At 46.7% G+C, this 71373-nt stretch overlaps 3 protein-coding genes and 1 pseudogene across 4 annotated transcripts; 3 read left to right on the plus strand and 1 right to left on the minus strand.

The window, feature by feature from the left end:
• Positions 1–10939: 10939 nt before the first annotated feature.
• On the plus strand, positions 10940–13726 carry LOC136512600 (protein SULFUR DEFICIENCY-INDUCED 1-like). Its single transcript, XM_066506559.1, has 4 exons — positions 10940–11261; positions 12486–12698; positions 12780–12935; positions 13047–13726. Exons 1-4 carry the CDS (start codon positions 11142–11144, stop codon positions 13449–13451), a joined length of 894 nt encoding a protein of 297 aa, XP_066362656.1. The 5' UTR covers positions 10940–11141; the 3' UTR covers positions 13452–13726.
• Positions 13727–13867: 141 nt separating this feature from the next.
• Positions 13868–15561, minus strand: LOC136512598 (uncharacterized; annotated as a pseudogene).
• A 3791-nt stretch (positions 15562–19352) lies between these two features.
• LOC136513276 (protein RNA-directed DNA methylation 3-like) lies at positions 19353–42887 on the plus strand. 2 transcript variants are annotated; one of them, XM_066507268.1, is made up of 21 exons: positions 19353–19666; positions 20814–21058; positions 21142–21297; positions 21802–21960; positions 22085–22168; positions 22823–22890; positions 22993–23373; positions 23454–23502; positions 23574–23726; positions 24095–24244; positions 24319–24376; positions 24451–24609; positions 24675–24711; positions 24851–24909; positions 25219–25270; positions 38277–38326; positions 39260–40630; positions 40891–40935; positions 41046–41156; positions 41260–41310; positions 41427–42887. In XM_066507268.1, the coding sequence occupies exons 1-21, from the start codon at positions 19411–19413 to the stop codon at positions 42635–42637; spliced, it is 4905 nt and encodes a 1634-aa protein (XP_066363365.1). In that variant the 5' UTR covers positions 19353–19410; the 3' UTR covers positions 42638–42887. The 2 variants fall into 2 exon arrangements, with proteins under 2 accessions (XP_066363365.1, XP_066363366.1); XM_066507269.1 differs by having other exon boundaries at positions 24454–24609.
• Positions 42888–43956: 1069 nt separating this feature from the next.
• LOC136514268 (GDSL esterase/lipase At5g45910-like) lies at positions 43957–46224 on the plus strand. The gene is made up of 5 exons (XM_066508256.1): positions 43957–44212; positions 44289–44504; positions 44578–44729; positions 44820–45105; positions 45222–46224. Exons 1-5 carry the CDS (start codon positions 43957–43959, stop codon positions 45446–45448), a joined length of 1137 nt encoding a protein of 378 aa, XP_066364353.1. The 3' UTR covers positions 45449–46224.
• Positions 46225–71373: the final 25149 nt, after the last annotated feature.

The following is a 71373-nucleotide window of genomic DNA, read 5'->3' on the forward strand; positions in this document are numbered from 1 at the left end:
ATGGAAGATACACTTGCAGAGGGTTTCAGAGGTCACCGACAGCTGCCTTATGCTCACTGGATCACATTCTTGATTCGTAAGGCAGTTACAGTGAAGTCTCCTAAGACGATGGCAGAGTATACTGGTGCCACTACTGAGTTTCCACCATATAACATGACTAAGATGCTCCGCCACAGTAGTGCGAGGACACCTAGCCAGCCGAGCCGTCGCCCAGCGGTCCCAGAGACAGCAGCCAGCAGGATGAGATCATCAGAGGCATTGCAGCGACAGAGGAGGAGCTAGATGCACAGTAGGAGGGTATGGTTGAGAGCAATCCTAGTGACAGCTCAGATGATGATTATTAGGCTATTTCTCATATGCCTCCACGACCACTTGACAGAGAGGCCAGTGGTTCCAGCTCAGCTCCATAGCCACCGTAGATAGACCCTACTCTTCTAGCTATTCTTGAGCGGATAAGACAGGATCAAGCACGCCAGGCCTAAGAGACCGCAGCTGCACTAGCATAGGTTCATGCCAGATAGGACGAGTTCTAGAGACAGCAGCAGGCCATACAGCAGCAGCAGCAGGCCATGCAGCAGCAGTTACTTGGATTTATGCAGCATGTTGTCACTACTATTGGGGTTGCTCCACCACCGTCTACACCTCAGCTCAGCCAGCCTGCCACCACTTCAGTGACTCTAGTTGTATAGCCTAGTGGGCTTTAGAGTCAGGGACAGCCAGCTACTCAGTTTGCTTCACCTGCAGAGCAGGTGTCATAGTGGTTTGCTTTGTCAGTGACAGCCTAGGGTCCGCACTTCACACCTATTGTTATAGGCTTCACATCGGTTAAGAGTTCCTCGATACTTGTGACTGACACCCTAGTTTCTAGGAGCCTCGGTGCTACTTTTAGTGAGCTTACAGGGCAGCCTACACCCCAGTTTCCAGGAGCCTCGGTGCTACTTTCAGTGAGCTTCCACAGTCGCTCCAGTTACTGGGACTACAGAGACGCTCCCATCGTCTGTTGCGTCATTAGAGCCACCTGCTATAGTGATACTTGCAGAGTCATAGACCGCGCCAGTCTCAGAGTAGACCCAGACCGCTTTAGCTTCACTTCCAGCGACAGAGGGTCAGACAGCTTAGAGCTTTGGATCAGAGGATGATGCTACATAATTTTAGATCGCTCACCGCACCTTAGCGCCCGACTCATCTGCTCCTGCCCCACCGACCGACCCTTAGGTTTTGGTGCTTGACACCAAAGGGGGAGAGGGATCAAGTATGCTAGATCTAGGAGGAGCGCTATATCTAGGGGGAGCTTATGATTTATTACTTTTGGCTTTTTATGTGTGATACATTATTATGCATCCACGTTTACTTTCATGCATTGAACTACATACGTGTGATTGTGATACTTATGTGATATGTGTGCTCTCTACTTTGATCTATATATATGTCATGTCACTTCATTATGCTCATTTGCTTTGCTTCCACGTTTTACTCCGATTCAAATGAGCTTTATTTCTTGTACTCATGCTTATTTCATATCTATTGAGTACACCATGTTGGCTTGGGTCATATAAGCATGTCTAACTCCTTTACTCTTATTGTCAAAAGCTTATATGAACCAAGCATGTTGAAAACCTCATCTCTTACACATACTCGAGGTTGTATTGTCATCAATCACAAAAAAGAGAGAGATTGAAAGTATCTAGGCCCCTAGTTAGGTTTTGGTGATTAATGACAATACAAGATTACTATGACTAACGTGTGTTTTGCAGAGGCAATTAAGTTAGGTCATGGTAATGGCAATTGATTGGGCAATCATGGTTGTCATGCCCCTACGATGGAAATTATTTCGGTTTTCAAAGAATGGACGACAAGGTTAATGATGGACTAATTCTAAGTGTTATTTGGTGTTGAAGAGACACTTAGAGTAGTTTAGGACTTTATTTTTTCTTTGGTCGCACTATTAAGGGAGTATGGACAAGTAGCTTGACCTAGGTGAGTCTAGCGGGTTAGGTGTGGTGCACACTTGTCAAATCTAGCACTAGGTAACTCAGGAGTATCCCTAAGATCAATTGGAGCAAACTTTATTCACATATGATTTCCAGTTGGAAGTGAATGGAGGGTCAAATGACTGACCGAACGCAGGTCTAGTTGTGACCGGACGCTGAAGGGTGAGTCCAATCAGTTTATTTGATCAACTGGAGCCGTCTGGTTGCGACCAGACGCTGAGTGAAATGTGACCGGACGCTGGGTGCTAGAGTCCGGTCAACTCCAAAGAGGTTCCAGAGAGAGAGTGTGTCCTGATCGGACGCGTCCGGTCAGTGCTAACCGGACGCTGGTCAGGATCCGGTTACTGACCGGGCGCTGAACAGCGAAGTGACCAGACTCTGGGTGCCAGCGTTCGGTCAACATCAGTAAGGTTCTAGAGAGCAGTTTTCGTGACCGGACACGTCTGGTCAGTGCTGATCGGACATAGGTCAGAGTCCGATCAAAACTTAACGGCTCTGTGGCGGGGATAACTGACCGGAGCGTCCGGTCACCTTGACCGGAGCGTCCGGTCACCCCGCAGAGTGCTGACTGAACCTTCGAACGGTTCGTTTTGAATGAGAGGGTATAGATACTTCCTCTATTCATCCAAGGGAGGTCTCTTGCCCATTTGTTCAGCTGAGAAATTCCCTTAAGAGTGCTAAGGAGAGCAAGAGTCTAGTGAGGTGATTGAGATTTGAGAATCCAAGATTAAGGCCTCATTAGTGCAAGGAGAGTAGCAAGTGTGCATCCACCCTTCTCATTAGGCTTGTTGTGGTTAAGTGAGAGTTCGTGCTTGTTACTCTTGCTGATCGCCATCATCTAGACGGTTTGGTGGTGATTGGGAGTTTGGTGATCATCCGGCAGAGCTTGTGGATGACCCAACTCAAGTTGTGAGCGGTTGTGGGCGATTCACCGCGATGGAGTGTCGAAGAATTAGCCCGTAGAGAGCACTTGATCCTTGCGCGTATCAAGGGAGAGCTACACCCTTGCACGGGTGCTCCAACGAGGACTTGTGGGGAGTGACGACTCTCTGATACCTTGGCAAAACATCGCCGCGTTCCTTCTCCTCTGTTTACTTTAAGCATTTATATTTGAGCAATTCATTTCTTGTCTTTACATTCTTAGAATTGCCATGCTAGAATAGGGTTGGAACATAGAGTGCAAAACTTTTGTACGGTAGAACACTAGGAACATATTCTAGGCACAAGGGGTGAAGTGGGCTAAGCGTAGGGTTTAATTATTGCAAAGAATTTTAGAATTAGCCCAATTCACCCCCCCTATTGGACATCTTGTTCCTTTCAGGTTCGGAATTGACGCTACCCTCTATATATACAGCCCTGTACCCCCTTCCCTAAAGTCATCTTGAAAACCATAATTCGTATCTCTCATTCGAATCAACACACACCAGGAGGATTAGGTCTAGAACTCTCCAATGTAGTAGATTAGTAGCTCGGAAGTGAGGATCGAGTTGGGCTCATGCTCAAGTTTCGGATCTTGGAGGCTCGACAAAGCCTTGTATCTTCACTTCTACATCTTGTAAGACTTATTATCAATTTATCATATTCATATCTACATGGCTATACTTACTTTGAATATATATTTCGCTTAGTTAAATGTTATCATTACTTTTGTGTACGGATTCATATAGCACTTAGACTGCTAGTTTACCGGTTGGGCTAAGTAGCCGAGCCTCGTGTAAGCATGGTGCTTATATGATGCTCTGCCTGTGAGTGCACCTTGTTCCCTAGCCGTGTGGTAGCAGCGGGAGGTGATAGCCATGTCTATCCTTTGTAGTCCACCCTATGTGAGTAGGTTCTTAAATTATAGGACCGTAGTCGCGTCAGTAGAGTTATCTTTTGTGGAGCTCTACCGTCTAAGCGGCATCCTAAAGTGCACAAGAGTAGAGTTAGTCTTAGCTATAGTCGGGTATATATATACTTTGATCATGTAATAAGAATATCATAGGAATCTATCTCACCCTTTGTTCTTCTGAGTTAATTAGTTTACATTATCTTAGTGATCTATCCCCTGAGTATCATTATATATAAATTTCTATCATTACATTTACCCCTTACTCTAGCTATGCTGGTATGTTGACTGATAGATATTCCTTTATTACTCAATAAGTCTTTACTCCATTATTTTTCTGTGGTAAAATAAAAATAACGATACCTGTAATACTCCCGGTAAAATGCTACAATGGTATTATGTGCGCTTGCAGAATCCTTCATATTATATTTGCACTTATAAATACCAACAATGCCATAGAGTGGTGGAAAATTTTGGGACGGCACTCAGCCAACGGTCAACCGTCACGGAAGCAGCAAACGGCGCATACAGATGTAGGCCCACGCTCCTCTCACAAATAGGCAAGCAGCCTGGCTGGCCCTACAGCTGGCTAATCCGGTTGGCCAAAGCAGCAACGTTGCAGGCAACATGCGACAAGGGCAGCTTGCCCTGGGCAGCAAGCAACAGCAAGCCTAAGTGCTAGGCAACTGAGGGCAGGCACGACATGGGAGGCCTGCGGCTAGGGCCTAGTAGGGAGCCTCTCTCCGTGGTCATGCGCATGCACGGTTCCCCACGCGCTGTATGCACCCCGAACTGCACTCCGAGCAAGTGGCCGCACACGCTCTCATGCACTAATCCACAGAAAAAGGATGGGTGCGGCCCCCTAACTGTAACTGAACGCCTTCTCTTTTTTTGTTGGGCGTCACGCGCGCGACGTTGGTCCGTCCATTCGTTGGGACGCCCTCAACCAAGCATTATCGTTTCTTTTATAAGGGAAGCTTTATTAATCTTAGACAACTAATGCTAAGATCACTCCCGGTCCGAGGAGACACACATACGCAGAAAAAAGAAAAGGAAATAGCATGGCATCAGATTTCATGTCAGATGAAGGAGGAAGCTTGCTGACAAGTAAGTAACTAGACCTCACTAATCTTTAACTTCCTCAGCCAAACCCTGGACAATTCCACTCGTGGAAGGTCTGTGGACAACTTAAACCCTAAAATTGAATGGCGCCCCCAGGCAAGTTCAGTTCAGTCCACCATGATCATCAAGGTCAAACTGATCGAGCTAGAAACCTTGCTCGTCGATCTATTCTCTACAATTAGCTTGAGTCTTTAGAATGCAAATTGATCTCAGTCCTTTTTCTTCCACTTTCGCAAATCTTGTATGCGGTATGCACTGGTCTTTGGCTCTTTGCATATTCATACATAAAAGTTCAGGCCTGCAATCGCATGATGTAGTTTCCTCTAGAGGAAAAAAACTCGGTCATGCCAAATGGCGCAAATTTCCCAAGTTGATATGGAAAAAGATTAGCTATCCCTTAAGCAAACTAGTAAGAGCAAGTGCATCGCAAGCGTATACCATCGTTAGCCTCAGTAAAAAGCTAAACTACACGTACGAGTAGAGTGATTGAAGCCACCTTCCCATCGCAAGCTATATTGACACAACTCTCTCTCTCTCTCTCTAAACTTTCAGGTTTACCAGGTGAAAAGCAATTGTTGGGAGCACTTCTTTTCCTCACGTCGCGTTCTTTGACGGTTCCTTATACATTTTGCTAGGTGAGAGACCTATATGATTTCTGCAGGTTACTATCGGACTCTGTGAGGACACTATCTCCTTATCTTTTTTCGTCCGATCCTACATGCCCCGACGAAACCAACATCCAGCATGGAGCGTTGGTGGTGGCCTAACTGCCTAAGTGGGCCTTCTCTGAATTGTTGTATAAACCAAATGGTTGTAAGTAAAGTGTCTCATAAAATGGCTCGATTTAAATTATTGTCTTTTTTTCATCCCTAGCAGGGACCATGATATCACACCCCATGGCCACTATTGGTGAGGACGGAGACACGAGAAAGCAGAAAGCCAGTGAGTTCAAATCTAATAAATTCTTTAATCTTATTAAATATCTCAATTGGATTCTATCGGGTATAACTAGTCCATCAATTCAAGCTCAGGCTAGCAATTATAAGAGGTACTTTAAGGCCTTGTTTAGATACACTCCTATCCACCTCAATTCATATGTATTGGGTGGATTGTAGTGGAAAATAGTTTAAGTTCCACCCCAATCCATTGCAACACACGTGTATTGAGATGAATACGACTACATCCAAACAGCCCCTAAAAGAGACATAAGTATTGTGTTCGTGTATAAATTTAGGCTTCACAAGCATAGTTCATCTTGAGTTAGACACGTCTATGAACCATTTTCTTTAGGAGGCACCGCCAAAATTTTCCAATGGTGCAATGCCTCTTTGGCTCTTTAGCAGGACTGGCAGCGGCCACCGCATGATGCGGCCACGCGAAGGGGTTCGATTAATGGGCGTGAACGCAAGCTCCTTTTTTTTCCCGTCACTAATTCCGAGAGATTTTTCGAAAGAGAGTGAACGCAAGCTCCTTTTTTTTCCCGTCACTAATTCCGAGAGATTTTTCGAAAGAGACCCTGGACTTTCCTTCTTTCACAGCCTTTGGGAGCATAAGGGATATACCATGATGTATCTTCGCCGCAAAGGGCCGGTCAAATACAGCCATCTTTAGCTGCCCGTGTAATCTACTCATTGCGAGCTCGTGTCGTGCATGGATGGAGATGTAGTAGATAGTTCCTTTAAAAAGGCGCGTATATGTGAGTATATCCCTGCTGGCAGATGCATGTGATCCGTCTACAAATCAGGTGTCTTTTCCTTTGCTCTCTACGCACTTCGAGATGATGATGGAGGTTCTTCCAATCTTTTTGTAAAAGAACTGATACGCTGCATATCCGTGTATATACGATACCCTCTGCCCTTTGGGGCTCTGAACCGGCAATTGGTACAGGCATGCCCAACCTGTTCTTTTTTTTTAAAAAAATGTTGATATCAAGCAGAGCAGCATACAAAGTGTTTTTAAATAAAACTTGAAAATTCCTTCGATTCTATCAAAACTATAGCCATCATTTATGTGTCATTAAAAAATATTAGAGATCGTTTCGTTGCCACCGATATAGATTTTTTCTCTAGAATCTCTTCATTGTCATTAATTTAGATTTTTGCCTTTCCTTATGTGCCCACTACCTTTAATTTGATCCACAGTTTGGTAGACATTACTTAATTAGTTTACAGAACTGCGCCCTGTTCGCTTGGCTTATAAGCCATACTTTTTTAGTCAACGAATATTATTTTTCTCTCACAATAAATCAGCCAACAGTATTTTCAGCCGTGGCTTATCAGCCAAGCGAACAGGGCACTTGCTGTTAGACACTGTAAGAAAAGGTAGAATCGATTCCATTGAAGGGAAACCATATATTTTTTAATGGCAAACACATCCAGGGCCTAGCACCGACTGCCAAGATGCGCGTTCTTGGACACTGACATAATGCCCTCATGAACACATGGACACCACAGCACCGCCCGGAACAACCACATTGGAGCCAGCGAGCTTCTCGCCATTGGGGATAATGCCATGAGCGTCCGGGTGGGAGGGCATCCATTGCTTCTTGAGTGGAGGTTGGGTTAGAGCCATCATATCGTCAATGTAGAACATCTTCACTCGAGGATTTTGTTGTAGATGTGTCGGGTTCAAAAACCCGGGGTCCCTCATAGACTGGCTTCCCAGTAAATGCTCGGCCTAGCAGACGACGTTACGAACGACGCGCAACTCCTGGGCTAGCCCAAAAACCTAACAACCTCTCCGACCGGAATGCCTGCCCAAGGAGGAACGGCGCCCGCTTCCGACTTTGGCCCGCCTCTCCAATCGAAAGGCCTAGCCGAGGAGGAACAACGCTCGCTTCCGACTCTGGCCCGCCTCTCTGATCGGAAGGCCTGGCCAAAAAGGAACGACGCTCGCTTCCGACTTCGACCAGCGTCTCAGACCGGGGATGCGCCAAACCTCTGCTTACAGCTCTTCTCCGACTGGCGCAGTCGGAGCCGACTGGGACCAACCGACCGGGGACGCCCGCTCGGTAAGGACCCAGGGAACGGGCAGAGCAAGCACAGCAGGACGCACAAAGTCAACCGCAATACCAAGGACCGTACCCTGTACAGCTGCAAGGCAGTACCGACAGGACATGTCAGAAGGGTGCCCTACAACCTTCCAGGCATGTCAGAACCCAAGCAGTGTTGTGGGCGCCGATATTTGCCCTACATTGTTGTGGGCGCCCTCAAACTCCCATACCAGGCAAACACGATAAAACCTCCCACATGCACCTGACATCAACAGTATTGTGGGCGCCTACAATCGTCTTGTATCCGACGGCATGGGCAACAAGACTTAGTAGCATACGTACTCTCTCTCTCTCTTGTAAGGTCGTCCCCTTCATCTATAAAAGGGGACGCGCTCTCTCCCAATAGGGAAGATCGATCAACTCCAAGAGGATCAGTTCACTCACACACAACAACAAAATCACTAGGTTCAAACCTCGAGCACACGCTCAAACACTCAGCGCACGTAGGAGCTCCCGTCACTCTCGGCCCTTCAGACCAGAGTTCGACCGGACCTCTTGCATCCCCTATCTTACTCTCTCTCGTTTGTAACCCCACAGCAAACTTCGAGCACCTGGGCTCAGGAATAAAATCACCGACCGACTCAAACTAGACGTAGGGCACGTTGCCTGAACCAGTATAAATTCTGTGTCAATGAGTGCTAGGCCACATCCGATCACAACGTACAGCAAAACTATAAATATTTACGTGTTGGTCACTTTCTGCACCGACAAGATGCTTGCCAGCGGAGGGCGTATGCTCAACATGCATAACACTTGTGTAAGACTTGATAAACGCTGGCAAACAACAGAGTTGATGACAAACTCGATGTTTGTCATGGTTGGTGTAGAGCTCACAGGTAAAAGGAAGCATGGAATGCAATGCTTACTCATACTCTAGAGATCGAGAGAAAAGGGCAATGACAAAGTAGCTTGACCAACTAGATCCAAGGTAGATGATAGTTTTAAAAAAAACGAACGTCAAGAGCTTTGCCGCATTTTTTTGAGGAAGCCACTCAAGAGAGTGTCTCATATCTGATATATATCAAGGAAAACAATAGCTTGTACAAAACGACAACTTGACACAAAAAGACCTCTAAAAATAAGAGTACATTGAAGTTCAAAACGGTCATCTTCTTCCTTTGATCATTCATTGCCTGTTGAAGATGGAAGAACGCATTGTTAGACGGGCAAAAAGGAGAAAAAAAAGAGATAGTACCAAGTTAGAGGATAGTATGGATCCTAAGTCTAAAACCACCCAAGACAAGGTTGCCAATTTTTTCTGCTAGACCTTAGTTAAAATCCCAATTACACTCTTTCTCAAGTGATCCCAACAAGTCAAGCCCTTTGTGAACCAACACAATTCAATATCGTCCTTGGACTATCTCCAACAACAACACCTAAAATACAAGACTCATTCAATATTTGGGTGGCGCTACAGTTAAAATGTTCAATACACATTCGACACCATCTCCAACAACAGGACACAAAAAGAGAATTCTTTCTGCAAATGGATTTCCAGGAGAGATGATATTCATATTTGGGTTATGCCTCTTAGACAACCCAAAATGGGTGTCCCGTATAGATACTCTGTTGAAGACTGATTTTGAATTTCCTGCTACCTATTTTGGGTTTGAGTGTCCATATGGGTCACCTATTGAAGACAGTCTAGGATGTTTTTGGTTACGGCCTTCTTTTAAGAGAACTGCTCTGGTATACTTCTTTCTAAAAAAATACATGGATCTCAAAGCGGCAATTAAATAGTTTCTTAATTATTTTCCATCTAGGTCACGCTTCGGCCCGGTTAGTCCGCAACCAGCCCATGCCCAGCGCAAATTCCAGTCCAAACTATTGTTGTTCCATCCGGTTTCATTTTCTCGCGGCCGGCGATGGTACTCTCCACACGGACACCCTCGCTGCTCACGCATGGGAGGAGCAAAGCCGGTGGAGCTCCTGGTCAATCTTGTACGAGAGAGTCAGAGAGACATGGTTGTTTTATTTTCCTGTACAAATATTCAACCAAGCTTGACCTTGTATGAGAGAGACAAAACTAAAAATATACTATTCCCTCTATTCCAAACTATAAGATGTTTCAGATTTTTTTGTAGATACGTAGTTTTAGTTATGCACTTAAATATACATTATATCTAGATGTATAATAAAAACAATGTATCTAGAAAAACTAAAATATCTTTTAATTTGGAATGGAGGGAGTAGAAAATTATATATGTATAGAGAGAAATACAAAAGGACAATTCACACATCATGAATAAAGTTAAGTATAGGTTTGAAATTTTGTATTGCAAACAAATACTAGGAGAATTGCTATAAAATAAATACACAAAAGACTCCTCGAAGGAAAATACTGCCTACGTTCATAAGTAAAGGCCTATTTGAATCTATTAGTACTAAAAAAATTAGAGGCCGTTAGATCCAACTGCTAATCGATGGTTGGACAGTGACTTAAAGGTGCATATGAACTATTGACACATATTAGCAACTCCATACTAGCTAATGGAACTAATAGTTAATTAGCAGATCTTTTTAGATCCACTAGTACTAATTTTAGCTGTTAATATTTAGTGGTAATGGATCCAAACAACCCTAAATGACCCATAATAGCTAATTAAAAGTCAAATTTGATGCCTAAAATATGTTTAATTATAACGAGGTATTAAATTGTAAACAGATAAAATCCACATGGAACACTCCCAGTTAAACTCTGCCGATCAAACAACATGCATTTAGAAAATGCAGCAGATCCGAACACATTTGCGCGTGTTCAGTTGCTGATGTGAGCGGAGTAATTTACCTTCTTGTTCTGTCCATCACCACTCAGGTCAGTTCTCCCCCACGCCATCAACCTCAAGGCGCAGCAAGCACGTCGTTGCACCCGGCCTCGGATCATCACACGTCACCCGCCTGCCTCCGCGGCTCAGCTGGATGGGTGCCATGTCCCCATCCACCCCGTCTCCGGAATCTGGACGCCCTCCCGTCCAGGTTCACTCCACCCCCCTCATCTTCCTTCCTCCCGGTCCCCTCTTCGTTGCCCCCAGATCCCGCAAACCGCGACAAGAAACCGCCTATCAGCGGACGTTGCTCGTTCTCATCGCCCACCTCTCTGCTCCTCTCTCTCGTCTCTCGCCAAGCCGACCCCGGCCCAGCAGCCACCATGGCTTCTTCAAAGAGGAGAGGCGGAGGTGTTGCCGGCGGGGACAAGAAGGATCTATTCCATGTTGTCCACAAGGTGCCCGCCGGTGACAGCCCGTACGTCATAGCCAAGCACCTCCAGGTTACAGTCCTTACTGCTCTTGCCAATTACCCCTGTCTAGATTGGAATAACAATACTGCATCGTCATGGCAGTACCCCTAGCTTTACTGTTAGCTTATGTATATATGACACTGCAAATATATTTGAGGCTTTTACTTGTGTGCCCATTATAAAAGTTAGCAATTACTCACGAGCCATTAAAAAATTGAGTTTTTACATGTGCCACGGCTCTGAACTCTTTTGTCCTCCATGCCACTTCAGATTTGGCTTTAACGGTGTCGAACTGTGGTTATGAAAAGTCGAAAATACCCTCATGTCTAAATATGCAATTAATTTTTTTAGCATCTTAATGATCTCAAATAAAAAAACTCAAAACTAGAAAGTTGTAGATCTCGTCGAGATCTACAATATTTTTATAAAAATTATCTTCATTTGATTCCGTACAAAAATGTGATTTTCTAAGACATTGATAATATCAAATCATTTTTTTTTACAGAATTAAATGAAGATAATTTTTATACAAAAATTATAGATATTGTCGAGATCTACAACTTTATAGTTTTGAGTTTTTTTATTTGAGGTCATTAAGATGCCCAAAAAAATTAATTGCATATTCAGACCTGAGGGTATTTTGGACTTTTCACAACCGCGGTTGAGAACTCAACTTTTTAATGGCTCGTAGATAATTACCAACTTTTATAACGGCACCCATGTAAAAGCCTCAATATATTTTGCATCAAAGCAAGTGCCATATGTTTGTTTCTAGGTGCCTCCTTGAGTACTCAGTGCACTACATGCCGATTCACCTTTGTAGTAGACGCTGTTGTTGCCATAAACCATGTCTTCATAATCACCATATTACAATATCTTAGCGTCTTCGCTTTGTTCGTCAGTAGAAACTTGATATCGTGTATTTGGAAGTTTACGGTTAGATTGCCTTTTTATTCGGTTCTATGCTTTTAGGTACACTGTTTCATTGACCCACCACTCTATTGTACTACTACCATATTGGGCGTCGAGTACATGGTTGTCTGAGATGGGGATTGGGGAGTGGTCTAACGGATAGTATAAGTTAATCACTGGTCCAGTAAATGATGTGATTCATGACTGATTATTAGAATTAAGTACTTAAGCACTTAATCGTGACAGCTTAAATTATGCTTACTGCACAAGATTTTCCTCAATTCCATCTGAAACAGTCTTGATTGCTAATTTGAACGATATTTATTTCATTGCATGAATTAGCTTGTGGAGAAGCAACCGGATATGGCAATTGTGTGGTTCTGGAAGGCAATCAACTCAGGGGACAGGGTGGACAGTGCCCTGAAGGACATGGCCGTGGTGATGAAGCAGCAGGATCGTTCACAGGAGGCAATCGAGGCCATCAGATCCTTCAGGCACCTTTGCTCCAAGCAGGCTCAGGAATCCCTCGACAACCTCCTCATCGATCTCTACAAGGTATGCTTTTTTTGCCACTGCAAATCTTGCACAAGTGCTCAAGAGTTCCTACATTCTAATCTGATTGGTCACATCTTTCAGAAATGCGGGAAAGTTGAGGAACAGATTGAGCTTCTGAAACAGAAGCTGAAGATGATATACCTTGGTGAGGCCTTCGATGGGAAGGCGACAAAGAAAGCACGATCCCATGGCAAGAAGTTTCAGGTCTCAATCCAACAAGAGACGTCTCGCATTCTGGTACCATTTGTGCTCCCTGGTTACCCATACTGATAATTTATTTGCATGTCGATCAAGTTTTCAGTTGCATGTCGAACAAGAAACTGAATTTTTTTCCTGTTTATGTCAAAGGGCAATCTTGGCTGGGCTTACGTGCAGCAGAACAACTTCGAAGCCGCTGAATTGGTGTACCGCAAGGCACAAACTATTGAGCCTGATGCCAACAGGGCGTGCAACCTTGGGCTGTGCCTGATTAAGCAGGGTAGGCATGAGGAGGCACGGCAAGCACTCGAGGATGTTCGACTACGTAGAATCTATGGATCAGAAGATGAAAAGGTGGTCGCCCGTGCTGAGCAGCTTCTCCGCGAACTAAACCCATTGAAGTGTGTTTCATCGCCATTCGAAGTTGGCCTCGGTGTCCATGAAGAGATCATGGGTAAACTAGACCTTGTGATGAATGAATGGACGCCATTCAGGTCAAGGAGGCTGCCTGTATTTGAGGAGATAGCAACTTTCCGGGACCAAATGGCTTGTTGATGCATTATTCTGCATGGTTTTATCTTGTCAGTGTCACCCTTGTAGAAGTTTTTGTTCATATACTGGGTGCGGGGGATGGGGATGTGACAGTGAGAAATAGATATCAGTAGATATCATATAGCTGGGGTGACGCAAAGCGTTCCCTCTAGGATAGTGTGGTTTTGGTTCATGTTGTATCATTTAATGGTTCAGATTTCCTCAAACAGTGGACAAATGTTCGTGCATGTCCTGAACTTGTACAGGATACAGTTGGCTGTTGTGAACTGATCGCTTCTGATCTTGGCTTGTTCAAATGAAGATTGAAACGGCTCGGCTTCAAGCATCGTTAACTACGATTTCAGCTGAGGCAAAGCCAAATCTGACAACAAAGACAGACTAAAATCACTGCATCAGAAATAAAGTATATCAACTCACAAGAGATGTATTAACTAAAAGAATCTCCACGGTCATTCCTGAACACAATTCAGCACACCTTCCTGACAACCTTTGTCCATCTGCTAGTCTGTTTCAAGCTAACTACAAGTTCAGTGTCCAGAACTAGAGGACGAAGCCAAAATGAGCTTCCTGAACCCCCGAGGCGATTGAAATTTCAGAGCATTAACAAGAAAGTTCAGTTTCCGTTATGCACTGCTCTAGACTTCTACAGTCTATACACTAGAACAAAAATGTTCAGTTCTTGCCAAACTGACAAATTACTCTCCATCCTTGTCAAAGGTACCACCAGGTCACGTCCCTATGGCCACTGAAGATCATTTGCCGCTGCAGTTACAGGTGATGCACAACATTAGCATAAATGCATGGAATATATTCAGGAGAGCCATGAGCTCCAGTAGTGGTAATAGTAGCACCTCTAGATGGCACCGGGACCAGGACAAATTCCATCTCGTCGTTGCCGGGCGGCAGGTCCAGGACGACGGGGAACAGCCTCGGCGCGGCGCCGCTGCTCCTGCGGCAGATGACGAAGTCCTTGTGCTTGGTCTCCTCTTGCAGCCTCCGGCTCGGTGCTGAGAGGCTCTGCTCGTCGAACGTGAAGTACCTCCAGGTCCCCTCGTCGAAGTCGTCCACGGCGCCATCCTCCCTGGCCGTGTTGTGGAAGATGGTGCGCCGCGCCGGCATGTGCAGAGGCTCCTCGATTGATGGCGGCTCCTCGACCTTGGTTTTGGATTCCTGGGAAAAAAAATCATAACGAATTTCTTCTTAGCATTGGATACGAATTGATCAAAACCACAAAGCTCATATAACATGACCAGCAAATGAACCAATTCAGCAGAACGCTCTCGTTCAGAACAGAACTACCAAGAACAAGCTTCGATTATCCAAATACCAATCAAGTTAGCGTTCTTTTTTTACCTCCAATTAACTAATTGCGCGAACAAGCTGGCAATTATGCTAGAATGAATCTTAGCGAGTCAACAAGAGGTGTTCATTCTCTAAGAAATCAACCGACGGGAACACGCTTGGAAAAGTGCAAGAACCGGAAGCATCAGATATGGAAAGAACGAAGCAAGGAAACAAATCAGGGTCACGCTTCTGTTCGGATACCTTGGCGGAGTAGAACCTGACGAAGGAGCTGGACGCGGTGTCCGACGTCGCCTCGGTCGCCTGCATCCGAGCGTCGCAGGATTGGGAGCGGCAGGGCGGCGGGCGCGCCGCCTGCTCCGCGGGGACGGCCTCGGCCACCCACGCGCTCTTCTCCGGGCCGACCTCGAAGTCGAGGGTGACGGCGTTGTTCCGCGGCGTATCCCCGAAGCTGGCGCGGAGGAGTCGGCCGAGTGGCCCGGACGCACCCGGCGCCGCCGCGCTCCGCGTCCTCCCGCCGCGGCGTCCAGAGGAAGGCGCTGTCGTTGGGGGTGGACGGCACGCCCTGGACGACCCTACAGCGGGGCGTTGCGGCGTCGAGCGCCGCGGCGGGGTCCGCGGCGCCTAGGTAGAGCCCGCGCTGGCCCTGCAGCCGGACGTACTCGTCACCGGCGGGCTCCACGGCCCAAACGGTGCCGCGGGAGTTGCGGCGGTAGCCGTGGGAGACGGCCTCCGCGTCGTCGGCGGCGCAGAGGTATGCGCCGAGGTGACTCTTCAGCCGCACGTTGCGCGCGTTCGCAAACAACTCCATTGCGGCGTCTGCGTTCGCGCGGTGGACTGATCAGGAATCCAAGAACGGTGTGGCGTTTCTTGATTTGGTGAGCTAAGGGAAGGGGAACGCGGAGGAGGTTCTTGTTTAGGCGGGAGGTAGCAAAGCGGTTGGGGTTTTTGGTCGAGAGGCCAACGGGCCTTTTTTTTTATCACTGGGCCAACGGGCCTTGGTCGTTGGACATATATACGGTCGATGGCTAGGATTTTTTTTTTAAAAAAAATCCTGATCCACCACCTCTATAATCGTGTTAAAATGGCATCAATAGAATGTAGAAAATACAAGATTAATAAAAAAATACGCTATTATGATGACTAATGATTTAGATCTACTAGAAAAATATAGGATTAGTTAGAAAATTAGATTTTATGTTGGCCTAGGTCTAGATTGAAAAATAATTATACCACGTATAATCTGTATTTAAATAATTTTCTTCATGCATGTGGTGTTTTGAATTAAATAGTGTTCTATCTGTATATAATCACGATCAATACATGTGTTCAAATCATAATCAAGTAATATTGTCATAGAAATTACAATATACTTGTGTTTATAAATACACAACTTGAAACACTTCTCATGCTTCAATATACCCATATTCAAGAAAGATAAAAAAGCAATGAGGCCAATAAAGTTCAAACAAAAGTTACAATAACAAACCATCAAACCACGATTGGAACCATAATTTTGTGGTAATTATATTAGTTCATATACTCCTTATTTTAAAATTAACTAGGATCATGCCCGTGTTGTAACGGAAAAAATAATCTCATGATAATTTGAATCTGCACGTGTACTTTTCGTGATGATGTTTGCAAAGTCAAGATGCTTGTCATCAGGCGACACTCCGCACACAGTGGCGGGGCACACATGTAAAACTTTTCTCCCATGCGATTGAGGCTTCTTTTTTAGACAACTTTCAAGTGAATTCCATCGTCACATATTACGAGCCCAAAAAATACTCATTCTGGCCCCAGTCCAATGCCTGTTTGATTGCACAAATCCTGCAAATTGTAAATTGCATATCAAAAATTCATAGTGCACGCAAAATTTTTTCCATATAATTCCTCATGAAGATGTGATGTACTCCCTCTATTTCTTTTATCTGTCGTTCTCAGTTCCCGAGAAGTTAAACATACTTAACTTTGACTAGATTTATAAAATAAAATATTGATATTTATAGTAACTAATTAGTATTATTAGATAGATCGTTGGATCTATTTTCATAATAAATTTATTCGCAGATAAAAATATTATTAATATTTTCTATAAACTTAGTCAAAATTGACTGCCATGACGACACTTAAATAGGGATGAGGGAGTACAACAATATCATCAACAATAATAAAAGTCATCCAATGTATGGAGATGTCTTCGCACTATGTATATTATGAAATTCATCTTTAAGAGCATGCTAAAGCATTCTCCAGTGATGAGTGACGAGGACATCATTGATGCCTGATTCCTGAATAAATTTAAAGCGTGTTGAATAAAAGAGATTGAGCCGTGGCAATGCATGACTATAAATTGACAAAACAAATCTCTTTGTATTTATAGAGCAGATACACAGCAGTGCAACACGTAGGTCTCGAGTCCCCATGAAGCGGCAAGCTTGGATGCAAAGGGGCAGCCCAATTGTTGATAGCGTGTTCATGGAGCCATTCACTCCCTTTACCCACAATTATACATTCTTCTAGGAACAAAATTATTAGAGACCTGTTGAGACAATTTACAATAACATGTTATTGTTGTGATATCATGCAGTGTACGAGCTAGAATGGTAAATTTACTATGCATCAGTAAGTAAATACTACTTCGAAAAAGACATGCTAAAGAAACCTAGACAAATTTCCTGATGAAACATGGCTTGTAGCACAGAATTTGTCATGGTATCTTGGCTCTATTATCAAAATTAAAAGTAGCTTCAGCACAAAAAAAAATAGTAAACATTGAAATCGGAGATTAAACTTCCATGCACATCTATTATTCAACTTCCTTGGTCAATTAGTTCAACATCATAGTTACAGCATTCAAGCTAAGAGATAAAAAATAGAACATCTAAGGGCCCCTTTAGTACGCAAGAATTTCGCGGGATTTGTACAAGATTTTCATAGGAATCAGTTGATTTTTATAGGAAAAACGTAGAAAACAGGAAAGTTTTCTTTGGTCCAAAGGAAGCCTAAAAGATTTATGGGAAGAAGAGAAAGGGAAAAAGGTGCCAAATCCTCCACCTCCTTGCCACCGACGGGCTGCTCAGGGTTTCGGTGCCATAAATAAATTGATTTAGAGTCATAAATATGAATATCATTCTATACAAATTGGTTTAGCGTCATACGAATACCATTCACTATAAATTTGGTTAAACGTAAACCACTTAAATAGCACATAGGGCTTGCTTGGTTGGCTACCTAAAGTTGCTATGCCAAAGATTTGATAAAAAAAAGTTGCCAAAAACTAATGCAATTTTTTTGCCATTGATTTGGATGCTAATTGTGAGATGTTGGTAAGTTTTAATAGCAAACTAAATGGCTGTGAAAATTTTAGTTTGCCTAAATTTGTTTTGCTAATTAAAATTTGGCTATGAACCAATCAGGCTCATAGGTCCTGTTTGGATGGCTGAAAAAACGGCTGATGCTGATTTGTTGTGAAAAAAAAATACTGTTATTTCGCTAAAACAGTATGATTGATAGGTTCAAGCGAGCAGGGCCTAACCTACAGGTGCATTTATTTTTTGACAGGGAGCATCAAACATGCCGTAAATTATTTTTTTCGTGTCAGCATAGTGTGATTCTAGCCCATTCTATTCAGATTCCAGCTGCCCAACCCACTCGCACCCGAACCCACTCGCACCTTTCGAAATCAAACCCTTGGAAAGACGAAAATTCTCACTTCCGCCCCCGAAACCATGTGCGGATGCGGCCATCGGGCCATGCCAGATGCCTGTATCGCCACACTGGCACACCGCTCGTTTCATTGCGTTCGGTGGTAAAAAAAAAGTAATTCCATACTACTTCAAGGGGGCATCTGCAAACGCCCCTCTGCGTCCTCGGCTCCTCGCCTCCTCGGAAGGCCCTGGCCGGGAGTGGTTAAAGGCCGCCTCCACCTCGGGCGAGTCGCGTCGTATTGCATTGGGGAAATTGCTCGTGAGCCATTATAAAAGATTTAATTTTTTATACACTAAAAGAAATTTGGTGGACTTCAACGTTACTGCTTTAATTTGTTTTTTTTTTGTCTTTTATGCCACTGCGGTCAGATTAGACTTTAACGGTGTTAAACTATAGGTGTGAAAAATCAAAAATACCCTTATATCTAAATGTGTTATTAATTTTTTTAAGCATCTTAACGACTTCAAATGAAAAACTCAAAACTAGACAGTTGTAGATCTCGTTGAGATCTATAATTTTCATATAAAAATTATATTCATTTAATTCCGTAAAAAGATATGATTTAATATGATTAATATATCTTAGAAAAATCATATATTTTTTCGGTATTAAATGAAGATAATTTTTATATGAAAATTATAAATCTCTACGAGATCTATAAGTTTCTAGTTTTGAGTTTTTCCATCGAAAGTCGTTAAGATATTAGAAAAATTAATGGTATATTTAAATCTAAGGGTATATTCGACTTTTCATATATATAGTTTGATATCGTTAGAGCTTAATCTGACGGTAGTGGTATAGAGGAAAAAAAAAGTTGAAATAGTAACGTTGAAGTTCGCTAAACTTTTTTCGGTGCAGGACTTTTTTTTTAATGGCTCACAAGCCATTCCCTCTATTCCATTCCCCGCTCCATCCCACTCCGCCACTCGCTGCTGCTCCCTTCGCCATGGCGGTGAAGGGGAAGGGCAAGCAGGTGGCCACCGAATCCCCTGGCCCAGGCGCCGGAGGAGCCTCCGGGTCCGGCGGGAAGCGGCGGAAGGCAACTGGCGAAGCGGGGGCGGGGCCCTCGTCGTCCTCCGCCGCGAAGCGCCGCCGTCGCGCCGGGGTCCTCCAGTTCGTCGACGACGTAGCCGGCGTTGACGACGACTATGAGGAGGAAGAGGACGAGCTCGAGCTCGAGTCCGAGGATGACCCCGATGACGGTGAGTACGGATCCGGTTCGGTCCCCGAGGCTTGCGTGAGACGTGGATGGGTCGAGGGGATCCATCTGGGGTTTGTGTTTTCCGCAATGCGGATTGGGCGGATGATTTCGGGATACATATTTTTTTACCTTGTATCTGTTATCTAGGTTTTGATCTGTGTTGATTGATGGGGGTTTTAGGGGGATTAACGACAGGAACCCTTATACAGTACTGTAGAAATTTCACCTCTTCACTAAAAGTTGTAGAATCCGATATTCTAGTAGTTTGCTAGTTGCACGAGGACGAAATCATCCCTATGTGCTAATAGATAGAAACTCGATTTTGTTGGTTTTGGTTTTGGAGTGAGTCCTTGGGCAAAATGTGATGATTGACCTTTGTTACCCAAGGTCGTGCTTTTATGTGGTTATTATTATCATTATTATTATTATTACAATACATCTTTACAATGTGGTGCATTTAGTGTGACGCACTAGCAAACTACATAACCTTCAGAACAGTTGTTGGTTTTTTTTTTCAAGAACACGTTTTGCACAAAATGAATTAGTCCTGTAAATTTCCTCTCCTACATCAATGACAAGGTCTTTTATTGTTACCTCTATCTTTATGAAATCAGAACTCATGCCATCCAAAATCAGCTTTGCCTTATGCTCTTTTGTCTCATTTATTGTGCAAGAAGAACAAACAGCTTACATCCAGCATTGCTCTTTTGTCTCATTTATTGTGCAATTCGGATATAAGCAACGGCATCAGATTCCTACACCTCTCTTGGATTCCAAGGGCTATTTGGTGTGTCTCCTAAACAAACATCCATGTCCATGCAATGCTGGATGTAAGCTGTTTGTTCTTCTTGCCTGTTCCATCATGTGCTGTTCTACTTTTCCATGAGCAATCTCCAGTTTTTTTTTTGTTTCTTTTTTTGACCTTTGTCAGTGTCATCAACGAGTTACGCCTTACAGCAAACTGCCATTGCACTTTGACTTCATGTTGTCATTAATTATCTGGATGCCTAGGGTCTATGTTCTATACTCATCATTGCACTAATGTCATTTCATCCCATACTCTTTGACCATAAATGTATATGAAGGTTTTATTGCCTAGTGATTCTCACAATCTTCTGCTCATGTGATCTTGTTTATGTCAATTGCAGGTTTCTTTACTGGTGGGGAACATGTACAAAATCTGAGTCACAAAAGAACAGAAAGGTCACACCCTCTTCCATTTCTTGTAAAGGAAGAGGAGCTTAGCGGCGATGAACTTGAGGAATTCATCAAGAACCGATACAGTAATCGTGGGAAATACGCTGCTGATCGGAGCTATTCTAGAGAAGACGATGACATTTTCCCCAATGATTGTGCACTCAAAGAGCCTACTATTTGGAGAGTTAAATGCATGGTTTGTGATTATCAAGCCCTTGACTTGACATTGCTCGACTAGCATTTGTTGTGCATGTGCTGATTTGTTTAACTGCTTTCCAGGTTGGGCGTGAGCGCCAAATGGCCTTCTGCTTCATGCAAAAATTTGTTGACCTGCGAAAAATTGGTACCAAAGTGCCAATTATCACAGCATTTGCACTTGATCACATAAGAGGGTTTGTTTTTGTTGAAGCGGAGAAGGCCTGTGATGTTACAGAGGTACACAATCTGTTCCTTTTACAGCAAGAGGAAAAAATTTCATGCATACTAGAAAGAGCATGCTGGTTGACATGTAGGGCAGTGCTTATTATGCTATAGCTGTTTTGTGTAATATATTCTCACCATTCCAAATTATAAGGTGTTTTTTCTTTTCTAGATACATTCCTTTTACTATGTATCAAGACATATATCTAAGTGCACAGCAAAAACTACATATATCTAGAAAAACCAAAGCATCTTATAATTTGGAATGGAGGGAGTATAATGTAATATTTGAGATTAAAAAACCTTATATTTTTATGTGGCAAAATTTAGCTTTGCTTTTCTCATTTTGTACGCACTCCAAGTTTTACTACTTCATAGGAAAGAGAGGAACCTTTTAATGAATTTGTAAAAACTATTTTTAGTAAACAGAATGTTTTCTTTTCTATTAATATCTCTATGTATATGCTTTGTATTTTGGCTGTAAAATGGCTCACTGACCATAGACATCCCATGTTACAGGCTTGCAAAGGGTTTTGTAGTGTGTACGTGAGCAGAATTACTTCTGTTCCTGCAGCTGAAGTTCCTAGCTTGTTATCCAGCCGTACGAAACCATTTGTAATCTCTCGTGGTACATGGGTCCGCATGAAGAATGGAAACTATAAAGGTGATCTGGCACAGGTATGGTATGATGTGTTTGTGCCTTTTTCTTTTCTGGGGGCATCGTCCCTCTTCATATGATGCCCCTCTTCATATATTTTCATTTTCTATGTTCTTACATCACTATTTTCCTGTGACTTTTTAGGTCGTTAATTTGGATGATGGACGCAAAAAAGTGATGATAAAAATTATACCCAGAGTTGACCTCCATGCTATTTCGAAAAAATTTGTAATGCTCTTATACTCCCGCATTAAAAATGACTGTTATTGAATTGATTTGCTTTCTCTATTTATCCAAGCTACTCGAATTTATTTTGTTCCTGGCCATGATTAAGTAGGATATAGATATCTGGTATCTGGGGGACTTTTGTCTGTCTGTGAGACATCTCTGGAATCTAGATATAGTATTGTGTTCTACAGTAGCTATAACTAGAAGCAAACCCCACGCGTTGCTGCAGGAATATGAAATTAGAATACATATAATTACTTATATGAAACGATAAACTATTATAAATAATGTTAGTGAATGACATGGCACGCTGATGTGGGCAACCAAAAGCATGTTAGTGGATGATGTGTCTCGCTGACGTGGATATCATAATTGCATGTGCTAATGAGCTGTAATTGCATGTGATAGTGGACTGCTGAGGTGGACAGCTTGCATGTCGGGATAGAATGCTAGTGGGGTTCTATTTACTGAATGTATATTCCCTTGACTGATCAACTGATTATATAACTGCTTGTTTGTCAGCCCACAATATTGTTTGGCTCCCATGTGCTTGTGAACAACCATTTGTTTCCACCTTTCTCCTTTCACAGTTCTTGTTTTGGCAGCAACCTGATTGCTAACTACTTAACTTATCTCACGCTTTGGTCTTTGCAGGGTGGTGCAGTTTCACTAAAAGAAGCTGCAGTTCCTGCTCCACGGTTGATCAGCTCCCAAGAACTAGAGTAATTTTTTCTTACTTCTGAAGCTTCCTTGTCCTACATCCATTAAACTTTTATTTTATTTTAACAGTTGACACAGTTTCCAAAATGTCATTTGTCATGCAGGTTCTTCAGGCCTCATATTGAAATAAAGCGCGATCGTCAGACTGGTGAAGTTTTTGAAGTACTTGATGGTCTGATGTTCAAAGATGGATTTCTGTATAAAAAGGTTGCACTTAGTTCTTTGATTTATTGGGGGATACAACTGACAGAAACGGAGCTTTTGAAGTTCTCTTCTAGTCCAACCAATAGAGCTTCTGCTGATGACTTGGATTGGCTCTCCGGCATGTATGGTTCTAAGAAAAGGAACCTTCCAGCAGAACGAGATATGAAGTCATCATCTTCTAAAATAAAATCCTCCAAAACATCGGACCTTAAAGCATCAACTTCTACTGAAAATTATGATGATAACGATGAATTCAACCTTCATGATCTTGTACTCTATGGGTGAGTGTGTGTTATATGGTTTATAATCGCTGTCCACTAACTACGGATTTCATCCTTATATTTTATTTCCTAATGAGCAGGCGAAAAGATTTTGGTGTGATCATTGCTGTTGAGAAAGGTGGATTTAGGGTAATAATCTTATAATGCACACTTCAATTTTGTATCCTTAATTTTGTCTAAGAAGAATGGGTTCCGTGTAGATACTAAAGGGTGGTCCTGAAGGATCTGCGGTGACAGTGAGAAAGCAGGATATTAAGAAAGTCTGCGTAGATAAAATGTTTACAGCTGTGGATCATCAAAAGAAGACAATATCCATTAACGACACTGTTAATGTTGTGGAAGGGCCATGTCAGGTGAAAATGGAACTATTAATCTGACAGGAATCTGCTGTTGGTCTCTCATTTTGTAAGCAGTATGGGAATTTATGTGTTTTGTTTTTTGCTTTTATTTCAAGGAAACATTCATTTGAGATATTTTAAAAAACGTGGTGTGGATTCTTTCACTGAGTATTGGCAATGATATGATAGTTTTAACATTGTGCATGTACTACTATTGCTACTGTGCTACATTGTTCTTATCTAAGACACATTGCACATTTGCACTGTTATTGCAGTAACATGTAGCATGCTTTTGAATTCCAGCATTTTTTTTGTCTTTTTGGAGTATTCAAGAATACCATTTCTTCCATTTAGCACACTTGTTTGATTAAATATATTTGCAGGGTAAGCAAGGGGTCGTTAAACACTTGTACTTGGGAATACTGTTCATTTATAATGAGAGTGAAAGTGAGAACTGTGGGTTTTTCTGTGCTCAAAGCGGGTCATGCGAAAAGATACAGAAGGGTCTGGGAAGCTCTACTACTGAAAGTTCGGTACGTAGATATGGCTATCTACTTGTCAATGAATTGAGAATGTTCTTTGTGTCACTTTGCTTTCTATGTATCAGGACTTTCCAACTCCCATGTTTTCTGAACCTACTTATGAGCAAAATGAGCATCGGGACAGTAAGTGTTTCGTGGTTTCTTCTGTAATATTTCCTGCATGTAAGTTTATCGTTCTGATTTCCTTCGTAATACAGCAGAAAGGCCTTACAGGAGCACCAGAGAACAACTTTTCTCTATTGGGCAGATGCTGCGTATTAGAAAGGGTCCTTTGAAGGGCTACCTCTGTCGAGTAGTTCGGATATTTCGGAATGATGTGACCGTTAAGCTAGATTCTCTACTGAAAATTGTTACAGGTTGGTTAGCTTACATATTGTTGGAGCTGTTGTTTGAACAATGACTGACTTCTCCATGTGTGCAGTACAAGCTGATCTTCTCTCTGTCCCAGCTAATAGGGGGTAAGCAACTGAAGCATGTTTTAGTTTTGTTTTCTTTGCCACTTATGCTGTAAATCCTGTAATGCAATTGCACCATCATTATGCCAAAGCATGGTATCACTTCCATATTAGCTTCTTATTATGTTACATGCCCTACCAGGGATAACTTGTCTGGTGCTCCAGCTAGTAAATTTGGAAGTCAAGATACATCCTTCTTTGGTAAGTGTGAGATTAATACTCCAAATTTGACTATGTTTGCACAAATTTTTTGGAGTAGAGTTTTGGGCTTTTCGTTCTTGGATCAGTCTCTATAGTATAAACAGGAAAGTCTCCAAATATTTTACTGCTTGCCTGCTGACTGCTGTATATTAAAAAGCCATCTGCTCCATTGAGGGATGAGTTGCTATCTTTTAATGGAAAAGCTGAATTTAGAAAGTTCATACGTTACAACATTCGAGTTCTTTGTTCTCTTATACTGCTGGATTGATGTTTAAACTTATCGGATTTGTTACTTTCATTGATTATTAGGTTCAGAAGCTGGCAAAACTTCATGGGACAATGGGTTGCCATCGTTTGGCAGGTTTGTTTTATATACTTCACCTTTTTGCTGTTTACTCGTACATATAGAATCCTTGTTTTTCCCTTGCTGGTGTCCACTCCCTCCCACCCATCGAACCACTGGGGCGGATTTCCTACTACACAGGTACAACAACAATAAAGTCTTTTAGTCCTAATCAAGTTGGGGTAATCTACTTGTCGGGTTCATAAACCCGGGGTCCCCGATGGGCCCGCTTCCCATCATAAACTCGGCCCAGCAGACGGCATCACAACGACGCGCGACTCCTGGGTCGGCCCAGATACCTAACGACAGGTCAGAAGGTCGATCCAGTCTCCGACCGAAAGGCCTGGCCAAGGAGGGGACGACGCTCGCTTCCGATTCTGACCCGCTTTTCCGACCGGGAATACACCGAACCTTTGCTTACGGCTCTTCTCCGACCGGCGCGGTCAGAGCCGACTGGGAACGACCGACCAGGGACGCCCGCTCGGTAAGGACCCAAGAATCAAACGGAGCAGATAAGGCAAGGTGCTTAAGTCAACCGCAATACCGAGGACCGTACCCTGCACACCTGTAGGACAGTACCGCTAGGCCATGTCAGAAGGGTGTTTTGCAACCTTTCAGACATGTCAGAACACGAACAATGTTGTGGGCGCCGACATTTGTCCTACAGTATGTCAGTATGGTAGGTGCCGACGTTTGCCATACCAGAAGAACACGATGGAGCCTACCACATGCATTTGGGCGTCAACATTATTGTGGGCGCCGACAAACTGTCTTGTACCCAATGGCGTGGGCAACAAGACTAGGACACACACTCTCTTTCTCTCTCTCTCTTAACTTGTAAGGCCGCCCTCTTCACCTATAAAAGGGGATGCGCTCTCTCCTAAAAGAGGGACGGTCATTTTTCCGACTCTTTCTCCGCTTAGCTTAGACATTCTGAGCACTCGAACAACTCCATAATTTTAGAACTCTAAAGCTACACAGAGCGTACGTTTCAATTCTTAGCGCACGTTGAAGCTTCCGTCACTCTTGGCCCTTCGGTTCGGAGCTTGACTGGACCTTTAACACCCTCGTTCTCATTCCCACTCGTTTGTAACCCCACTGCAAACTTCGAGCACCAGAGCTCAGGAATAAAGTCACCGACCGACTAAAACTGGACGTAGGGCACGTTGCCTGAATCAGTATAAACCCTGTGTCATTAAGTGCTAGGCCACATCCGATCACAACGTACGGCAAAACTACAAATATTTACTTGTTGGTCACTTTTCGCACCGACAGTTGGCGTCGTCCGTGGGGAGAATGTCATACGTTCACGCTTTTGGTCATCGGATGGCCCACCTTTCCGCTATCATCGGCATGACGGGCTCAAGCGATACGATTCGCTTCGGCTCGCTGGAGTTTCCCACGCTCCCGCCTGTTGGGATGTGGGTTCCTCCTATCTTCGAGCCGTTCCAGACCTTCCTCTTCGGAAGCCTGTACTTCATCGCCGACCAGCTCGGCATGCTTCGTCTCCGCGAGGAGGCACTTGTCCCGGTGCCCGTCGGAGGAGAGCCCTCCGTTGGATCCGGGCCACCCAGCGACCTCAATGACGAGACACCTGCGCTCCGCTCTAAAGCCCACGCTGGGCTCAAACCCCACTGTGAGTAACGTACATATTGTTCTTTACTCTCTATTTACTATCTTCCGCCGACTCTCCGGAGGGACCCCGTTGTCCTCACCGCAACCGTCGTGCGACCAGTTCCCCTACGGCCTCGCGTCCCCCGCGAACGTGTACGCGCGGGGCCTCTGAAAGATGCTGACGCTGCCCCCTTACATCCGAATTCGTGGGGATGGCGGGCTACGCTCCCGCCTCTTTTCACGACTTCGTGGATGACGAGGTTGAAAGCGACGGCTCCAGCATCGGCGATGTCGTGGCACCTAGCCCCCCTCTGTCCCGGGAGTGCGCTATGGCGGATGCTTCGGGACAGCCGTCGGTGATAGCGGAGTCTCTACAGATTCACACCCCTCCGGACCCTCGTGCTGAGGCCTTCTCGCGCTCGCAGGAGCACGGCGAGGAGTTACGACAAAGGCGGCAGAGCCAGCCGCCACCTGCGCCGATGCGCTTGGCGCAGCACGCTGCGCCACGCGCGCGTAACCCGGCGAGCGGTGCTTGGGGTCGCGCCCGTCAGGTCCAGCGCAACATCATGGATGGAGAAAACGATCCCCCACAGTTCGCTTGGGCTGACCAGAACATCGTCGCTGCGGCTATGCTTCTGCGCGGCCTTCCCGAGCCTGTCGACCCCGAGGAGCAGGCGATCCACTGGAACCTCTGGGCGCTGGTGGAAACCGCCGCCGTTCAACAGGCGGAGAGCTCCGCGTCGCGACACCGGCCCGCGGCCTTTTTCCCTACCGGGGGAATGGGGGCGTACCAGTCGAATCGCTCCATCCGCTCACCACTACAGTCGTCGGGCGTGGAACAAGAGGCCGCAGCTGTCAAAATCAAAATACAGGAGAGCAAGAGGGAAAAGGACACAGAATAAAAAGAGGGGAGCATACCAGATTGGACAGCTTCGCGGCGTGAAGAGGTCCGGGCTTTCCTTCAAGGGAAACTCTTTATCCCTCAGTTGCAGCACCCGATCGAGTCGACTTCAGACTTCGTCCTTCGGCAACTCCGACGATGCGCGGTCGGGATCCGTGGGGCCGGAGTACGCCCACATCGGCCGCCTCCTCTCCGTCAGCGGGGTGACTCGACGGCGGAAGGTGTGGAAGACCCGCAACCCATCGAGGCTGTGCTGCACCAGCTTCTGAAGCTTCGCCTCGATGACCTCCAGCTTGTTCTGCCGACTGGAGGGACCCCACGACCAGCTCTCCCGCCTCTCCGGCCTTCTCCCGATGAACGGCGGGAATGGCGCCTCTGCTGGGTTCCTGATGTAGAACCACTCGCCATGCCACCCCCGATTGGAGTCGCAGGGGGAGTACGTGGGGTAGGAGCCTGACGGCCTCGGCTTCTTCTGCAGGGCGAAGCCCCCAACCGGCGCGGTTCTGGGTGGCCTCCCCTCCGACAAAGCTCGTCCGGTGAAGATCCGTCGGAAGAGGTCCATGTGCGGCTCCATCCCGAGGAAGGCCTCGTAGACGGTGACGAAATCGGCAACGTGCAGTACCCCAGTCGGGTTGAGGTGCTACAGCTCCAGGCCCCACTCGTTGAGGAGCCCGCGCAAGAACCAGTGCGCGGGATATCCAAGCCTGCGCTCATGGAAGGCGAGGAAGGAGACAACCTCGTCGTCCGTGGTCGCGGAACAGCTTCCCCTGGCGCAGAAGCCCTCCAATGCGCCACCTCCTGCGGCGGAAGCAGTCCCTTCTCGGCGAAGGCGGTCAGCACCGCCTCGTCTATGTTGGATGGCCTTCAGTTCGACATCGCGCTCCGGAGTGACGAACGAATCTGTGAGTTCTCTCCCTCGCTTTACCCTCCTAGAAACCGCCGCGGCGCACGAACGGGCTTGGCCAGAAGGAGGAGAGGCGGCAGGTGGAGAAAGGCGAAGGAATGGGACGAAAACCCTCTCCCTTCCCCTATTTAATGCGGATAGGCATGCGGTGGGACGCACCCTGCCCAACGAAACGTCGCCCGGTTAAAACGGGACGTCGCCTGGGTTGGGCCCACCACTACCACAACCCAGGCGCAGGAAATAAGGCGCAACCGCATGCAAACGACCCTCCTTCCCAGGCAGGGTTTGGAAGGGCCCACCAATAGGATCTCCGTCGAGGGAAGACCAACGGGCTATCGAAGTCGATCGGACGGCTCAGGCGACTGCTGAGAGACAGGTAAGGAGTAGTGGGATGCCCCATGCGGGCTACGCTGACTCCGTCACAAATGACGAACACGAATCCCATTCGGACATATCCGATAAGAGCTTCTCAAACCCGCCACTCGAGTCATCAAGGTATCTTTACCAAACCTTCATACTTTGTTTTATTTTCTAATGCATAATAATTCATTCATCATTTCTCATACACGCATTCACACATTCATCCATGCAATCATTCATTCATCCCATACATCCAAAGCATTGCATATGCAATTAATGCATCACAACGCTTCGTGTTGCGTCACGAAGCTGTAGTCGCCTCATTCGACATGAGCGACGACCAACCGGGGTTCGAAGGCCGGCCCGTGAAGGGCTCGGGGCCGCCTCGCGTCAAACAGAGCCAGGGGAGAAAACGCAGATGAGCCCCAGCGGCCCTTGCCCGATCTGCTCAGAAGCAAACAGGGTCATCTCGATCTTCTCGTTCGATCCTAACCTCGAGCCATGTCCACAGAATCTCCGTCGAGGGGAGGCCAGCGGGCCACCAGAGTCGGTCTCCGGAACGGCTCAAGCATCTGCCGGGAGGCGGGTTAAGGAGCAGTAGAATGCCACATTAGGGCTATGCCGACCCCGTTACGAACGACGGACCCGAATTTCACTCGGACATACCTGTTAGAGAGCTCACCGAGCGTCACTCGAGCCATCGAGGCAAGCGATGTTAGCTCAGCCCCTCCGGTTGCGGAAAACCGAGGATGGGGTAACGCACAAAACTAGACCAACCCCTCAGCCACGTACGGCACTTGGGTCCGCGCTCCGTCGCGCCCGACCCCTCAGCTGCGCTCGATGTTTGGGTCCGCGCCCCCGGAAACGATGGCTCAGAACGTTGGCAAGTCGAAAAATCCCCCCGGTGATTCTACCCGAATTGCCCGGGGGCTACACCCACCGGGTGCGCTCGCGCGCACCCGTTGGCAAGTCAAAAAATCCCCCAGACGATTTCTAGGACCACCAAGGCCACACCCCTTGCTAGGCTCCGCCTCGTCCAACCCCCGAGGGCTAGCTCCGCTTCGGCTGGCCCCCGAGGGTAGGCTTCGCCTCGGCCGATGTTTGGGGGCTGGCTCCGCCTCACCCACGTCTGAGGGTTGTCCCCGCTTTCGCCCGATCCCTCGGTCACGGTCTTTAACGGAATCTCGCGCCGTCGCTAACCACTATGGGCCTGAAAGTACAACCCTAGGTCAAACTTCTGACATCGTACAGGGAGCGGTCGCGTCTCAGCACGACCCGTCTCCGTGACATGACGTTCCAGGGGACTCACATCGACCCACAGTGACGGACGCATGGTCACTATGCTTTCTACACCCAGTACGACCGCTGATCAACATGTTGATTCGTCGGTCCGACGCCTGGGTCTGCGCTCCGTCGTGCCCAACGACGACTCACGATCTTACACCCATCCGTTGCTCTCGTATAACGAGTATGAACATCCTCTTCACGACTTCACAGAAGTCTCAAAAGGGCTCGGGGGCTCCTGTCCGGTTCATAAACCCGGGGTTCCCGATGAGCCCGCTTCCCAGCAAAAACTCGGCCCAGCAAACAGCATCACAACGACGTGTGACTCCTGGGCCGGTCCAGATACCTAACGACAGGCTGGTAGGGTGATTCAGTCCGACCAGAAGGCCTGGCCAAGGAGGGGACGACGCTCGCTTTCGACTCCGACCCGCTTTTCCGACCGGGAATACACCGAACCTCTGCCTACGGCTCTTCTCCGACCGGCGCGGTCGGAGCCGACTGGGAACGACCGACCGGGACGCCCGCTCGGTAAGGACCCAAGAATCAGGTGGAGCAGATAAGGCAAGGCACTCAAGTCAACCGCAATACCGAGGACCGTACCCCGCACACCTGCAGGACAGTACCGCCAGGCCATGCCAGAAGGGTGCTTTGCAACCTTTCAGACATGTCAGAACAGGAACAGTGTTGTGGGCGTCGACATTTGTCCTACAGTATGGTAGGCGCCGACATTTGTCATACCAGAAGAACATGATGGAGCCTGCCACATGCATCTGGGCGTCAACAGTATTGTGGGCGCCGACAAACTGTCTTGTACCCGACGGCGTTGGCAACAAGACTAGAACACACACACTCTCTTTCTCTCTCTCTCTCTTAACTTGTAAGGCCGTCCCCTTCATCTATAAAAGGGGATGCGTTCTCCTAAAAGAGGGACGGTCATTTTTCCGACTCTTTCTCCGCTTATCCTAGGCATTCTGAGCACTCGAACAGCTCCATAGCTTTAGAACTCTAAAGCTACACAGAGCGTACGTTCCAATACTTAGCGCACATTGAAGCTCCCGTCACTCTTGGCCCTTCGGTTCGGAGCCTGACCGGACCTTTAACAGCCCCCTTCTCATTCCCTCTCGTTTGTAACCCCACTGCAAACTTCGAGCACCTGGGCTCAGGAATAAAGCCACCGACCGACTGAAACTGGACGTAGGGCACGTTGCCTGAACCAATATAAACCCTATGTCATTGAATGCTAGGCCACATCCGATCATAACGTGCGGCAAAACTACAAATATTTACTTGTTGATCATTTTTCGCACCGACACTACTGCACAGATATATCAACAATGCAAAACCAAAGCAGCCAAATTCAATCTACCATTGCAATGCTGCTGTGCTAGAAAGATTTCTGTTGATACTTTATCTCCCGCTAGAAATGGTCACCAATCATCAAGTTGATTCATTGGAAAATGCTGTTGGGGTATTTTTGTTTTACTCTTTATTAGCAATCTACTCCCTCCGTCCCAAAATAGATGTCATTCTCACTTTCCGAGAAGTCAAACACTTTTAACTTTGACCAAATATATATATATATAAACATTAATATTTATAATACATAATTAATCAGCCTGTTCGGTTGGCTGGTTCGTATCGTTGCTGGTTCGTGAAGAGGTACTGCTGGCTGGTTTGTGTGAGAGAAAAATACTGTTCCGGCTGGAAATTTACGATTGTTTACGACAAGCCACGGCCAAACGAACAGGCTGAATATCATTAGATAGACCGTTGAATATATTTTCATAATAAACTTATTTGGAGATATAAATGCTGCACGCATTTTCTACAAACGTAGGCAAAGTTGAGAAAGTTTGACCTGCACGAATCCCATGACGACTTCTATTTTGGGACGGAGGGATTATATATTTAGCAGGGCAAGCAATAAATTTTTATCAGAGTGGCCTGCAGCATTTCTTCTGTAGGAATATTTTTTTTGGTAGACAAACCACGAGCTCTGCCATTCATTCCAGAAGAAAAAAACACCATCCCCTTGATTTTTTTATATTGGCATGCTTTGTCATTTGGAGCATTTTGTTCATCACTAGAGCATAAATTAACAATTCTTGAACTTTTTGAATTGTCGTTGCAAATCTTGGTTCACATTTGGATAAATACCATTACCATGCAATGAGAGCCAACATGGTTTTTTTTGAATCAGGGATACATGGGGAGAGCCCGTGACTAGGGGCTCATGTTAGGTTTCAACTCTAGCCTATCCTAACTTGTTTGGGACTAAAAGGCTTTGTTGTTGTTGTTGTTGTTGTATACATGGGGGAGGAATAGACATAGGCTGGGTCTCTGGGATGAAACAACTAGTGATGTTGATTGATAGCAAATAGCCAAATACAGGCTATAAGATGTTGGTCCCTCGACTGCCCTGCACAGGTAAGCAGTAAGCTTAACAACACACTCACTCACTATGGCTATAGGTAGAAGAAGATATTGAGAATAGCTCACACACACACAGCACAAGTCCAGCGTTGGCCGAAAGCTCTGCTTCTTGATGTGGCAAACTGAACTGCTCTTTTGCATTGCCTTAGGTGTGATATATATATACAAGTGCTAGTACCTCTACTAGGTACATAGTTGTTGGTGACTACACCAACTACCTACTCCTAAGGTACACCAACTACTCCTAGTACTAGCAGTACAAAGCTTAGATCACCCCACTACCAAGACTTGGCTGATGTAATAGCTACCAACTAATTTTCCAAAGGTGGCCTATTGCCATACTGCTACAACAGTAGAGACTGGACAGCCGAGCTGACCAAATGCCAACTCTGCTGCAGCAGGAGAGAGATCAACAGCAAATTATGTCTTACAATTTTTTCCCTAATCCTGCTGCTAACCCGATGCCTTGACCTCATCCATGCCAATCATCTTCCTCAGCTCCATGAACCGTAGGCGCCCGAGTGACTTGGTGAGGATGTCAGCGAGCTGTCTGCCGGTCTCGACGAACTCGATGACGAATCTGCCCCGGGGGAAGTGGAACTTGATATCAATGTGCTTGCTCCGGTCGTGGAAGACAGGGTTCTTGGCGAGGGCGATGGCGAGCTGGCTGTCCACCATCAGAGCTGGCAGGTGAGCTTCCTCGCCGGTCAGCTCGCCTAGCAGCTGGCGCAGCCAGACAGCTTGGCACGCCGCCGTGACTGCTGCGACGTGCTCCGCCTCGCATGTCGACGGCGCCACGATCTTTTGCTTCAGCGACCCCCAAGCAATGGGGGCCGCTCCAAGGAAGACGAGCATGCCGGAGGTGCTCCGTCGCCCGCCATGTCTGCGTCGCTGAAAACAGTGAGCTTCGGCTCACCTTCCTTTGCCTTGGGGGGTGCCTCCCTGAAGACCGTGAGCCGCAGCCCACCCTTGCCGCCACTCTTGGGGAAGATGATCGCTTGATCAAGCGTCCCCTTGACGTAGCGCAGCAGTCTCTTCACCGCCGTCCAGTGATCCTCGCGCGGGTCCTCCATAAAGCGATTGACATACCCGACCGCGAACGTGATGTCCGACCGAGTATGCGTGAGGTAGCGTAGCCCGCCGACGATGCTCCGGTAGCGTGTCGCATCCACCTTCGCCGCCATGCTTTGCGTGGACAGCTTCAGCCGCTCCTCCATTGGAGTTGCGCACGGCTTGCACTCCGCCATGCCGCTGCGCTCCAACAGCTTCTCCGCATAGGCGCGCTGGCCCAGGGAGATGTGCTCCTTCCCCTGCCTCATCTCAATGCCGAGGAAGTAGGAGAGCGCGCCGAGATCACTCATTTTGAAACGAGCAGCCATCTCGCGTTTGAAGCCGTTGATGTCCTCCCGCGCTCCAGTGACGATCAAGTCGTCGACATACACGCCGCCGACGAGCTCCTTCTTCCCCCATCGCCGCGTGTACGACGCGTGCTCCGTGGCGCAGCGAGTGAACCCAAGCTCGCCCAAGGTGGCGTCGAGCTTGGCGTTCCATGCCCGAGGGGCCTGCCGCAGCCCGTAGAACACCTTGCGCAGCTTGAGCACCTTGTGCTTAGCGTCCTTGACGGCGAAGCCCGGAGCTTGCTTGACGATGACCGTCTCCGCGAGCGCGAGCTCGCCGTTGAGGAACGCAGACTTGACGTTGAGGTGGTGGACGCGCCAATCCTTCGCTGCTGCCATGGCCAATAGCAAGCGAACGGACTCCATTCGCGCCACCGGAGCAAAGACTTCCTCGAAGTCGATGCCCTCACGCTGCACGAAGCCGCGGGCGACGAGCCGAGCCTTGTACTTGACAATGGCGCCGCGCTCGTCCTGCTTCACCTTGTAGACCCACTGCAACCCGATCGGCCTGCAGCCCACCGGTGGATCCACCAGCTCCCATGTCCCATTGTCCTCGATGGCCTTCATCTCTTCCAACATCGCCCGGCGCCAATTGTCGTCGCGTTCAGCCACTGCAAACGTCGGTGGCTCCTCTGCACTAACAAGGAGCAGCTCTGGGTCGTCGAGAAAACGACTGGCCAACCCAGGAGCTCCCCCTTCGTCGACGATGTTGTCCACCCGCCTGAACCGGACCTCCTCGCCGTCGTGGAAAGCGTCCACGTACTCATCGATGTCAGTGGGTGGAGAGGTGAACTCGATCGGTGGTCCATGGCCTCCCTGTTCTACCGGAGTGGTCAGCATCGTTGTTGGACCGCTCGGCACCACTGTCGGAGTGGTCGGATCCACTGCTGGAGCACTCGGCACTGCTACTGAAGTGCTAGGCACCCCCTCTGGAGTGGTCGACAGTGCTGCTGGACCGCTCGGCACCACTCTTGGGGTGGTCGGCACCTCTTCTCCAGCGTCTCCACCACCGTGGATGACTAAGTGTTCGACGACGAAGGTGCTGCTCAAGCTGCCAGCTTCCCCCGTGCCCGGACCCTCCCAATCCCAGGCCGCCATCTCATCGAACACCACATCCTTAGAGATCACCACCTTACCTCTCTTGGGATCATAGAGCCGATACGCCTTGGTGCCCTCCTCGTAGCCCAGGACCACCATCGGCACCATCGGCGTGCTCCTGTCTTCCAGCTTGCCGAGGTGAGGCTTGGTGTTCTTCACATGACCGACGCAGACAGATGTCCTGAGGAAGGACACATTCGGCTTGCGTCCATGCCAAGCCTCGAACGACGTCTTGCCCTTCAGGGCATTGGTGGGCGCTCGGTTGAGGATGAACACCGCCGTGGTCGCCGCCTCTCCTCAGAACTTTGCCGGCATGCTTTTGGCCTTTATCATGGATCGAGCCATGCCGACTACTGTCTGGTTCCGCCGCTCCACCACGCCATTCTGCTGTGGCGAGTACGGCGCGGTGTGGTGTCGCACCACACCCTGATCCGCGCAGTACGCAGCGAACTCCACCGAAGTGAATTCACCGCCGCGATCAGTCCGCAGCACGCGCAGCTTCTTGCCGCTCTCCGCCTCCGCGCGCGCCTTGAACTTCTTGACCGCTTCCGCTGCCTCGGTCTTGCTGGTCAGAAGCTGTAGCCACATGAACCGGCTGCAGTCATCCACCAGCAAGATGAAGTACTTGCGCCCACCGTGCGTTGCCGGTATGATCGGCCCGCAAAGGTCACCATGGACCAGCTCGAGGGCCTCTGCCGCGCAGTACTTCGCCGTCTTCGGGAACGGCAGCCTTCTTTGCTTCCCGACCAGGTAGTTGTCATTCAGCTCGCCTGCGTGCTCGATATGAGGCAGCCCACTTATCAACTTCTCCAGCCGACCAAGAGCGTCGAAGCTGAGATGGCCATACCGGGCATGCCATAGCCACGGCTCCTCCGTGTGCCGTGCAGCCAAGTAAATGGACTGCTCCACCTTCAAGTCGAGCAGGTACAGCTGGTTCCGGGACCTCTTCACCTTGGCAAGAAGCCGCTGCTCCCGGTCCTTGATCCTGAGGACGCCATCCTTGATCAGTACCTCGCTGCCGCGCTCATCCAGCTGGCCAATGCTGATGATACTTGAACGCAGCTGCGGGATGTAATATACATCCGTCAGCGCACGGTGCTCACCATTCTGGCACCTGAAAATGATGGTGTCGCGCCCTCGGATCGCCACCCTTGAGCCGTCACCGAACTTCACCGTGCCGGTCACGTTGCCGTCGAGCTCGGAGAAGGCTGCCTTGGAGCCCGTCATGTGGTTGCTGGCGCCGAAGTCCATGTATCACCGCTGCTCTTGCTCGCCGCCCGCACGTCCGAGGTGGATTTGGGTGCACGGTTCGTTGAGGTTGACAGCCTTCAGAGCCTTCCCGTGCCCTTCCACCGCCATCACCTCTCCCTTCTCTTTGGCCTCAACGTCGTGTAGTGCACAGAACGTCGTCATCAGGAGAGTGGCCTCATCATCATCATCAGCCTGCGCCAAATGAGCCTCAGCCTTCTTCTCCTGCTTGCGATTTGGGCACTCTTTTGCCCAATGGCTCGTCTTTCCGCAGCGCTGGCAGGCGTTGGGGTCGACCTTCTTCTTCTCCGAAGAAGCCTTGCTGCGGCGCTTGCCATCGCCACCGCAGCTCGAGGAGGCTTCCCCGGACTTCTTCTTCATCCGGGCAGCCCACTCCTCTGTCAGCAGCAGCTTGCCGCTGTCTGTCGTTGCTGTGGCCTGCTCCATGCGCTCGTCCACCGCCCGCAGACGGCCTGTCACATCCTCAATTGTGGGGGTGGACAAGTCCAGCATCAGCTCTATGGAGAGAGCGATCTGAATGTACTTCACCGGCATGGAGTGGAGGTACTTGGAGACAGCCTCTTCTTCGTCGATGGTGACACCGTGGTTTCTCAGCTTGCTGATGAGCGACTGCAGGCGGAGGGAGAAGTCCTCCACCGACTCACCATCCTTGAACTTGAGGTTGGCGTGCTAGGCCGTCGCCTTCTTTGCGCGGTCGGAGCCGACGCGCATCGCTGCAATGGCCTCCCACGCCTTCTCAGCAGAGTTCTCCCCCAACAGCTCCCTGTACTACGCTGGCACAGCAGCGAGGATAGCCTCCAACGCTGACATGTCGTCTTCTTCGTTGTCGGTGGGTCAATGGCATTCCAGAGCCGTCGGGCTCTGAGCTTGACCTTCATGGTCACCGTCCACTCCCATAGTTGGTGCGAGTCAGCGTCGGCTAACTGGTGCCGCTGACCTCCCGCACCGTGCGCACGACGACCTCCTGTCGTGGCTGGGCAGCCACAGCAGCGCCGCTGCTGTCGTCCATCTCCGAACCGTCTGTCATCGCCTGCGGTTAGTCCGGCGACGGCGCTTGCACGGCTCTGATACCACTTGATGGTCCCTCGACTGCCCTGCACAGGTAAGCAGTAAGCTTACCAGCACACTCACTCACTATGGCTAGAGGTAGAAGAAGATATTGAGAACAGCTCACACACACAGCACAAGCCCAGCGCTGGCAGAAAGCTCTGCTTCTGGATGTGGCAAATTGAACTGCTCTTTTGCATTGCCTTAGGTGTGATATATATACAAGTGCTAGTACCTCTACCAGGTACATAGTTGTTGGTGAGTACACCAACTACCTACTCCTAAGGTACACCAACTACTCCCAGTACTAGCAGTACAAAGCTTAGATCAGCCCACTACCAAGACATGGCTGATGTAATAGCTACCAACTAATTTTCCAGAGGTGGCCTATTGCCATACTGCTACAGCAGTAGAGACTGGACAGCCGAGCTGACCAAATGCCAACTCTGCTGCACCAGGAGAGAGAGAGATCAGCAGCAGATTATGTCTTACATAAGATTAGGACTTCTTTTTATAAAACAGCCAGGCTTTGGAATTCTTTTTATAAGTTCCGTTTTAACTCCTTTCTTGTATCTGGTACAGTTTCTGAACAGAACAAAGATGCTAAATTCTTTCTTATTTGTCTCATTCCCCTTACTTGGAGGAATAGATGTTCTGAACTACTCTTTATTGTTATTATATATCTTGTTATTCACCAAATTGTTTGATGGGCTGCAGTGACTCTTGGCAACCCTTTTCAAGTTCCACGGTACCAGTCCAGAATGCAGGTAATAATTAGTTATTTATTTGTGTCACCATTCTTTTTTTGCGCCTTTATCGCAATGGTATTTTTTGTTTCATCATTTTTTAGGGAAAGGCATTGCATTACTATCTGTTCAGAAGCTTGCTATGTGAAATCTGCAAAAAAAAAAAAAAAAAACTGCTTTAGTGGATCATGCCACTAGGAAAGAAACGATGGAACAACTCTATTTATTGGTGATGGTGAGGATTGAAGTAATGTGGGATTAAAAAGAGGCGTGGTCTATTAATCAAGAATTCTTACAAGCTTTTGAATTTCTTTTATAAAGAGTGTATACAAATGATAACTTTTAACGTGGTTCAGACTTTTCTTGTGGGTTTGGTTTAGACATTTGCTGCACGTATAGCTTGCAACTTGTTGAAATAGGTGACTTTTGCATCTTTTCATTTCTGGATTCAGTAAAGGTTTATTGTAAAAACAACAACGAATCCTTACCCAAACAAATTGGGATAGGTTAGAGATGAGACCCAACAAGTGCCCACATTAACCAAAAAGTATCGCAAAATTATAAGTTATTGATTTAATTCTACTGATATCAATGTTATGTTCAGTTGTCCATGCCCACCATTGCGAACAGACCAAGGAAACCGAACATTGATGCAAAGGAAACAATAAGTCAATCCACAACTCCAAATGTAAATTAAATGTCCTACTTAGATTAGTTATACCCTCCAGAACTCGCACCATGAAAGCAGTCATCATACATGGACCTAAATTGCGAAATGGATGCTCCGGAGGCCCTGGACATACATCACGAAACAGAGGTAGTAAAAGAAATTTAGGTCGATGATTCTTGCACTATTGCAGATATTGCATTTATGCTTATTAAATAGGCTAAGCGCATTTGCCAGTATTTGAGGTTTTCACAGTTTAGCTGGGTGTGAAACTTTTGAATTTTCAGGTGGAGAATCAGAAGCTGACCCATGGTGTAAGAAAACTTCTGCTGAAGATGATTCTGATCCATACGGTAAGAAAACGGATGGTGATTCTGATCCGTGGGGTAAGGAAGCGGTATCTGCTGCTGCTGGTGATTCTGATCCATGGGGTAAGAAAGTGTTGTCTTCTGCTGATGGTGATTCTGATCCATGGGGTAAGAAAGCAACATCATCAGCTGTTGAAGTTTGGAACACTAGTGCCACTCAAGAGGAAGGTTCTAGTGGCAATGCATGGGACAAACAAGCTGTAGTTGGTGGATCTGATGCTGCTGGCAGCTCCTGGGACAGAGCGGTTGTCAATAAGGAGAGTGAAAAGAGTGACAACTGGGGAGAGTCTTGCAGGGTTATGGACATGGGAACTGGAGCTGACACAGACCCTTGGGGAAGCAAGGTCAAGGCAGTAGATATGGAAGGACCAAATAGCTGGGAAAAGGCTACAGTGCCTCCAGACAGTAAGCTGGAGGATGTCAGTCAAGGATGGGGCCGACCTAAGGGCAACTCAACTGAAGACCAAACAAAAGACAATGTTTCTAAAGATGTGGACAACAATAGGGCTTGGGGCAGTTCTTTGCCTGTCACTGAAGATGGTACCTGGGGCAAGTCAAAAGACAGCACTTGTGATGGAGCAGGTGGCGCAGGAGGTTGGGATGCTTCTGCTGCCAACTGGAATAAATCATCTGTTGTGGCTGATGCACATGATGAAGGCTGGGGCAAAGGAAACTGGTCATCTGCTAAATCTGAAGAAACAAACAATGAAATTGGAAATTGGAACAAAGCCGGAGCTTCAGACCAAGCTGGTGACAGCAGTTGGGATAAACCGAAATCTTTTGGTGGTGATGGTTGGAACAAGGGTGATGATCAGAATAGCAGTTGGAACAGGCCTGGAAATTTTGGAGGTGGACGTGGCTTTGGGCGAGGACGAGGGAGAGGTAGGGGCCAGGAATCTGGAGATTTCAATGGCAGAAATGATCAAGGAAGTTGGAAGAATTCATGGGGTGGTGACAATGCTGAAAGACCCTCTTGGAGGTCTGATAATCAGGTAGACAATGAAGCTGGAGATTCTGGTGGATATAGGGGAAGGGGAAGAGGAGGAAGGGGGCAATATGGAGGACGAGGGAGAGGGAGAGACAATGGTTGGAGAAATGGTGATAGAAGCGATTCTGTGTTTGGAAGGGAACAGAACAGTGGTGATGGACCAAAATGGGGTGGTGGAGGTAATTGGAACGCTACAAATCCACCAAGTAACCAGCCCTGGAGTAGCAGTGGAGGCACCAAGTCATATGGTCAAAATCAGCCTTCGACTTGGAATAATTCAGAGGATAACAAACCATCTGTAGGTCAGTAAACCTGTTTAATTTGTACCTCTAGTTTCCCTGTTAAAGCTTCAAGCGACTATTTCTAAATGGCAACTCGAACATGCTTCTCAAATTTCTTGATTTGCCTAAGGCTCCAGCTGCTTCTTTTATTACATTTTAAATTTGTGCAAAGCACAAACTGGTCCTCCAAGCTGAGAGCTATCAATATTATAATCAAATAATTGTCATTCTCACCGTCCATTTTATGCTACATAGCATTTATTTGTATTACTCTTGTGTAGGTGAACAAGGTGATCCTTGGGCAAGCAAGGTGTCTTCTACTGAAGGTGATTGAGAAGCAATCAGAGAAATTTTTTCCCCTCTCTGTTTAGTGGTTCTATCTGTAGTTTTCCTCTGAGCTTCCTAATTCACTTGCTGTCTTGGGGGCTCTTTGCAGGTAAAGAACAACAGAATGATCCTTGGTCAAGTAAGATGACTTCTGGTGGTGCTGAGGATACCAGTGGTGGCTGGGACACCAAGGTGAAAGACTCTTCCTGCAATGATGGGGGTAAGTGGGAAAATGCTGGTAGCGTTGAGCCAAGCAAATTTCTTATTCTACGTACTTGTAGATGTAGTTATTACATAGATCTTATTTACATTGTCATGTGTAGGTGAAGGACTACAGAATGATCCATGGGCAAACAAGATTGGTTCTAATGAAGGTACACAAGAGACTACCTGAATGGTTGGCATTGGTCACTCGGCTGGACCATTTTAAGCTGAACAGCAGTGTTATCTGTTCTGGGTCTCTTGTTGAGCTTTTATTTTATTTTTGTAGGTAAAGAACAAGAAAATGATCCTTGGGCCAGCAAGATGTCTTCTACTGTGGGTGCTGATGACAAGAATGGTAGCTGGAACACGACAGCAAAGGACACTCCATCTAAGGAAAAGGCTGATGATCCCTGGAATAGTAAGGGGGGTAATGATGACAGCAAGAAAACTGACACCTGGGGTGCTGGATCGTCAGGTGGGAATCAGGAATCTTCTTGGAGCAAACCTAATTTCTCTTTGGGTGATCAGGAACCTACTTGGAACAACCCAAGGTTTGGTGATGATGACAATGGAAATAATAGAGGTGGATTTGGACGTGGAAATCGAGGCAGAGGGAGAGGAAGGAATTTTGGGGATGGTGGTGGATCATCATGGAATGAAGGCAATAGAAATGATGAATCAGGTGGTGGAAGGTCTGGAGAGCTATGGAACAGAAGGGATTTTGATGGTGGCAGAGGAAGAGGCAGAGGTCGCTTTGGGCGAGGTGACCGTAATCAAGACAACAACTTTGGGTCAGGAGATGGTGGCAGCTGGGGCTCTGGCAGGGGAGATGGTGGCCGCGGTGGTTACAGGAACTGGAACGACAACAATGAAAGAAAGCCCTTTGGTCAAGGTGGTGGCTGGTCTCAGTCTTCCGACTGGAATGCCAACAAAGCTTTCTCGAAAAGCAAGCCCAGCTGGGAAGCACAAAACACCTCTGGTGGAGATGATCGGGCAGGAAAGAGTGATGCAAACAACTCCTGGAGTCAGAACAGATCTCCATCTATCCTGGGTCAGCCAAGTGATTCGAAAAGCAAGACCAGCTGGGAAGCGCAAAACACCTCTGGTGGAGATGATCAGGCAGGAAAGAGTGATGCAAACAACTCCTGGAGTCAGAACAGATCATCTCCATCTATCCTGGGTAAGCCAAGTGGTGATGCTAACAAGTCAAGCGCTTGGGGTGCTCCCAGTGGAGGAGCTGGCGGCGGAGGTTCTTGGGGAAAGAGCAACGAGGATAACTGGAACTCATCGGGAGGATCAGCCAAAGAGAAGCCTTCATGGGGTGGTGGGTCAGAAGCTCCTCCCAAGAAAGAGGTCGATCCATGGGGCAAAGGTGGCCAGGGGAGCGGGAGCCAAGGAGGGGGTGGTGGCAGTTCCTGGGATAAAGCGGCAGATAAAGCGGCAGATGGTGCATGGAACGGCAACAAGGGTATTGATACTGGCAGTGGTGGATGGTAAAAACTTTCGCCAAAATAAGCTTGCGCCTTATTGGCGTTGACTAATGTAAATAATGTGCCCGTGCTGTGTGAACTGTGTCGGTGCGTGTGTCTAGTTCGAATCAGTTATTTTGGCTATGCGTACTCTAAACTAAAAGAACATGGCTTGTGACCAGTTAAATGTTACCTAGTGCTAGCAGAAATTAGATGCCTTTGCTCCATCCTGTTTGAGGCTACGTGCTGGTTTTGTTGTAACGTTTTTAAGCCGGTAACACTGCATCTACTCTTATCATCGCCAGATTCTGATATTTGGTTATCCACCCTACGGGTCTAGCTTTGCATAGCGTATGCCGTAAGTGCCGGAAACTGAAGCTCCAATAAACAGCGATCCAAAAAATGCTGGCGCAGAGTATTTCACCCAACTTACGCAGTCTCCCTGTGCATGGTCTGGAGTCGTCTTCATCAATATCTCAAAATCAAAACGAATAAGAACGAAAGGTTACAGAATGCATCGATCAGAAACTCATTTGTTTACGCATTCCCAATTCCTAATCCTACGTGCTAACAGATGTAGCACCATTTGTTTGTGTTGGATAAAATTGTCTAGGTAACAGAAACGGAGCCGTGTTTCTCATGGGCCGACTGAGACTGACCATTGTTGCAACCGTGGTACCCGTAGGTTGCCGCCCATTACCGATCCATGCCGACATGCCGAGTCTTCGGCGACAGATTTGCCTTGAGCACACGCCACTTCACCTCGTGCGGTTTCAGCGAACTGAGTACCACTAATAACGCTTCTTTGTTTCCCATGGTTTCAGAAGCGTTTGACTCCACGTTCCTCCCAGCTTCACTGTCCAACAGTAGGTGCTACGGCGATCGACGTTGGCTTCGAAATAAACCAAAAATGTTACCAGACGCAGATCGTTCAGGCCGTTAATTCAGGCAGTAGTAGTGCTCTTGCATACGGTCCGAAGTCCGGTTCAGGATAAGGCCAATAGGAATTTGCAATCAAGTCTTGAAGGTCCAGACGAGAGAGCACGATCTAATAATAGCTACGTTCACGATTAGACCTCAGGCCGTACTGATTGTGGGGTGGCCGGCATATACACCAGAGTCAACCAGTCCCTCGCTGAGTTGCAGTTGCATCTGGAATTCAGAACGGATCATTATCGCGTGCTCTTGTACGTATATAGTTACTATTCGTCAACGCCAGATGAGAAATTGAGAACTGAATGCCTTGCGCCAGAACGCAACAGGTTATTAGGTACATACCCCCTCACCCCTCCTCTCCTTAGATAAATACAACGACGCCGAAAAAATGCACGGTGCAGCACAGCAGCCATGGCGCTCACGCCTGTCATCTTCCTCCTGGCATTGTGTCTCTCAAGCGTGGTGAGCAGCTCATCTGCAGGCTCGCCACGCCTCAACTTCACTTCCATGTTCACCCTTGGGGACTCGTACATCGACACCGGCAACTTCGTGATCATGGCGGCGCCGGTGATCCCGGTGTGGATCGACAAGCCTCCCTACGGCATGACCTTCTTCGGCCGCCCCACAGGGCGCACCAGCGACGGAAGGGCCATCATAGATTTCATGGGTAAATTAAATGGTTAAATGCGTGCGCAAATAGTTACCTGAATTGAAATTTGTACGCTGACGGTTTGTTCTTTTAGCCAAGGCGTTTGGGCTCCCGTTCCTCCCGGCTTCGCTTGTGAACAGCTCGGACGTCTCGCGGGGCGTCAACTTCGCCGTGGGCGGCGCGACGGCGATCGACGTGGGCTTCTTCGAGAGGAACAAGCTGGTGCCGTTCAAGCTGCTGAACAACTCGCTGGACGTGCAGCTGGGCTGGTTCGAGGACCTCAGGCCGTCCATTTGCAACACCACGGAAAGTATGCATGCTTGTAATACTAGTATGAGAGGCAGGAGGCTGCATTGATAGAAACTGATCGACGATCGCTGCAGGGTCTTGTGGGGAATGTTTCAGCAAATCGCTCTTCGTCGTCGGGGAGTTTGGAGTGAACGACTACACCTTCATTCTGATGGCGAACAAGACCAAATCCCAAGTGATGGCGTTCGTGCCGAAAGTTGTGAGAACCATCGCCTCGGCCGTCGAGGTAGGTACCAGCCAGCACGCACATTCCTTCTCCGCGTCGATCGAGTGATAATGGAGCGAGAGCTTTGATGCGTGACCGTGACCGTGACAGAGGCTCATCGTCCGCGACGGCGCGGCGCACGTGGTGGTGCCGGGGAACCCGCCGATCGGGTGCTCGCCCGCGCTCCTCACCCTGCTCCGGCCGAGGAGCCCCAGCGCGGCGGCGGACTACGACCGCATCGGCTGCCTGCGCGGCGTCAACGACGTGGCCAGGCACCACAACGCGCTGCTCCACGCGGCCGTGGGCGGGCTCAGGGCGAAGCACCCCAAGGCCACCATCATCTTCGCCGACTTCTACACCCCGGTCCGGCAAATCCTCGAAAACCCCAGCCAATTCGGTAAGACTACTTGAAGTAGTCTCAGCTTCGGTGAAGAATTCGTGCACACACTTGACCTCCTGCGGCCACTGATGAACTCGTCGTGTGAAATAATTGATTCTGTGACGTACGTGCAGGTGTGGTGAGTGACGTTCTCAAGGCGTGCTGCGGTACCGGCGGCGCCTACAACTGGAACGCCAGCGTCGTGTGCGGGATGCCGGGGGTGGCCGCCTGCGCCAACCCGTCGGCGTACGTAAACTGGGACGGGGTGCACTTCACGGAGGCCGTCAACCGATACGTCGCCGAGGGGTGGCTCTACGGGCCCTACGCTGACCCGCCGATACTCAAAGCTACGCGGCCCTAGTCTTACAACGTATTCCGTATGAAAATAAGTTTACACGACCTGCACTCTGCTTCAATCAAAGATATAATAGTAGTAATAAATAACCGAATGAAAATATGTTTACATTCGGCTGATTAATTAGCAAACATGGCACGAGCCTAAATCGGCGAATCCTTAGGAAATACATAGAGTTAGGAACCACAGCTTTGTAAAGGCCTTGGAGTGTGACCCCGCTGAGCATCTGGGCAGTTTTTAGTGTGATGAAGAAACATGATTCGTGGTGAAAGGGTGCAACCTCTGCAGAGTGTAAAACTGATATATCAGTTGTGCTTATGGTCAATAGCGGCCTGGACTTCTTTGTGATTAAAGGATCTTTGGGAATCCTTGTATGGATATTAGTCTCATGGTGACATGGGAACGGAAGATGGCTTCTATGCGTGCTTCGTGAGGTCTAATACATATGGGTGGACCTTGTGGTTGGTTCAAATGAGATCTGGGATGAAATCTAAGTGTTGGTGTGGTTTGGTTCTATGAGGAGATTGTGGTTTTCACCTGGTAAATAGGTACTAAGGATTTAAGGTAACTAGGATGTGTCATTTAAGGACCGGTGTCAAAACCTCATAAGCGTTTCCTTGTTTTAAGCCCCATGTCATACTTTCCTACACTTTTTTTGAAGGAACATACTTTCCTACACTTGCGGAGTATATTTTGATATACTCATCCTTCCCTTTTGTCCCCCTCCTACCCCACCCAACTGTTAGAACTTGAAGACGCAGCTTCGCGAAGGCAGTGCTTGAGCAAGGCTGGTGTACCCCGATCGGCTGCCTGTAGATAATGGAAGACTCTACTCCGCTATAGTCATCTATGTAATTTTGTTTTAGACCCTCTGACCATTTTGTAATAAAGTTATCGCTTATGTAATAAACACTGCAATGTATTACTATATTATCGTTGAATGTATGAATAAACTGATCCTGGCATACATATGTTGTGCATTTGATTTTGTCCTTAAAACCGGGTGTGATAGCCGATCGATGAGTTAGACATTGTTGCTATTTTAGTGCTTTTGTGTTTTTAGGTTTGTATAAACCTCGCCTAAAAACAGGGGATCATATGTTGGTGATAAAAAATGACCAAGGCGTGAAAGGTCTTGTGACCATGTTTCTAGTAATAAAATAATCATGGAAAATATATTGGAGAATTGCATTTGGAGCTCGGAGGCAAAATAATGAAAAAGGGAGACACTCACCTTGCCAAACCGGTCAAGCCCCCGACAAAACCGGCCTGGCCGGTTTCACTGCGTGCCCTGTTGATCTCCTCTGGCCCAACAAAATTGGCTGGCCAGTTTGGGACTTGGCTAGACCGCTTTCCCTGCTGAGTTCAAACTGATCACTTTCCAAATCAGTTTTTTGGACACGTTGTGCTGTAGGAAATGTGGAGATTATGATTTGGACTTGTTTCCTACTGAGATAAGACCACCCCCTCTATACACTACACCAAAATGGAATTCCTTAGGGGTCCAGGATTTCATTGAGTGCCAAAATCCAAACGCCAAGAAATTTATCATTTCCTTGGGGGTTGTAGTAAACCGTCAAGGAAATGTGCATCCTTAGCAGTTCCACTTGGCCTCCAAGAAAATATGCAACTTTTCTTGAGTGTTGTTGTGAACCGCCAAGGAAAACACCATTTCCTTGAGTGCTGTTGCAAACCATCAAGCAAAACATCTTTTAAAAAAATCAATATTTTTTATGACTTTTTCAAATGATCTTGGATGGAGAAATGACCTAAACCAAAGTTATAGTACTCAAAAAGATCTAAAACTTTCCTGTTCAAATGTTTTTTTATTTGAATTAATTTAGGGTGTCAAATATACATTACAAAGTTCACTAGACTAAATACAAAAGCATTGCATTAGCTATTCAGTTACAAATGATTTTGAGGTGCAGTGATAAGGAAGTAATTATGTGAAGGTTTAGGTTGTGATGAGTTCGAAACTTAGTAGCTGTAGGGTTTTGAGATTTTTGAACTTTTTTTTGACATATTTTCTTGGTGGTTGACATATTTCCTTGGTGGTTAGTCACCCCCAAGAAAATGAATTTCCTTGACCGCCGACTCATTTCCTTATCGTCTTGGCAATCTAGTGTATGTCCATATTTTTCTTAGCGGTTGACGGTCAAGGAAAGCTTCCTTGAGGGCTAGCCGCCAAGGAAATTCTATTTTCCTTGCCATCCATCCTTGGCGGTTCATGCTTGACGGCTGACTGCCAATAACTATTTCCTTGGCGATTTGGTAGTGTATATATATTAGAGGATCACGACCAGTTGAATGATCAAACACTCAATCGTCTTTTTTACATCTATTACCCATTTTACCCTATTTTCCAAATCTCTTATTGTTCGCTGCATCTCTCCACGAGATCCTATGGCATTCTAGGTGGCCTTGCTGACCCTAGGACAACCTCCGGCGTGTATCTTGCGACAGGTACTCCCGAGAGGTGTTTCTCGAGTCTTTGCGGCGAAGAACGAGCTCTAAATCGGCCTAGTTGATTTTTAGATCGGTTTTGCTGATTCTTGGAGCTTCTTGCTGCGTGATAGGATGTTTGCAACCTCCGGACGTGCGATCCCTTGCTAGTGTATGTTCCGGCGTCAATAGGTCCCTACGCAAAACCACAACAATAATGTACTTGTGTTGACCGCCATAAACGTACTCCACCGTCCTCTTGCCAACTTTGCGGGTGCTTCTAACACACGACACCATTCTACAATCATCCAATATCTGTCACTCTAGGGGGCTAAAGTTTAGCCCCGTCACATCGGATGTTTGTGTGCTGATTAGAAGTGTTAAACGTAGGTTAATTATAAAACTAATTACATAAATGAGGACTAATTCGCGAGACCAATCCATTAAGCCTAATTAGTTCATGATTTGACAACATGGTGCTACAGTACATGTGCAAATGATAGATTAATTAGGCTTAATAGATTCGTCTCGCAAATTAGTCACGGCCTCTGCAATTAGTTTTATAATTATCTTATATTTAATACTTTTAATTAGCATTCAAATATATGATGTGACAAAGGTTAAACTCTAGCCGGGGATCAAACACCCCCTGACCTCGTCGAGGCGGCCTTCCACCTCCACCTCCACCTCCGCCGATGCCAGCTCTCTCAGCTCAACCGATCCACCAGACTCACCATTGTGCGTGAATGTTGTTTGTGCCTTCTTGCCGTGGGCGCCACCACGCGGCCAACTAATTAAAGCAACCCTGCCAAGTCAAGCCTTTCAAGAAAGAAGGGTCGTTAGTTCAAGTCCAACCAATTCCTTTTAGAGGCACCAAAAAAAAAAACAACCCTGCCACACGGCTAGACGAGAACGCTATCCGCACCTGCATCACCATCTCGCGCGGCTACCACCGTGCCACGCTGCGGCATCTCCTAAACCACCGCCTCCATTCCACGCCACGAGCTGTCCCTCGCACGAGCACAAGCGAACCGCGCTCCACCACCCATGTACAGCCCCCGCACCGTTGCCGAGCCACCTCCGTGCCACCCTGCCCAAGCGGCGCCGCCGTTGCACACGCATTGTCTCTGCATTGCCCTGCCGTGCCACCGTAGCACGCGTGTAGCCTGCGCGCCGCCGTTGTATGCAGGCGGCCTCCACGCAACCACCGCGCCGCTGTGGCATACGCGTGGTCTTCGCAACGCGCTGCCCACTGTATATGAAATTTTCCTTAGCCGCACTCAGCACATGTGCGTACATTGTTGTTTTCCGAAAATTTTATTGTTAGTATTTTTTCCCTATGAATCAATATATCTTACAAAAAATGTGTCCATCGTACGTTTGTTCACTAGTTCATCAATCAAAAAATAAAAATTATGTGACCTTTTTTGTTTCTTTTGTCTCAGATTGGCTCCGCTCAATTGCATCCAGTATACGGACGTGATAGTTTGGATGTTGATGCCAGTGGCATGCACCAAACTATTCCAACTGTGTGAACAGAAACAAATAAGTGTAGAAAAACGAGAACAGTAAAACACCACTAGAAACTCCGGAGTCCGTCCGTTCTTGCACTACCTTGTCATCACACGGCGTACCAGATGAATGGTGCAGAGCCAAATACAGAGTGCTTTGCCACTTGGTGACATGATAATTCTGTTCTCTATTATTTTTTCTTTGTAGTTTCTTATATAATATAAACATAGTAGTTACATACCATGGCTAAAAATCTAAATAATGGCAGCAAATTCGAAAGGTGGATATTGTCGGTGTTTCGAGTTACCACCAACAAGTAAATTTCTAATATTGCGCGTCTGCCTCGAATGGTGTGCTTAGAGGACACGGGGTTTATACTGGTTCGGCCAGAATGTCCCTACGTCCAGTTCGTTGCTGCTGCTCGTGAATAGCACTGAAAGTTCGTAGTAGGGGTTACAAACGGTCGAGAGAGGGATATGTCCCAAATCTCTTGTGGTGTGTTGTGATGGGTTCTAATCGATTCGAGTCCCCTTTGTGAGATGCCCTGCTTTCTCTTTTATAGGCTAAGAGAGAGCACGAGTTACAGTGAAGGAAGAGAAGAGAACGAGCGGAAGTCCAGCCGACCCTGTAGACGTCGACAGGGACAACTTCTCGTCGCGGCCCTGTCCGTCACTGACGCCATGTGCAGGCGTTGTCTGTCGGTCATGGCCCTCCACTCCATCTTGGCGGACGTCGTGGCGAACTGACGCGCCCGTCAGTGTTTGTACGGGGGTTAGGCAGAACAGCACCGGTACGCCCGACGTTGTTCCTGACGTGAACGCACAGGTATGGCCCGTTGTGGGTCGCGGGCTACATCGAGGCGTGCCAGTCTCTTCCCTGGCATCAGAGCTTTGACCTAGGACCATACGCATGGACCTGGAGTGGTTGACGGCGGTATGGATCTCCGTCGGGCGAGACAGAGCCTCCGGCCTCGGGGTCGAGCGAGGCGGAATTCCTCCCCAGAGGCCGGGGAGGTGGAGTGCAAATCCAAGGCTCGGGCGAGGCAGAACCCAAACCCAAGGGTCGGACGAGGCGGAGCCAGCCCTTAGAGGTCGGGCGAGGCAGAGACCGCGGCCTTGGTGTCGGGCGAGACGGAGCCCGCGGTCTCGGTGTCGGGCGAGGCGAAGCCCGCCCCCAGAGGTCGGGTGAGGCAGAGCCCATGGCCTCGGTATCGGGCGAGGCAGAGCCCACCCCTAGAGATCGGGCGAGGCGGAGCCCGCGGCCTCGGTGTCAGGCGAGGCGGAGCCACCCTCAGGGGTCGGGCGAGGCGGAGCCTGCGGCCTCGGTGTTGGGCGAGGTGGAGCCCGCCCCTAGAGGTTGGGCGAGATGGAGGCCGCCCTCAGGGATCGAGCGAGGCAGAGCCAACCCTCAGGGGTCGGTGGGAGCTATAGTCACGCTTTTGACTGCTCAGACGAATCAATGTTGATGGTTATTAGCTCATCTTCGGGTACCCTAGTATTGGTCCTCGACAGATATAAACATGCATTAGGAGTAGCATATAGGAGCTCTTACACTGCCGATCATTGGGATCAGACTAAAAGAGTGTGGCGGCCACAAGGGCGACAGCAGCACCTGAGACCATCCAAACTCCACTGCGGCCATTTTGGTGCCCTCGCGCTCCTCCTGCTTCATATCCATCGTAGTAGTCGTTGTTCCAGCTGTCGGAGCCCACCCCTCTAGACCCACCAGTAGAGTTGTGTGGAGGACCAGAGGATGGGTTCCTTCCTCCTGTGGCTCTAGACCCTCCAGTGCTCCCTCCTCCGCCTCCGGTTCTGCCCTGTGCGCCAGCCCCACTGCCACCCCTTGCGCCGGCCCCACCACCACCACCACCACCTCCTCCACCACAACCCCTTGCGTCGACTCCAGCACCGCCTCCTCCGTCGACGCTGCCCCCACTGCTTCCTCTGCTGCCCCCAACGCAGTGAGCGCCTTGGAAGCACGCGGCCACGTAGAGCAGTAGCAGGAGTAGGGCCCCGACATCGAGCTGCCTTGCTCTATCTCTCATGGTCCTCAACACGATATTGCTGGTTGAGCCGTGTCAGTAGCGATGTTGTTGTTGAAGGCTAATGTTTGTCACAAGATGATTATATATATCTCAAGCTTGGTGGGGAAGCTCTCACTACCCTAGATTTGCACATCACTGCCGGATTTGTGACAACCGACAGTGATGTACCTTCACTGTCGGTTAGGAGCTTGAAAATGAGAAAATAATTGGGGCTGGGCTAAAACCGGCAGTGAAGGACCACATCACTGTCGGTTTGTGGCTTAAACCAGCAGTGTTTTGGTGGTCACTCATCACTGCCGGTTTAAGCCAAGAGCCAACAATGATTTGGATCTATCACTGTCGGTTCTAGTTAAGAACCGACGGTGATAAGCCTACAGCACAAAAAGGTTGTAGCCGTCCTCTTCTTCCTCCTCTCTTCCATCCCGAGAACAGAGACGCGCGTTTAGGCCCTTCCCTCCATTGTTGCATATGCTCTTCACCATGAAGCTAGCGCTTGAATTTTGAAGAATGGCTTGATCCTTTTGCTTTAAGGTTAGTAACAAACATCCACTCCTTTGATTTTATTGCTTAATTAGCTTTGTTTTGATGGCTACATTGCTTGATTCTCATTCTAGTTCTTTCTCCATTCTAGAGAGCACTTTTCTAATTGGACATTTGTGCAAGGCTCAAATTGTGGTGAATCCATCGTCCAAAAGGTTGGTGTCTATGAACACATTTAAATTCCTAGCTAATTATTCCATTGTGGTCAAGATCATCATTGTTAGTATGTGATGCTATAATTAGTTCTTATGAGTAGAGTAGAATAGATGTTCTTCATTATTGTGCAATAATTATTTTTTACTATGATTTTCAATTTACAGGGCCGGGGCTACTAATTTCAATTTTCCAATAATTAGTGTACAATAATGTTTTCCAAAAATGGTACTTTCGAGCTACAATTGTTATTCATGAAGCTCAATTTCTTATTAATTCTTTGTAATTACTGTCTTAGTATTTTTTTTTGTGCAGAGATGGATCGAGAGTGGATGCATCTGTCCCAAACGGACAAGCGATACATGCATGGCGTCAGCCAGTTTATCACCGATGCCAAAGTCTATGCTGGGAATGGGAACCTTGTCTTCTGCCCATGCAAAGATTACAAGAATCAAAGAAACTTTCATCAAATTGAGTCTATACGGTCGCACTTGATTACCAGGGGGTTCATGCCAAACTATATGATATGGACTATGCATGGCGAGGTTGGTGTGAATGTTCTGTAGGAAAACGATGATGATGTGGGCATGCCTGACGTAGCCATCCACGATGCTGACGAGGAACCCGGTGTCAATACGAAATCTATGGCCACAGTTAATAATATGTTTAGGAACACGCTTGCTGACGACACCAAGGATAATGATGGCATTTCTCAGCTGCTACGTAATGTAGAGACCAGATGTCTTAGTGAAAGACAGCTAAGAAAGCTAGAGAAAATGAGACAAGATGGCAAAACACTATTGTATAGGAATTATCCAATGAGCAAACTGGAAGCCGACATCATGCTGTTAGAGTTCAAATTGACAAACGAATTGAGCGATAAAAGCTTCAATCAGTTGTTAGGTATAATAAGAAAAATGCTCCCAGAAAAAAAATGAGTTGCCAGAAAAGACATACTTGGCCAAGCAAATGATCTGCCCCATCGGCCTCGAGGTTGAAAAAATCCACACGTGTTCTAATGATTGCATATTGTACCATGGAAAAAAATACAAAGACTTGGACAAGTGCCCCAAGTGTGAAGCTCCACGGTACAAGGAAGGGCCGTCAGATGAGGGTATCAAGACCAGAGTAGGTCCCATAAAGGTCGTTTGGTATTTTCCTATAGCTCCCTAGGTGCATAGGCTATTTGCATGTGCAAAGTTAGCCAAGCTATTACGCTGGCATGGGGAAGAGCGTAAAAAAGATACAATGATGAGGCACCCCACCGATGGGCATGACTAGAGGACTATCAATACTATGTTCTATAAGGACATCGGTGGAGAGGTAAGGCACCTTTGGTTTGCTTTGAGCACAGATGGGATGAATCCTTTCGACTAGGTTAGAAGTAATCATAGCACCTGGCCAGTGACGCTCTGTATATACAACCTTCCACCTTGGGTCTGTATGAAGCGGTCATACATCCAGATGCCACTACTGATCCAAGGGCCAAGATAAACTGGAAATGACATCGATGTATTTCTAGAACCAGTGATCGATGAACTAGTGGAGATATTTGAAAATGGTGTGCCGGATGTTTGGGACGAGTACAAAAAGGAACATGTCCAAATCAAGGGAGTACTTATCGCTACAATCACCGACCTACCAGGTCAAGGTTCATTGTCCGGAGAGAAGACAAAAGGCTATACTGGATGTGTCGAGTGCTTGGACGACACCAATGCGGTAAATCTGCCAAATAACTCAAAGATAGTTTATATGGGACACCATAGGTTACTACCTAAGGATCACCCTTATCGTAGGAACAAAAGATTTTAATGGTACTATTGAGAAATGCTTAGCTCCAAAATATCGAGACGAGCCTACGATACTTCGAGAACTCAACAAACTAGAGGTTGTCCTTGGGAAGGGGGACAATGCAGTAGCAGTGCCTAATGGGAGCATTTGGAAGAAAAAATCAATTTTCTGGAAACTACCTTACTGGCCATTTCTGAGTGTACGCCACTGTCTTGATCCCATGCACATCACTAAAAACGTGTGCGCTAACACTCTTAATACCTTGATGGACACCGAGGGGACATCGAAGGATTCACTAGCTACACGCCTAGACATACAACACTTGAGAATCAGGAAGGAGTTGCATCCCATGGAGCTAGAGAATGGCCAGTTCGAACTTCCAGTTGCGTCATGGACATTGAAGAAGGAAGAAAAGTGTGCGCTTATTTCTTTCTTCAATGAACTCAAAGTCCCAATGGGCTACTGTGCAAATCCGAAGAGGCTAGTGAACATGAGAGAACTCAAGTTCAACTATGGCCCTATGAAGGCCCATGACTGTCATGTCATTATGACTCAGCTGCTCCCTATTGCCCTGCATGGTATCCTCCCTCCAAAGGTCCGCGCCCCAATCATAAAGCTTTGCTCGTTCTTCAACGTGATCTCAAAAAAGGTCATTGATGTGTCCACGCTAGAGCAGCTGCAGCGGGACATAGCCAAAACTCTCGTTACGCTTGAGATGCATTTCCCGCTGACTTACTTTGATATCTCATTGCATCTGCTCATTCATCTTGTTGACCAAATTAGAGCCCTTGGCTCAATGTACCTGCATCAGATGCTCCCTTTTGAAAGATTGATGAAAGTTTTCAGGAGGTATATTAGGAACAGATTCACTCCAGAAGAGGGGCATGGTTGAAGGATGGTCAACAGAGGAGGCCATTGAGTTCTGCACATATTATCTGGACATCAAAAGGGTCAGAGTTCTAGAATCTCATCACGAGGGAAGACTACGTGGCAAAGGAACGATCGGGGAGAAATCTGTTATAGTAGACGGCCCTGTTTCCTTCAGACAGGCACAGTTCGCTGTTCTCCAGCAAGCCGAGGGTGTGATGCCATACATTGACGAGCATAGGCAATCGCTGCAAACTCTATATCCGAGCAGGTCACAAGCTTGGCTGGATAAAAAACATAAGGAGGAATTTGTCAACTGGTTGCGACGTCGCTTGCTTGGAATAAAGTTAGGTAATCAACTGGAGCGACGTACCTTGACATAGGCGGAATATACATTCTTCACAGAGGTATATGGGTCCTTTCATCGAACCATGACTATACAAATAGGTTATCAAGGTTTTTGTGGTTTATACGCATTCTGGTGTTGTATTGGTCTCAAACTTTTTCTTAGGCTTGCACATGCCACATGTGAAGAAAACACCTAGTTTGGGATTTTCCGGAGATGGTTTGCTACTTTCTGAGGTTTAATTGAATTTTCGCGCGACGACACCGTTTAATTATAGGTTGAACTGAGTCTACCCATGAAAAGATCTGGATTGATGCCAAACTTTTACATAGGCTCTAATGTGCCTTAGGGATAAGAATTTTGTGCAGGTCGATGAAAAAATCTATTGGGTCCAAGATGAAATTCACCATCTTTTGTCTCATTCAGCACACAGAAAAATATAATAAATAAAAAAATTGATCAGAAAAACCTAAAATCCTGTGTGGGGTCTTAATTTGGGTGTACATGCTTGCCAAAAAAAATTCAAGCCATTTCGACATAGGAATACATATGCTTCTATTTATTCAGTATATAAAAGAAAATTTTTAATATATAAACATCACTGTTGGTTTCAAAAAACCGGCAGTGATGAGACGAAACCGACAGTGATGCTTGTTATCACTGTCGGTTTATTTTGAAAACCGGCAGTGATATATAAAAAATTAAAAAAAAATTGTGCTAGCCCTCAGGTTCGAGCTCGGGTCTCAGGCTGTAGAGTTCTAAGACTTAACCGCTACGCTAGTATAGGACGTGTGCCAAGGCTAATTTATTTTTTCTTTTTGACCTTTGGACCACTAAATAAATTATAAAATTAAACCAAAAAATTGAGTCGCCTGGGATTCGAACACGGGTCTCGGGGGCTCAGTTGCGGGGTCTTAACCATTGAGCCAATCAGTGGTATTCAAAAGAAATGGAAAAGATAACGCCGGCCGAGGAGCCAGAGGGTTCGGGTAGCAGGAAGGTCAGAGCCAAGTGAGGCGTGTTAAAGATTTCTGTTGGTAGGAATGCACACTGGCACATCACCGAGTTCGATGAATTCAGAGATCCACTTGAAGGGACCGTGACGCCTAAGAGGGGAGGGGGTGAATTAGGCGACTTAAAATTCTAACTCAAAACTATGGCCTCTTTTTCAACCTCTAGCAAAACCTATGCAAAAGATAATCTATCTAGATGTGCAACTACGGTTTTGCTAGTGTGTTGCTATCTCTACCGCAAATGATAATAATATGATCAATGTAAATGCGGAAGCTTAAAGAGCAAGGTAGAGATATGCAAACTCCCATCGACGACTCCGGTATTTTTACCGAGGTATCGAGAAGCGCACAAGCTTCCCCCTAGTCCTCGTTGGAGCCCCTCGCAAGGAATCCCTCGCAAGGGCCAAGCTCCTGGTCGGGTAACTCCGTGGATAGCCTTGGACCTTCCCCACGCGCAAGTGGGTCTTCGACGTGCCTTCCAGCAAGCCTCTCCCGAATGCTCCCCGCTGTCTTCACTATTAAGCTTCCGGCCGAAACGCCGCGGGCCTTGTTCCCTCCGATACATGGTGGCGGCCACACCACAAACACGGTTGGTGTGATCTCGCAAGACTTCAAGCCCCTCCGATGTACAACACTTGTGCTTGCAAGCATGGGGTGGCAAGAGGTATGCAAACCTCACTTAAACACTAGGCAAACACCTAGAGCAAGCGCATAAGCGGTGATCTAATCAACCTAAGCACTTCGCAAAGCACTTATGCTAATCATCTAATAAAACACTAAGCACTATGCATGTGGAGATCACCCAAATGGTGTATCAACACTCTTGGTATGTTTCCTTAGCTCCACACATCTCAAATGGCCGGTTGGGGGTTATATTTATAAGCCCCACCGAGAAAGTAGCCGTTGGGGTCGAATTCCCGCGAAACTGCTACTGACCGGACGCTGAATCGTCCTGACCGGACGCGTCCAGTCGTCCCGACCATTGCAGCCGTGAATCACCAATCGGACGCTGCCAGTGTCCGGTCGCCTACCACCGGACGCGTCCGGTCGTAGTTTCGCACGCCTGTAAGCTCTCTGTACTCGATCGGACACTACGTTTCTATGTCCGGTCGATTGCCGCCAGTGTCCAGTCCTCGCGTCTGGTCGCCTGTCTACCGAGCCACCGGTCCAGCGTCCGGTCCAGCGTCCGGTCGCCTCTGCGAGCCCGTTTCTTTGCGATCTTGCGTACGGCTTGGTTCCTATCTTCATGCTTGGACTTTGCTTGATATATTGGGTCTTTTCTTGTGCTCCTAAGGTCTTTCTTAAGGTGTTGATCATCGGATCATCATGTCGCCTTCGTCCAAGTCATGTCTTGCACCCTGTTGGACTACAAAACAAATACTTGCAAATTCATTAGTCCAATTTGGTTGTGTTGGTCATCAAACACCAAAATCCAAAGTAAATGGGCTTAGGGTCCATTTTCCTTACACCACTCTCACTGCCTATAACTTTGACCAAATACAAGACTATCCTCGGGTTACTTGTAAGGGACTTCATCCCGATTAGGTACAGGAAGTGGATTGGGAAAGATGATGACCCATGGAGGGTTCTCGAAAGTGAGAAAGATTACATGTGGGATATTAAGATCCTAGAGTATTTCACTTTCTCAATGGAGTATGACAAGGAGTTAGTCAAGAAAAAAGCAAAAGAAATCATGGGGACATGCTTTAAGAATTTCAAGGGGACATTGTACAAGAATTTTGTGCTCCAAAATAAAGAGCCGGATTTCAACGATGGATAGTTTAGCAAGCAGAAGGACTTCTAGTAGGATTTCAAGGAATACAAGTTATCCGAGGAGTACTTAGAACTGAGCAGGAAGAATAAGGAGAACTCATAGAAAGCGATGAATCCTCATCATCTCGGCTCTCGTGGCTACGCCAAAAAGATGCCAGAATTTGAAGCAGAACTTGAAAAGATGGATCGCCTTGCTGAGGAAGGCGTTCAGATTGAGACCGCTGATTGGGAGCCTAGATCGGTAATATACTATATGGGGAGGAATGTACGGCACGTCGAGGACGGGAGCTTTAGCTCCACATATCAACCCATGAGCGAACTCATCCAGAGGATCTCCTAGGTAACTGAGGAGGCGAGGCAAGGGACTCGCACTTCTAATAGGGAGAAAGACGTGCTCACCCAAGCACTTGAAACCAAGGAGCACCCTAGTCGCACTAGAGGAACCGGTGTTGTTCCTTGGAAACTAGCATTCCCCCAAGAATCTTACACTTACCGGAGCCGCTCGAGGGGTAAAGCGGATCAGGAGGTAGAGTATTTGAGACAACTAAAAGGGATAGAAGAAAGAATGGACGCACGGATTGAGGCGACTGTTGAAGCACGAGTCCAGCAAATTTTGCTATCCAAGGGGTCAGGAGTACCACAAAACCCTACTCCTACTGCCTTTAGCCCATAGTTTAGGAGTCACAGCAGCTGCGAATTGACCCTGCTCGACGAAGAAGATGTGAATGTGCCTCATATGGTGGAGGCATCACTGAACCCATTAATGTCAAGTTGTACATCCATTAGGAATGGACAAAGGACAAGGTGGCACTCGGCCAGCCTTGGCTTGCGGGAGACAAGACCATTAATGGCTGCCCAATTCTACAGGGTTACGCTCATATCACCATTGACAGAATACTTGATAAAAAGTATAACAAGATACACATTGAGTACCACGCAGTGGAAGATAGGCCGAAACTTGGTCATAACAAGTGCTCTCAAGTGGCCTGGCGCAAGCGCTTCAATAAGCTTGACCACCAATTGTAACAGAACCGACCAATTATACGAAATTAAGTAAGAAAATCATCCGCCAGAGCAGACAATTTAGCAAACTTAAGCCTGTATAACCCGGTAGTCCGTGAAATCACGAAGGATTTCAAACCAAATTCCATTCCAGCCAAGATCGTAATAAGTTTAGCGGTCACCATCACATATTACATAAAAGTTCACAATCTCAGATACATCAGAGTTTCAACATAGTTATTACAAACCAGTTCGAATAAAAGTAGCGGAAGTCATTTGTTCAAACCACACACACACTCACGCAGAGTTTAAATATAGTGCCAGCGAATGATCATCTCCAACAAAAGCATCAAATGAGACATAAGGAATGACCATGCCCATGGTCCTAAGCATCACCCATCGTAGGATAAAGGCAGTTGATACAGTAGCCGTAATACATCTGCCCATCTGCAACAAGTGGGAATAAAACCCTGAGTACGAGAAGGTACTCAGCCAGACTTACCCAACATAACCGAAAATAAATGACACCAAGGATTATGAAGGGCTTTATAGTAGGGTAGCTGACTCATTTGCAGAAAGAAGCATTTTTAGCATTTCAAGAACTTTTCGAAAAAGCATTATTGCCAAGTTAATTAATATTAACCTGTCGACTAGATTTGCACCTATACTAGAGTAAACATGTGATTAAGCAGATAATGATAACCAATGATCATTAAACAACTTCCATACTGTCATATTCATTATAACTGTCCAAGTGTTCTATAACATTTACTACGATGAAGTAACTCAAGTCAAGTGCTCACTATCCAGGAGCGATGGCGATTCGAATCGATTCCTAACCAGCTGGTGATTTGTTCCTTACACAAATCTCACTCACCCGCTAAAGTGAGATATTGATCACCGAGTCAACTTTCCAGGAATCTCGAGTTTGCCAGGAACCACATGTATCCGGGGGCCGACCGACTGCACTTTGGCCTTATCATCCCGCCCCCGTGTCCTACCACACTTGCTTCGGCACAGTGCGCTGCGGGCAATCTACTCGGCCTGAAAAATCTCCCAGCTTCGCGGTCGGAAGGTACTTTATCCGGCCAGCTAAATGTAAGGCATGCGTTCAACATGACTCGAGGCCCAACAACAGTCGGTCCTTAATCGACACAGACGGAAACACTACAGTCCAAAACTCTGCAAGTCTCCGTCCGATCTCAACTTCATTTAACCCTTAGTTATACCATGACTTCATAGTCATCCAAGTAGATCCAGGTAACCACCTATAGCTCGCAGGTGACAGGAAATCACCCGACTTCTACCGGTCTAAGCCAGCTAAGCATTGACTCAACTGCGGATACCAGGGTAACAAGGATATAGTATAACAAAGGTAAACAAGGTATAATGCAGCAACGGTTGCAAACAACTCCTGAACGTAATGCATCAATTAAAGTAAAGCATTTAATTAAATCATTGCAAATCGGGAGAAAAATGCTCCGGGGCTTGCCTCTCTCGAAGGAGCTCGGGCGGTGATCGGGGTACTCTGGAAGTTCCTCAACGTCCTCCTTGTCGGCTTCTGGCACTTCCTGCTGCTGCACCTCGAGCTGCTCCTCGGGCTCCTCGGGTATGACGACTGGGTTCTCGGTTTGCGATCCTGTATGATGCATGCGTGTAAGTAATTATGCAAACGGTGCATCGAAGGAGATGAATGCAATGGATATGTTTAAATACAAGGTAGTCAACATCATCCAAGAAACTATACTACAAGCACATGTCATCTACTGCATTCTCTTCTACTACTAATATGTTAAGTCAACATATCTTATGAAATGCTCCAAAGATACACCAAAGCTTTACTAATTTCTTAATCACACTTAAAGCAACACTTGCTTAGACCCTGATTAATAATAGGTTTGAATAGCAACATATATTTCTGATGCTCCTAAAAATCTGAGAAAATTACCGTGGCATAATACTACCCTAAACAGACTACCATAAAAATTTCATGGTATTTGGATAAGTAAACTATCCTACACAAAAATGACAAGCTATAGCATAAAAATGAGCATGAAATTATTTTGTACTATGAAAAGTGTCAAACAACAGAATTAATATTTTTCCTAGGTTCTTCATAGCATATAATGACTGTACAAAAATTATCATATGCATGTTTTATGCAACTTTGGCTCTTTAGCAAAAATAACAAAATTCAGCAATTAAAGGTACTTGAACTACACCTCAAAATTTTCCCACAGCACATGCATGAAACATATTTTTCCTAAGAAGTACATGACACAAGAAGATTAACAAACTTGGAGTCATATTTTTCTGAAGCCTATAGATTTTTCTACATATTTTTCAAGTTATCAGCAATATTCATGATTAAATAAAGTTCTATAGAAAAGTATCCCAAAAATGACATGCAATAATTTTCCCAAGTAGATCTGGTGATAAGGAACCTAGAAAAATTGGTTTCAACAAATTTGGAGCAAGTTTGAGTACCCAAACATTTTTCAAACCATTTCAAATTTCAAATAATAAAGAATAAATTGAAACCATTTATTCAAACGTTACTGGGCCAGCCCGACGGCTTAGGCGGCCCACGACTATGCGCACACACGGCCCAGAACGGCGCAGCCTAGCTCCGGCTTCCTCTCAGCAGCGACGACTGGCAAATGGGACCCGCGCGTCAGCGAGAGAAAACAGGGGACGGAGGGAGACGACGGCGCGGCAGTCGCGAAATTCGCCGACGGCGAGTTCTCCGGCGAACCCGACGGCACCGACGTGTTCACCAAGGACTCCCGCATCCATAGCACCCCTAAAGCTAGACTCTAGTGGACACCCGGGATGCCGGCCATGGTCCACGGCGGCTCGGCCATGGCGCACGGTGGTGCTCCGGCGAACCCCGACGGTGGGTGGCCATACAAGGCGCGCGTAAGCTCTTGGTAAACAAGACGGACCTTCCTATGCTACGGCTAGAGGCTACGGTGAAACGGTCAGGCGGGACCGCGTGCGATCACCGGCGGCGACCATGGTGGCCATGCCGCGGTGGTGCGTGGTTTGGCAATGTCGCTCACCTATAGCTTGGCTGGCTCCGTGAGGGCGCTGACGAGGTCCGTGAGGCGATGGCGGAGCTACGGTTTGGATGGTGGTGGCTGTGGCGCCGCGGCGAGCTCGAGCGAGCTCGGCGGAGCTGATGGCATTGGCGGTGCGCTGCGGCTACGAATGGGGAAGGCAAGGAGTGGTGAATGAGGGTAGAGCGCGTGCGGAGGGCAGCAGGGCGCGCTCCTCTTCAAGCCAGCCAGCGCGCTGCGTGGTCAGGGCGAGCCGAGCGCGTGGCGGACACACGGCGGCCACCATCTGATCACGGCCAGCCATGAACTGACTGAAGCCGGAACACTGTAGCTCGATTCAGAGAGCAAGGAACTGACTGACAGCGCGAAAAGATGATGCTCGATCTCCTAATCTGTTGATCGTTAGCGAAAGAAATCAAAACGAAAGTTGTACACCTACATGCCAGCTACAAAACTCATTTAGAGATCACTGTCTAATTCGCAAAGGACAGCGAGTAAAATCATGCCAAAGTCGTGCTCAAGAAACTGAAAACTGGAGTTTATACTTAGAATTTTCTAAGTGTTGAACCCAACCCAAATTTCTGACTTGTGGGACCAATTTGAGCATGTTGTGCACATTTTCATGACTTGGTCACAAAATAACTTTTGTTCCTTATGTAATTTGCTACAACTTTGTTTTAGGTTGCTCCGACATGCAAACATTCTAAGTGGTACTTTTTGAACAGTCAAACCAAAAAGTCCTAGGGTCAAAACAAGTCAAACCATGATTTGAAATCTTAATTGGGCAAAATGATCAACATGAACATTGTTCCTAATGACTTTCTAAGCATAGCTAAGATGTTTAACAATATATTTAGTTATACCACACATTGGTCATACAATAATCAAGCACTAAAGGTACTGAAATGATGAAAAACACTTGAAATGATACTCTTGTTTCATAATCATGTTTCACATGTTTCAAGGCGATGTTTCAATTGTTATTCACATGGTTAAGCATGTATGATTTGGATGCTTGATGATGCATGATATGCAGGATTTGCAGTGCCTAAATGCAGGCATAACACCGGGGTGTTACAGCCCTCCCCCCTTATAAAAATCTCGTCCCGAGATTTGGGTTACGAACCATTTGTTATAAAAATCTTCATAAGCTTTTTGTAGATACTCTCCTGTTTCCCAAGTCGCATCTCCCTCATCATGATGATCCCACTGTATCTTGTATGTTTTCACCACACTATTCTGAGTAGCATGTTCCTTAGTGTCTAACACTCGTACTGGTTGCTCACGATACACCAAATCTGATTTGAGTTGAATACCTCGAGGTTCTATTCTTTCCTCCGGAACACGCAAACATTTCTTGAGATGTGATACATGGAAAACTGGGAAAACTGTACTCATTGTCTCAGGTAACTCTAACTTGTAAGCTACCAGACCTCTTTGTTCCAAGATTTTGTATGGTCCTACGAATCTCGCGGCAAGTTTTCTTCGGATTCCAAATCTTTTCTTCTTCATTGGTGTGACTTTCAGATAAACATAGTCACCAACTTCAAATGCAAGGGGTCTCCTTCTTTTGTCTGCATAGCTTTTCTGACGTGATTGGGCCGCTTTCATATTCTACTGAATAATCTGAACTCTCTTCTCGGCTTCTTCTACAAAGTCAATGCCATAATACCTTCTATCTCTAGGTTCGACCCAATTCAATGGTGTTCTACATTTTCTGCCATATAAAGCTTCGAATGGGGCCATCTTGATGCTTTCTTGATAACCATTATTATAAGAAAACTCAGCTAACGGTAACCATGACTCCCATGATCCCTTAGAAGACAATACACAGGCTCTTAACATATCTTCCAAAATAGCATTCACTCGTTCAGTCTGACCATCTGTCTGAGGATGATAAGCGGTACTGCGAATCAAACTAGTTCCTAAGCCTTTGTGTAAATGTTCCCAAAAATGAGCCGTGAACTGTGAGCCTCTATCAGATACTATGGTCTTTGGTATACCATGCAACCTCACAATTTCTGCGATATACTTCTCGGCATATTAAGGTGGTCGATAATCTGTTTTGACCGGCAAGAAATGAGCGGTCTTGGTAAGACGGTCCACAATTACCCAAATCGAATCATGTCCTTTTTGAGTAGTGGGCAAACCCGTGATAAAATCCATACTTATATCGTCCCACTTCCAACTAGGGACTGATAAGGGTTGCAACATACCGGTAGGTTTCATGTGAATGGCTTTCACTCGACAACATGTGTCACATCTGGCAACATAGGCTGTAATTTCTTTCTTCATTTTGGTCCACCAATATCGAGATCTTAGTTCTTGATACATCTTACTACTTCCGGGATGGATAGATAGCTTAGAAAGGTGAGCTTCATCCATGAGTTTATTCCTAAGCTCTCGATCCTTGGGAACCACAAGACGGTTATCAAACCACAATACGCCCTGTTCATCCACTTTAAAGTGTTGAGACGGCTTTTCTTTTATTTTCTCTTTGATGTGGAATATCCCCTTGTCGGTTTTCTGGCCTTCTATGATCTTACTTTCCAAAGAGCAACTAATCTGAATACTATGTAACACAGCAGGATGCATTAGATCGAACCCATCTTCAAGTAACGGCTGCACATTCAAGTAATGTGACTTTCTGCTCAAAGCATCTGCCACTACATTGGCTTTTCCAGGGTGATATTGCACATTCAAGTTGTAATCCTTGATCAATTCCAACCATCTACGCTGTCTCATGTTTAACTCTGGTTGGGTAAAGATATACTTAAGACTCTTGTGATCCGTGAAAATATTGCACACATTACCAAGTAGATAATGTCTCCAAATTTTTAGGGCGTGCACAACTGCAGCAAGTTCAAGATCATGTGTTGGATAGTTGACCTCGTGCTTTCTCAATTGACGTGATGCATAAGCAATGACTCTCCTTTCTTGCATAAGAACACAGCCCAATCCAGTCTTCGATGCGTCGCAAAACACATCAAATGGTTTCTCGATATCTGGTTGTGCTAGAATAGGAGCAGTGGTCAACAGTTTCCGCAAAGTGTGGAAAGCTGCTTCACACTCTTCTGTCCATACAAACTTATGATCCTTCTGAAGGAGGCTTGTCATCGGTTTGGCGATCTTCGAGAATTTTGGTATAAAGCGACGGTAATAACCGGCTAGTCCTAAGAAACTTCTAATCTCAGGAACTGTGGTCGGTGCTTTCCAATTCATAACTTCTTGCACCTTACTTGGATCGACGGAAACTCCATTCTCTGACAGAATGTGACCAAGGAAAGGAACTTCCTTCAACCAGAATTCGCATTTGCTAAACTTAGCATACAATTGATGATCTCTAAGTCTGGTCAAGATAGTTCTCAGATGCTCTTCATGATCTTTCTCGTTCTCGGAGTACACCAGAATGTCATCGATGAACACTACCACAAACTTATACAATTCTGGCATGAAAACTGTATTCATCAAAAACATAAAGTATGCAGGAGCATTTGTCAAGCCAAAAGACATAACAAGATACTCATACAACCCGTATCTGGTGGAAAATGCAGTTTTTGGTATATCCTATGGCCTAATCTTGATATGATGATAACCGGATCTCAAATCTATTTTTGAGAACACCTTGGCCTTGGATAATTGGTCAAACAGAACATCAATATGTGGCAAGGGATACTTATTCTTGATGGTCACAGCGTTGAGTGGCCTATAATCTATGCACATTCTCAACATGCCCTCTTTCTTCTTTTTCACAAACAAAGCGGGACATCCCCATTCAGACTTGCTTGGTCGAATAAACCCTTTTTTTGACAAATCTTCTAATTGCTTCTTTAGCTCAGCTAACTCATCTAGAGGCATCCGATAGGGTCTCCTTGAAATCGGAGCTGTTCCAGGGACTAACTCAATTCCAAACTCAATCTCCCTATCCGGCGGAAGACCAGGTAGCTCATCTGGGAATACATCCGGAAATTCACACACTACCGGAATCTGATGAATAGGAATGATTGCCATAGCACATGTAACACTTATAAGGTCTGTTCTCCGAGGCAATGGTACTTGGAAAGTACCCTCACCCAGGGGATCCTTAAGGGTAAGTACTCGACTTCCAGTATCTATGACTGCTCCCCAATCCTTCATCCAATTCATCCCTATAATGACATCCAAGACTAACCTAGGCATAACTATCAAGTTCACTCGGAACTTCCTGCTACCTAATTCAAGGGTTGCCCCTCGAACCATCCGGTTGGTCAAAACATCAGCCCCTGCTGAACTTATACGGTACCCATAACCCAATTCTGTGCATAGTTGTCCATGTTTCTGTGCAAATGCTTGACTCATAAAAGAATGCGATGATCCAGAATCAAATAGAACAACTGTAGGGTTTTCGTTGACAGGAAACTTACCAATAGTGATGGGCTCTCCCTCTGGGATTTCATCCACTGTTGTACTGTGCACTCTAGCATTATAAGTCTGCTGCTTCTTCTTGGGCGGGTACGGACAAAACTTCGAGAAATGACCGGGTTGATCACAGTTATAGCAGGGTCCTCTCACTGTCCCGGTAGATCCCACAGCTCCCTTGGAACTACCTTGTACCGTAGTTGCGGTTGCTTTGTTGGGTTGTACTGCCATCTTGTACGGCTTTTGAGGTCCACGAAAATTCTGACTTCTTGGCTAAGGTGGCCTGAATCTAGCGCCAGGTGCCGATGGGCGATATGGAGGACGACCTCCCATAGGTGCTCTAGCTTGAGACGGCCCACCTTCAAAGGCTCTTTTGCGTGTCTTGGCTGCAGTGCTAGCGTTGTTATTCTTCTCCTGCTTCAGACAGTCGCTGATGAAGTCATTGAATCTGACGCGGTTGTTGGTACCAACATGCTTCATCATTTTTGGATTGAGACCCCTCTTAAAACTGGCTATTCTTTTAGCATCTGTGTCCACCATGTCAGGAGCATAGCGACATAAGTTGTTGAAGGCATGCAGATATTGCGTCACGGTTTTGGTGCCCTGGTTCAACGCCAGAAACTCTCCCAACTTCATTTCAGTCAGCCCAGGTGGAATATAGACTCCATGGAAGGCCTCAGCAAACTCTCTCCAAGAAATCTGAGCATTTGGAGGGAAGGTGGTGCGATGGTGCTTCCACCACATTCCCGCCGGTCCTTGCAATTGAAGTGCAGCGTACTCCGTTTTCAGAACCTCAGTCATCCTCAACACACGGAATTTATCCTCCATCGTGTTGATCCATTCCTCAGCATCGAGTGGCTCGGTCGCTTCCTTGAATACGGGTGGCCTGGTGTCCATGAAATCTTTGAAGCTGCTGTATTGGTTCACTCCCATGCTACCACCTTGATTATTACCACGTTGAACGTTGTTGGCGATGGTGCGCAGAAAATCCTCCATGTTCTTCTGGGATTGTTCCGTGTTGCGCTGACTCCCGAGCAGCTGTGCGAGGAACATCTCGGGGGTAAACAGGGGAGGAGGTGGCAAATGCGGTTCATGGGGAGGTTCGTTGTTGTTGCCGTGGTTTCCACCACCACCACCAGTTCCCGCACCGTTGGCACCGGGCTCAGCGGCTTCATACGTGGTTCGGCGAGTGTTTGTCATCTGCATATTTCAGCAACAAGTAACGATTGAGTGAAGCTGTAATGATTGCGAGTGAAGGAAAATTATGCCGTACTGAATTTACTGGAGAGAATAAATTCATGCAATAAAACAGAGGCACAACAATCGCATCCCAATTAAAACAACAGCACTTAATTGAATTACTTCAACGGCAAACATCGCGTCCATACAATCACATTGCCAGCATACATACACTTGACTTTTTATGCGTTCAGATATCGCATTCGAAAATCAAGTTCCAACCACATGCCAAGTCTCATACGTTCGAATCAACATACGATAGGTTACATGCCAACAAAAGAAAAGTCATCACGACAAGACCTAGATACTAGCACAAGGCAACTAGCCTACTCCTCGGGGCCATCGTCGGGATCGGAGACGTCACCGTCGCCTCCAGGTGAAACTGCAGGCTCATCCTGGTTGTCGTCGTCGATGTCCATGCCAGCGGCGTTCGGTGGAGCATATGGGCCAACCCCATTGTAGAGCGCGTGAAACTCCTCGTGCAGGTTGCCGTTGTATTCCTCTAGCTCATCGACCCTCTGCAGCAGAAGGTTTCTTGCGTTCCAGGCTTCATTCCTTTCCTGAACCAGCTGTCCAATCATGCGGTCTGCATTGTTGTTGGCTTGAGTCAACATATGCACTCGCTGCATAGCTCTATCACCTCTCTCAACCGCCTGATCTCGCTGTAAGTTCACATCAGCCAACTGCTCCTGCAAGCTAGCTATAGCACGTGCCTGTCTCTTCTTCTGCTTCTTCCCTTTTAGCTTATCCTCACTACGCAAGCCAGTCAAAGTCCAGTAGGTACTCTTGAGACCCTCATACGCTCTGATGGCGGCGAACATAGCACTCATTGCCTGGTTGTCGCTAGCCTGTCCTTCAGCTAGACCTCTGACCAATGCACTTCCTTGAGGCTAAACCCAAATGGCATCACGAGGATCATCCCTAGGAAAAGTACCAGCTAGAGCTGCTGCAAGCTCACTGGGAAATCTGCTCATAATGTCCCTGATGACACGGAAGGCTGCTCCCTCTGCACCCTCAGCTAGAGTGCGACCCTCAAACTCCAAATGCCAACCATCCCAATCTAGAGCATCACCTAGAGCAGGAACTGTGATCTCCACCACTGCGAGTCCATCCTCTGCTAACTGGCTCTCATTCCAAGAGTACACCGACTCTTGACCCTCTGGGTACCCCACATCATGGAGCACTCTCCAAAGCAAAGTTGGCATGCCAAACTCGCTCAAGAAGGTGTCCATGGTGCGGTGCTCCCTTAGGGCCAACGGACGTCGAGGTGCTCTTCCTCCGGTGGACTTACGGGCGGTCTGCTTCGTGCGGGCCATCTGTAGCAAAAGTTCTTTTATTACCTCGGGGAAACATATTTTAGGTGATACAACTTTTATCAAAATGAGATAATCAATTTATAAGGGGAGGAATGCATGAGATGAATGAAATGCACAAGTAACATGATATATGTACGTGCCGTACGTTCTCACAAACTTAGGAAATAAATAATTTCTAACGACGAATTTGGTGGCATACAACGATCTCTCAATACGTAGCTAATACGTTCTACACGATAGCGTTGTTATGTACCTGCAGAAGATTCATTTCAGCCCAATTCCCAATGAATGCATAAAAGCAGTAAAGTTTTCTCTACACGCTCTACACGAATCCCTAGATACGTGTACAACGGTAGTAACTACCCGAACCATCATCCTATTGACGGCATCGCCTCCATAGACGGAAGACCCATACATGAGATACCTTTGTAAAACATGCGTAGAACATGTAATTACTCCAGCATCATATAAGCATTCACCCTAGATCGGCGGTGTATCCGATCATGCTCTCACAACTCACACTTACCGAGGCGTAGAGGCAAATGATCCATTCATTACCACTCAAACAAGTGGCACTCATACAATAGCACGCCGTATGAGCGACGAAAGAGGAAAATGATGCAAGAACCCCAAGTCAGTACTTAATTAAGCCACCTAAAGTCCTTAACTAGGCATAAGGAATATGATCACTGGCACACTTTATATTTTGAAAATCACATTTTCCAAATGCCTTTTTGTTTTAAATACACTTGTGAACAGTAACATGCTAAACCATGCTCTGATGCCAGCTGTAACAGAACCGACCAATTATACGAAATTAAGTAAGAAAATCATCCGCCAGAGCAGACAATTTAGCAAACTTAAGCCCGTATAACCCGGTAGTCCGTGAAATCACGAAGGATTTCAAACCAAATTCCATTCCAGCCAAGATCGTAATAAGTTTAGCGGTCACCATCACATATTACATAAAAGTTCACAATCTCAGATACATCAGAGTTTCAACATAGTTATTACAAACCAGTTCGAATAAAAGTAGCAGAAGTCATTTGTTCAAACCACACACACACTCACGCAGAGTTTAAATATAGTGCCAGCGAATGATCATCTCCAACAAAAGCATCAGATGAGACGTAAGGAATGACCATGCCCATGGTCCTAAGCATCACCCATCGCAGGATAAAGGCAGTTGATACAGTAGCCGTAATACATCTGCCCATCTGCAACAAGTGGGAATAAAACCCTGAGTACGAGAAGGTACTCAGCCAGACTTACCCGACATAACTGAAAATAAATGACACCAAGGATTATGAAGGGCTTTATAGTAGGGTAGCTGACTCATTTGCAGAAAGAAGCATTTTTAGCATTTCAAGAACTTTTCGAAAAAGCATTATTGCCAAGTTAATTAATATTAACCTGTCGACTAGATTTGCACCTATACTAGAGTAAACATGTGATTAAGCAGATAATGATAACCAATGATCATTAAACAACTTCTATACTGTCATATTCATTATAACTGTCCAAGTGTTCTATAACATTTACTACGATGAAGTAACTCAAGTCAAGTGCTCACTATCCAGGAGCGATGGCGATTCGAATCGATTCCTAACCAGCTGGTGATTTGTTCCTTACACAAATCTCACTCACCCGCTAAAGTGAGATATTGATCACCGAGTCAACTTTCCAGGAATCTCGAGTTTGCCAGGAACCACATGTACCCGGGGGCCGACCGACTGCACTTTGGCCTTATCATCCCGCCCCCGTGTCCTACCACACCTGCTTCGGCACAGTGCGCTGCGGGCAATCTACTCGGCCCGAAAAATCTCCCAGCTTCGTGGTCGGAAGGTACTTTATCCGGCCAGCTAAATGTAAGGCATGCGTTCAACATGACTCAAGGCCCAACAACGGTCGGTCCTTAATCGACACAGACAGAAACACTACAGTCCAAAACTCTGCAAGTCTCCGTCCGATCTCAACTTCATTTAACCCTTAGTTATACCATGACTTCATAGTCATCCAAGCAGATCCAGGTAACCACCTATAGCTCGTAGGTGACAGGAAATCACCCGACTTCTACCGGTCTAAGCCAGCTAAGCATTGACTTGACTGCGGATACCAGGGTAACAAGGATATAGTATAACAAAGGTAAACAAGGTATAATGCAGCAACGGTTGCAAACAACTCCTGAACGTAATGCATCAATTAAAGTAAAGCATTTAATTAAATCATTGCAAACCAGGAGAAAAATGCTCCGGGGCTTGCCTCTCTCGAAGGAGCTCGGGCGGTGATCGGGGCACTCCGGAAGTTCCTCAACGTCCTCCTCGTCGGCTTTTGGCACTTCCTGCTGCTGCACCTCGAGCTGCTCCTCGGGCTCCTCGGGTATGACGACTGGGTTCTCGGTTTGCGATCCTGTATGATGCATGCGCGTAAGTG

The sequence above is a fragment of the Miscanthus floridulus genome, chromosome 16, assembly GCF_019320115.1.
Source record: "Miscanthus floridulus cultivar M001 chromosome 16, ASM1932011v1, whole genome shotgun sequence".
Taxonomy (NCBI): domain Eukaryota; kingdom Viridiplantae; phylum Streptophyta; class Magnoliopsida; order Poales; family Poaceae; genus Miscanthus; species Miscanthus floridulus.

What these genes read in the sequence shown, in the direction of transcription:
- LOC136512600 (XM_066506559.1), top strand. Translation starts at nt 11,142, where the DNA reads ATGGCTTCTTCAAAGAGGAGAGGCGGAGGTGTTGCCGGCGGGGACAAG. An exon ending in TCATAGCCAAGCACCTCCAG is followed by an intron (nt 11,262 to 12,485) that starts GTTACAGTCCTT and finishes TGCATGAATTAG; the next exon opens with CTTGTGGAGAAGCAACCGGA. An exon ending in AAGAGACGTCTCGCATTCTG is followed by an intron (nt 12,936 to 13,046) that starts GTACCATTTGTG and finishes TTTATGTCAAAG; the next exon opens with GGCAATCTTGGCTGGGCTTA.
- LOC136514268 (XM_066508256.1), top strand. Translation starts at nt 43,957, where the DNA reads ATGGCGCTCACGCCTGTCATCTTCCTCCTGGCATTGTGTCTCTCAAGC. An exon ending in GGCCATCATAGATTTCATGG is followed by an intron (nt 44,213 to 44,288) that starts GTAAATTAAATG and finishes TTGTTCTTTTAG; the next exon opens with CCAAGGCGTTTGGGCTCCCG. An exon ending in CGAAAACCCCAGCCAATTCG is followed by an intron (nt 45,106 to 45,221) that starts GTAAGACTACTT and finishes ACGTACGTGCAG; the next exon opens with GTGTGGTGAGTGACGTTCTC.
- LOC136513276 (XM_066507268.1), top strand. Translation starts at nt 19,411, where the DNA reads ATGGCGGTGAAGGGGAAGGGCAAGCAGGTGGCCACCGAATCCCCTGGC. An exon ending in CGAGGATGACCCCGATGACG is followed by an intron (nt 19,667 to 20,813) that starts GTGAGTACGGAT and finishes TGTCAATTGCAG; the next exon opens with GTTTCTTTACTGGTGGGGAA. An exon ending in CAAGATTGGTTCTAATGAAG is followed by an intron (nt 41,311 to 41,426) that starts GTACACAAGAGA and finishes TTATTTTTGTAG; the next exon opens with GTAAAGAACAAGAAAATGAT.